At 33.8% G+C, this 72089-nt stretch overlaps 4 protein-coding genes across 4 annotated transcripts in view; 3 read left to right on the forward strand and 1 right to left on the reverse strand.

Moving 5' to 3' along the window:
* The window catches only part of LOC126891534 (uncharacterized), a 3831-nt gene extending 2013 nt beyond the window's left edge, over positions 1–1818 (forward strand). The window contains exon 1 of the mRNA XM_050660711.1: positions 1–1818. This exon is cut by the window's left edge and continues 2013 nt beyond it. Within this exon, the coding sequence (XP_050516668.1) occupies positions 1–1818 (1818 nt within the window).
* Positions 1819–4109: 2291 nt separating this feature from the next.
* Positions 4110–5354, reverse strand: LOC126891535 (uncharacterized). The gene has a single exon (XM_050660712.1). The coding sequence runs from the start codon at positions 5352–5354 to the stop codon at positions 4110–4112; it is 1245 nt and encodes a 414-aa protein (XP_050516669.1).
* Positions 5355–33938: 28584 nt separating this feature from the next.
* LOC126891536 (uncharacterized) lies at positions 33939–36081 on the forward strand. Its single transcript, XM_050660713.1, has 2 exons — positions 33939–34021; positions 35760–36081. The coding sequence occupies exons 1-2, from the start codon at positions 33939–33941 to the stop codon at positions 36079–36081; spliced, it is 405 nt and encodes a 134-aa protein (XP_050516670.1).
* A 2862-nt stretch (positions 36082–38943) lies between these two features.
* LOC126891537 (piggyBac transposable element-derived protein 3-like) lies at positions 38944–40393 on the forward strand. The gene is made up of 2 exons (XM_050660714.1): positions 38944–39810; positions 39905–40393. Exons 1-2 carry the CDS (start codon positions 39058–39060, stop codon positions 40391–40393), a joined length of 1242 nt encoding a protein of 413 aa, XP_050516671.1. The 5' UTR covers positions 38944–39057.
* Positions 40394–72089: the final 31696 nt, after the last annotated feature.

The following is a 72089-nucleotide window of genomic DNA, read 5'->3' on the forward strand; positions in this document are numbered from 1 at the left end:
ACATTTATTGATAGTTTCATGAAATTAGATGAGAAACATTTACCATCGAAAGAAAAATTTTATGATAATTTAAGGGGGGAACATATTACTACAGAAGATTATAAGAGAGCCCAAGAGGTGTGGAAACATTTTAACTGTCAATCTATGGGAGATTACGGAATGTTATATTTAAAGTCAGATGTGCTTTTACTGGCTGATATATTTGAAAATTTTAGAAAGGTTTGCCTCAAAGAATATAAACTGGATCCTGCACACTATGTTACAGCACCATCTCTAACATGGGATGCCATGTTAAAATATACCGATATCGAGCTTCAACTTTTAACGGATGTTGACATGGTACACTTTTTTAAAAACGGTATTCGGGGAGGTGTGGCCACTTGTACGAAGCGGAAAAGTATTGCAAATAACAAATTTTTAAGTAATTTTGACCCAAAAAAACCAGAAACTTACATTATGTATTTAGATGCCACCAATCTGTACGGTGCAGCCATGAGTCAGCCTCTTCCTTGGAAAAATTTTAGATGGTTGAGTGATCAGGAAATTGAGCAATTTAATGTTTTTGATATTGATGATGATAGCGAAAAGGGCTATGTGCTGGAAGTAGATTTACATTATCCACCCAATATTCATGAACAACATAATGATCTTCCGTTTTGCCCCGAATCAATAATTCCACCCAAAGGTAAATATAAAAAACTCATTCCTAATTTATATGATAAAAAAAAATATGTCATACATTATAGAAATTTAAAACAATGTATACAATATGGATTAAGACTAGAAAAAGTGCACAGAATAATAGAGTTCTCCCAATCACTCTGGTTAAAAAAATATATTGATTTGAACACTTCTCTCAGAAACAAAGCCACAAATGAATTCGAGCGTGATCTGTTTAAGCTTCTTGTCAACGCTATATTCGGAAAGTCTCTAGAAGCGGTTGATAAACGGAAAGATATTCGCCTTTTATCTCAATGGGAAAATAGCCGTGGAAGGCTTGGTGCAAAGTCTTTGATTGCTAAACCAGAATTCAACTCATTATCAGTATTTAACGAAAATTTAGTTGCAATTCATTTAAATAAAACTAAAATTATTTACGATAAACCTTTATATATTGGTTTTTCTATTCTAGATATTTCTAAAACATTCATATATAATTTTTTCTACGGGTATATTAAAAACAAGTACCGTGATAATGCTAATCTTTTGTATACGGATACTGACTCACTTATTCTAGAAGTACAAACACCAAACTTTTATAATGATATGAATAAAAATCTGCACCACTTTGATACATCCAATTATTCGGAAAATAATCAACATGGGGTACACAAGACAAAATCTATACTTGGAAAGATGAAAAATGAATTTCCAAACACCACTATTAAAGCATTTTACGGTACCGGAGCTAAAGCTTATTGCATTGAGGCTGACACAATTTTAAAAAAAGCGAAAGGTGTTTCCACACATGTTGTTAAAAATCAGCTACATTTAAATGATTATGTGAGAGTCGTTCAGAACAACGAAACCATTTTTAGAAAAATGTATTTTTTTAGATCAGACATGCATACTGTTTATACCGAATTGAAAAATAAGGTATCACTAACATCTCGTGATGATAAAAGATATATTATACCTGGAGATGTATCTACTTTGGCATGGGGTCATCTGTTAATTAATCAGCATGATGGTAATATAGATGAGCTTTTATTTTTCGCGAATGAGTTGATAAATGCTCCTACACTAGATGATTTAGATAATATTCCCAATGAGGAATTGTTTCAAGTTGCAGCGTTTCAATACGACTCCTACTTATAAATAGTTTTTTGTTATCTGTAATTATATTTAGGAATTGTATATTGTTATGTAGTAATAAAACACTTGTATATTAACATATTTTTTTATTTAACCCTTTAAACAATTCTAATAATAGAGAAAGTATTGAGAAAGTTGAACATATAGCTATATAATAAAGTATTGGTGGTATGACTTTATCCTTATTAGGTATTTCATTGTAAAGTTCTAACCATCCGGAATCAGTGGTTTTTTCACTAACATGTCTAAAACGTAATTTATATTTAGTGCTGTGTAAGGGTATTTCAGCTTGTAAAGTTGGTAAAAAATTGTTTCCCGGATATGATTCCATTCTTATCCATTTCGACGGCCACGTATCATTTAGTGTGCCATTACTATCAAAACATATAAAAGTTTCTCTGATATGAAGTGGTTGCTGAATCAAGAGCAAATTTCCTAAAATTGCTTGTAAAACAATAAAGTTTATTGATACCATTATAATAAACTCTACCAAGATTTGGGTATCTATTTATAGTAAACCTAACTCTGGACGTGGGGAGTCCTGTGGATGTGGTGGAGATTCCAATAACCCATCATGAAAACCTACTAATCGATGAGATAATCCCATAGGTCTAGTCTCACTACAAAATACACAAAATCCAAATACTAATTTCCATCCTTTAAATATTAAGTGTCTTGGAATAAGTTTAGTTCCACACACTTTACGACAAATAAGACACAGCTTTTGTTGTACAATATACACAGGGAGTCTCGAAAATGTTTCCCACTCCTCGCCACCAATGTGAAGGAGATTATCCATATTATCCCAATATTTATATGGGGACATAAATCACAAAATCAACACAAAACTAAACTATAAGTATGTGACATTGTAATATTCAACAGGAATGAGTGCCCATGTGAACAAGTTTCAACAGGAATGAGTGCCCGGCAACTGATAAAGTCTCATATACTGCCCGGTACAATCTAGTTACATTATAAGCGGAGTGGGAGGAGGAGGGGCACCTGTATCCGGTGTCAATGGGAGTAGGAAGGATATAAAAGGATAGAACCGTCGTTAATGTAAACACTATGAGCACAAGAAAGTTTCGTGAACGGGTTGATCAGTTTAGTACAGGTATTAACAGAATAAAACGTGATATTTTAGTTTATGAAAAAACAAGAAATATTAAACAGTTAAAGAAAAGTATTAACCATTTAATACGTAAATATAAAGCTAAAGAATATATGTTTAAAAAATTTTCAAAACTGTGTTTAAGTGATGCGCTTGCGTAGTGGAAAAGTTTACACACCAAAATCAAACGAAGATAAAAGATTATTTTTTCTCTCCAGAGACGAAGAACAAAAGTGGATAGACTTAGTGTTTAAAAACATTAACCGTTTTAATAAAGATGAATTGTTGCCACCGCTCTCGCCTAATGGCACAGCATCCGAAAAAACCGTTGTACATGTTTACAACCACAGAATTGGAAAACTTTAGCATAGAATATATTAGAAAATCTGTGGATCCATATGATCTACTTCAGTCTTGGCATCTCCTACCACAGAAATTTGTCCAGGATTTTGAAATTCAAACGCGACTTCCGTGTTTTGTTCATTTCAATCGTCCTGAGTGGAGAACAGAGTTAGAAGGAATTGCTCCTGCTCAATCTAGTTGTAATTTTTGTAAACTTGCACTTCAATATGTAAGTTCTAGATATAACAATTATTGTAATAATTATTAAATAAAGTATATTATTTTTTAATAAGGTTTTTTATTAATAAGACAAAATGTAAAAAAAATCTTTATTGCATCATAAAAGTATCATACAAATAAAATACGTTAGATAAAGCACATACGCTATAACTGTTTGAATGATATGGGCATTTTGGATCCATTTTTTGCAAAGCTGGTTGTTCATCCAATTCTATAACTGGTGATAAACTATATTTTTTAATATATTGTGATTTTTCTCGCCCCTTCACATAAACAGCATCAACATTTCTAGTCAAATATTGGATGATCTGATGGAACTGGTGGACAGGGGTAAAACCATGATCCCAGTTTAAACCATGGTAATTATTCATCACCCAAACAGCTTGTCTATGAAATTCAGGACCCAATAAACGCATCGGATAAGGTGGTTTAAACAAAAAATGAGTAATTTTTTGACCATCATATGTTGCCATTTCCTTCACGATAAATGTATTTTTTTCGGTATTAAAACCTTGGACATCCAATATTAGGTACATGTTAAAGACTAATTTCATCTAGCTTGTAACGTCTATTTATAAAACAACTACAGTCATGCGCATTATAATTGTTTCACAATTTTTGTTAGTGGGTTATATGTGAATTCTTTCTCATGGAGTATTAGACAATATGCTGAGATATCAGAGGTTGTTGGTTCATCTGTTTCAAATTCTATACGTAGCACAACGGACCCAACCTGGACCACTTCTTTTTGGCGCGAACAGTCAATATGTACAAGCGGGGCAATCGTTTGAAAGTCATTAGGGTTGAATATGGGTTGGTTTAAGGTCATATGATAATAACTTTCCTGGAAATTAGCAAACATCTCATATAGTTTGGCAAACCTATTAGTTTTAAAGTCTATTTGAAGATCATTATAGGGATATCTTTCAGAATTTAAAAACACTTTGATATTTTTTAAAGTGCAATGATCAAATTTACTCATATCTTTTGTTAATTTCGATTTTCTGTTATTTTGAAAAGCTACAATTATGTGTCGTGGGGTTTCAATTTTTGTACTGGTTCGCACTGACCATGTATGTCGTGTAGAGTTATTTAGGGCTGGATATTCAATCATTTGCCAACTACGAAATTTAATAGGAAGTTCTTGATTTGAATGTGAAATCTTATTAAGTCGCAACTGTTCTCGAATACTAGGAGTAACATGTGGCACTTCCCAATTTAATTTAGTAATATCAATTTTTGGTCGTTCGCTCTCATCTTCGCTTACTACTGCGTCAATATCATCGTTTGACCGAATTAGTATTAACTCCATTTTAACGTTTAAGATGACCTTGGTAAAGTCTTCACAAAAACCTAGTAGTAATCGTAATGGAATACAGACGTTAAAGTTTCCATGTGAATCCACCAACACATTGTTTGTGGGGACTTCTTTATTAGTTTCCAGTCTACTCCTTTTTGGAAACCACCCAGCATTTTGCAATTGCAGGCTTTGGTTTTCGTTAAGACTAAGGTAGCTTTTAATACTTGATACTAATCCTACATCACGTACTGAGTCAATCACTACCCCATTTAATTCAAAACGTATTTCACGAAACAAGTAAGCTATAGCATTATTAATAAATTTTAGTTTTGTTGGCACTTTATTATCATGGGTAAGAAGTTGACCTTCGATATAGAGATAACTATTTGCTGGAACTGTTAGCGCATCCAGATCTTGAATAGGAATACGAATTTCATCATTATATCCTAACTTTCCAGGAATGTATGGTTGGTAAGTATGGAATTGATATTCCTCAATACTATAATCATTAAATGGTTGACCAGTAACGTGAAGAATTTCCATTATACCAATACTTTAAATCCCAAAGATTGTAGGAAGCGACGATTAGATGGTGTTATTATTTTAGAATGTACTCTCCTTTTACACGTTTTTGGTAGAGATGGGGATATTTTTTTAGAAGGTATTCTCTTTATATATGTTTTTGGTATGCGAGAAAAAACTAGAACCATTATATACGTTTTCTAAGATGTAAATTCACCGTTACTTCTTCTCCTCCAAAATCAACAAGTTTACCTACTTGGTTGATAATTTTTACTGTAAGGTTAGAGATTGTTTTAATGCTCACTGGAAAATACAAAATATTTTGGGGTACCTCAACTATTTTATACCCAGTTGGAATGGTTGGAAAGAACTGATGGATAATGTGAACTGGGTTTCCGTTTAAATAGGATCCTGATGCTACGTTACAATCAACACATAATGCGTTTGCACTCCAAATCTCCACTGGATTATCTGATATATGTTTTTGGTTTGCTGTTAGTATCCCTGATTTAAATCCAAATAATTTCCCAATAGAATTCGCGGGAAGAAATGAAATTTTTCGATTACTATTAATAATAACTTTGGAGGTTGGTAGCTGTGGAGTAATTTGTATAGTGGCGTCATTATCTCTCTTTTTCATGTTTTCTTTTATAAGTTTTGTAATATCATCTAATTCATAAGACCCTGTTGGTAATTTATAGGTATAAGTAGCATTTCGCATACTCCAAATGAAAAGGTTATTGGTATCATCAATATTCGGAATACTATTAAAACTATAAAAACTGCTTAACCCAATTTCGTAATCAAATTCGTCTTCAAGGTAAATCGGAGGATTAAAACTATAACTCAAATTTGAAGAGTTCCCAGTAAGCGTAAAGTTGAAAGACATTGTTTTAAAACATAAACAACTATCGTTTGCTATTTATAGTAGTTGTATAGAAAATCCAATGAGTAATGACCACATCTATATGAATCGTTTTGGATTTTATCATAATTATAATATATCTGTACATCTCCATTACTTAAAAAATATTTTATGACACTTTTTGGTGGCGGTAAGTCCCCATATGAATCAAAGTAAATTATGTTAGACTTAGTTTTTGCGTAAGCAACCCAATGGGTTCCTTCTCCTTTGTTAGAATCCAAATTTATAACACCACACTCGTTTTTATGAATTTTTTTTGGCATTTGGTCTCTCATAAATACACCTCTAAACAAAGGAAGAGCTTTACCATGCTTTATTATATCTTTATTTGTTAAAGCATGATGGGGAAGCTTTAGTTTTTTGAATAAGGTTTCAAGTATAAACCATACCCCTTGTAAGGTCTTAAATATAATCCCTTACCCTTCTGCTCCATAGCTAGATTGTGACGTTTTTGTTCTTCAAGACTATTTCGATTAGCTTTCGCATCTCCAACTGCCTTGTATATACTTGCCCCCATTCCTCCGACGGCTCCGAGTGCGCTTAATAGAGGTAAAAGGAGTGGAAGAAATCCACCTTTTTTTGGGGTTTTAATTATTCTTTTCTTTTTATTTATTCTTTTACGAAGAGAACCACCTTTTTTGCGTTTAAGACCCATTCCCAACTTACGTTTACCCTTCATCGCTGTTGTTACAAACCAAGCTGCTGCCTTCTGTCCAAACGGGGTCTCTTTAGATTTTACAATATTCCAAGCTTTGTTTTCTAAAATACTATCCGCTTTGTGTCTGGCTGGTAAATCACTACTTGTAGAGTATGCAATATCGTGTTGTTTACAAGCCTCGTCTAGTTTATTGATTCCCTTATCTCCTCGCTCTAATCTTTGTTGTAAACGTGTTCCTGGTCCGCAATATGAGTATCCTGGGAGATGAAGTTCTAATGGAAGCTTATTAATGAGTGAGTTTAATACTCCACGCCCTTTTCTTTTTATACGTCGTTGAAACTTTTTTTTCATAATTTTTCTCTTATATATAGGTGTTAGGCTATATATATACCCAAAGTTTTAAACTCATTTTCACAATGAAGATTGATAAACAAAAACCCTCTCTACCCATTTCAAACCACGATGATGTTACGAATGAACAACAGATAAAACACGGGAACCTCTTTAATGGAGTTAAAAGGGCTCTAATTGTTGGACCAAGTGGTTGTGGCAAGACTAATGTATTATTGTCTTTAATTGAACACCCAAATGGTCTTAGATTTGAGAATATATATTTATATTCAAAGTCGTTGTATCAACCAAAGTATATGTATTTGCGAAACTTGATTGAACCTATAAACGAAATTGGATATGAAGAATATAATGATTCTATGAAAGTACCACCCCCAGATGATATTAAAGAAAATTCAGTAGTTATTTTCGACGATATTCCGTCGTGTGATCAAAAAATTATACAAAATTATTATTGTTACGGAAGACATAAACACTTAGATTGTTTTTATTTGTGTCAAACTTACAGTGCAATTCCAAAACAGTTAATTAGAGATAATTCTAATTTACTTGTAGTTTTTCAACAAGACTTTACAAATTTAAAACACATCTTTGATGATCACGTTAATATAGACATGACTTTTAACCAATTTAAAGATTTGTGCTCATTCTGCTGGAAAAATAAGCATGGATTTCTTGTTATTGATAAAGACTTCCCCAAATCTAACGGACGATATCGGTGTGGGTTCGATAAGTATATAAGGCTCTAAGCTCATATTCATAGTACAATATGGATTCCAAACTTACACGGAAACTGCTTTTATCGCGACAAGCGTTAAAGAAAAAGTATCGCGGTTTAAAAAGAGATATAGCGCAATCTCAGTCTGCTTTAGAAAAAAATTATAGACCAATTACTCAACCACTTAATGAACTTTTACACAAACTCGAAACTGTTCCATCGATTAAACAAGAACCAAGTATTAAATACGAACCACAATACTCTTTTCATAAACCACTCACACCACAGGACTATAAAATACGAAAATCTAATTATCGTTTAGCATTTTCATCTCCAAATAAGAGCGTATTTTCTGAAAGTTCATCTCCAAATAAAAGTGTAATTTCTGACCAATCGAAAACACCTACTAATTTTGGAAATGAATCTATTATTCCACAGGAAGTAACAACACACCCAGAAGAAACTTTTGTGTCGGAAGGACAAGCGAATACCACGGATGAGGATATTAATCGGTATTTTGAGGATACACTTAGAGAATTTAATGCGATGATCAGTAATCCAGCTGTAATGAAAACATTTTATGAGAATTATACTTCACCCTTGCCACAGGATTATATTAAAGCCAACATAGAAGATACTAGTGGAGATTTCGACCACGATCTGGGAATTTACCACGACCTTGAAACTGAGAAATTTTCTATTGGAGATTCTCAAGTTGATTTCGAAGGAGCTGACTTAAATATCAAAGACGTTAAATATCGCGGAACACCAGGTTTATACGAGCTTTTATTTAAAACTAATCCCGTATCGTTTAAAAAAGAAGATGTTAATGAATATATTGATATATTACGTAGAACAAATGCTATATATAGAAACAATAATCCTGAATTACCTAAGAAAAGTATTCCATCAAAAATAAAGGATAAATATGATTTTATTATTAAACCAGCTTTGGAGACTAGACCCCAACCATCTAGAACTCGTTTAAATTCGCTTCCTGGAAATTTGGGAGGAATACTAACGCGAAACTTGGCTAAAGAGTTTAATAAAAAAGGCGGTGCATATTTTAGAAAATATAGTGGCAACCGAATAGAGTATAAATACTTTGATAATTTTAATGAGATTATAAAAAGACTGGGAGTGTTAATAGCATCACAGGCTGCTGGAAACGACGGACTGGTTAATGAGATTATATCCATAGTTGAAGAATTACGAGAAGGTGGTATAATACAATAATGCCTATAAATAAATTTGGAACACATTTTTTATCAGAGTCAAAAATTTGTAATGATGACCCTTCGGTACCATTATATTTTGTGTGCGATCCTTCTTCTTTCTACAGTAAATGTGTATTAACTTTCAAAGGAACGAAAAAAACAAACTTGAACAAAACATATTATATGTTGGATAGTGGTTTCTTTTCATATGAATTTTCACTAAATGGTACTGTTGATCAAGTGCAAATTAATGTTTCAAGTGGAAATGTAATGATAACCTCTAAATCAGTTAATACAGAGTATAAATATGAACAATTACCAGGAGTAAAGATTTTTAAAGGTGATACAATTTCTTTTAAACTAGATAAAGATTCTACTTTTGTAGTATATATTACCCTACGTTGTCCTTTGGAAAAAGATGTCAAACATTAAATCACAAGTCGTACACGAATTGCATAAACCAGCACGAAAAAATTATAGAAGAAGACATGTAATTGTAAAAGGATTAAACGATCTTATTCAAGCAGATTTAGCCGTAATGATTCCTTATGCCAAAGTAAATAATGGATACCAATATATTCTCATTGTTATAAATGCATTTAGCAAATTTGTGTGGGCAGAGCCGGTTAAACGAAAAACAGGAATCGAGATAACTAAAGCGATGGAAAAAATTTTAAATCAAATGAAAACATTTCCAAAAAACCTTCAAACAGATTTGGGTAAAGAGTTTTACAATTCCCACTTTCTCACGCTCATGAGGTCACGTGGTATTAATCACTACAGTACTTTCTCGAATTTAAAAGCTTCTATTGCTGAAAGAGTTATACGAACACTAAAATCAATGTTGTGGAGGCAGTTCAGCTTACAAGGTACTTACAAATGGGTGAATAATCTTCCTGATATAGTAAAAAAGTACAATAATACTAAACATTCGACTACAGATGCTATTCCTAGCAAAATTAATGAAAAGAATGCCAGGAATATAACTGCCTATAATTACCTTAAAACCATTGACCCCAGGAAACGTAAATTAAAAGTTGGTGATTACGTCCGAATTTCGAAATATAGAAATTTGTTTACTAAGGGTTATTTACCCAACTGGACCAATGAGATTTTTAGAATAAGAAAAGTCAAGCAGACAAATCCAGTTACATATTTGTTGGAAGATTCGCGCAAAGAAGAAATTCAAGGGGCGTTTTACAGCGAAGAATTACAGAAAACTCGGTACCCTGATGTTTACTTAGTTGAGAAGGTATTAAAAAGAAAAGGTAACAAGGTATTTGTGAAGTGGTTGGGAATGAATAGTTCACATAATTCATGGATTAACAAAAATAATGTAGTAAATTGAAACAATGTAATAAAATATATTTTTTACAATCGTTTTTTATTTCTGTTCTACATAGGATTAGTTATTAGTTTCCATCACATACTATTTATTTACATTCTTTTTTACTTACGTATATACTCAATAACAAAAAGATAAAGTGTAGCATACTAAAAAATAAATTTAGATATAAATTCCCATTCTGCTGATTGATCTCGCTTTTGATATCTTTATTGTATGCAGGAAATTTGGAATGACTCATGTTTTCAGTTTTCATGTCTAGTGCTGATCTGTGATTGTTTTGGTATGTAGGAAATTTGGAATGAGTTATTCGTGCAAAACTACAGTTTGGACTAAACTTAATATGTTCTTCATATACATTATCACTCGTTAACCATTTATAAATTTCGACACCACAGTGGAAACATCTTACAATATCTTCTGTTTGTAAGTAGTAAAATCCGTAGGCTGCTAAATCAGTAGCTGGCACCAATCCGGGCCAGTTTTTGAAAGTATATAATCTTTCATAAAAATTATTCAATGAGGTGTCCTCGAGACACATTGTGACTATCGATTTGGGATGGATGTGCACATATATATGAGAACTAGAAGGCGTGGTGGGGATTTTCTAGGGTTACTTATAAGTATACTTTATATAAAATTATTGTCTTCCTTTTTATTGAAATCGAGTATATGTAAAATCTGTCATAAACCTAGTAAAAAGAATATTAAAAACAAATGTTCTTATGAATGTATTTTATTTCTATGATTTATATCTAGTACAGGATTAATAATTTTTGCAATTTTTTCTATTCTACGGTGAAATCTTACTCTGTCGACAGCAACGAATTCCCAATATCTGGTTCTGCAAGGACAATTGGCTTCAATGTAGTGGATACGCACATCTTCGTTAAAGTTGACCATTAAAAAGTCCTGGATATCTGTAGAGTAACTCTAAAGCTATCCCATAAGTTGTCTTATTTATATTCTTAATGGGCTCCATAATTTTAAGCCCGGATTCAATCGGGTTTTCGGAATCTACCCCCAGCTTTAATATTTCTAGAGTGTTGGTAAATTCTTCCTTCTTTAGAGTTTCTAAATGGTAATTAAGAAGTGGAAGTATTTTCCATAATGATGCGATTGAATTTGCTCCCAAAATGATCTGTGATTCACCTGTGGTAATTTTTACAACTAACATACAAGGAAGCTGCATGAATTCTAGCAGAAAATTTTCATCTTTAATTGGTTGCTGGTGATTTCCGGCCATAAATCTGTCAATCACATCTTTATGGGATAAAAACTTACTCCAATCACTTTGAGTGAATAATACACAATCATGTTTATATCCACTGATAACTACACTTGGTTCAAAGTTAAATTCGTGTGCCAAACAAACCGATATATATTTTGTGTTTGATGGATTCAAGTAAAACCGGCGTTCACTTACAAACACGTTAGACTTCTGTATTTTACCACTCATTGTTAAATACTAAATATCACGCACATCACACCGCTTCTTATACGTTTTTTCCAGAAGGGGTGGGAGCAGATGCAAATTAGTGACAGGTGTTCCTCCACCTAGGGACAGGTGGTCAACAGCTGTAATTAGCGACAGGTGTTCCTCCTCCTATTATTAGTGACAGGTGGGCGACAGCTGTGCGGTAGTTAGTGACAGATGTTCCTCCTATTATTAGGGACAGGTGAATGTAAGTAGGAAACAGTCTGTTTCCCACCTTTCTTTATACAAATGCGACAGATGTAAAGGGTAGCGATTATGTATTATAATTTGGAGTATGTAGACTGTAAATTACAGCTGCAAATAGGGTCAGTTGAACATAAAATAGGAAGCAGGTAAACGACACTTGTATGCTTCCCTTTTTTCATATGGTTTAAACACATGTTTTTATACTTAATAGGAGGGGGTGAAGGTATTTATAAAATACTCAGATCACTCGCCTAGTTATAGTTTGACCAAAGCAGATAGTACCACAAAAGATTATGGAACAAGAAGATATACATAGTGACGCATCCACCATAGATCTTGAAGAAATAATTGATAGTGAGTTCTTAGAACTGGATAGTTCAGAAATTGATGAGAAAATCCTCAATATTAGTGATATAAATAATAGTTGGTTTTTGGTGAATCAACTTCATCATCCGATATGTGTGACTGAAAATTATTATATGCTGGACAATACTCCGTTATGTATATCATGCTTTTTCAATGTGTTGCAAGGATTACCGAGCTACGTCCATTCTGCCCATGTTAGCCGACATTTTAGTGGGAAATATGGAGAAATATCTGGACAGCATTGTGGGATTTGCGAGATGAAATTATATTCCATAGTGTTTATAAATCATTGTCTTTTGTGTAATGCATTACATTAATGTTTAAATATATTTTTTTTATTATTCTTAATAAATATATATTTAAAAAGTTTTTAACTTTGTTTTTTTCTTGTTCTGGTATATTTTTCAATAAAACTTTAACAATCACTCAATAGTATGTACCTACGAGTACTGTAAAAATTTGGGTCTTCTATTATCTACGGATCCAGAGATATTTGATATGTGCTATCTTAAAAAAATAATTTTTAGACTTTGAGCGCATTTAATAACAATTATACGGACACACAACAATATGTCTTCAATTTTCACCTTCGTAAATACTTAATTTTTATAAAAACGTTATTATTTCAAAAATATATGACACACTTAAAATTTCGGTCGCCTCCCGGACTATTAGACTTTTACTTTTAACTCTTGTGTTCCAAATAATACCCGTGACGCCATCTGGCGAAACTATCCGTTCCAGTATAAAGACTACATTCATAGTACCTTACAGGTTATGATTGTTGTGTATAGATGGCGCTTGCTGTACCATTTTCTTTAAAATTCTTAAATTACCTGTTGCTTCTTCTGATAGTTTAATGTTTGAAATTTAAAATGGCGGCCGGTTTGTTGATATTTTGATAAACATTTTTTTGTTTAATAATATGGTTTTTGTGAAAATGGCTAAAATTGTGTTGTTTTGTTTGATGCTTTGTGTGTGTATGTGTGTGTTTGTGTGTGTTATGTGGATAAATACACTTTTATTGGATTATTTAAAACAAAGGCTGAAACTAGGTAAGTTTGCAAAACCATTTGAAGGGAAAAACGATGGATGTCATTTTTTGGTTATTTTTGAACACTTTTGGCAACATGTGACCCCCTCAAGGGAATTCGTGAAGCCCTTTTAGCTTTATTAATGAATTTTAGTTGTCAAAATAACGAGGTCAACGTATTTATCTAATTTTCATTATATTTATGTCAGGCACTTTCTAACTTTGTCTTGAATAAGCTCAGAACAGACCAGAAAGTCAGAGAGTACCTAAAGACTTCTCTATTCTCAGTTAAAACAGTTCAATAAATGACAATAGATGAATATTTTCATTTTGGGATCTTTCATCTATTGTCATTTGTTTCGAACTTCTGTCATATGTGATATATTCCTTGTATATTAATATTATACACAGATTATAATAACATATGACACAAGTTCTAAACAAATGACAATAGATGAAAATCCCTATTGTTATGATATGATAGAATCTTCAAACAAATGGGAATCTTTGAAAAGATATCATGATTACAAAAATGAAATAACATCACATTTTTGTAATCATGACCTCAAGTAGTGTTTGCTGAAATAAACTATTTACAAAAAAAAGACAGAAATTGGAATATATTTTTATTTTTCAGTAAAAGACTTGACACAGTTTACTTTTAAAAATTACAAATAAAGTATACAAGTTTTGCATTTATTTTGAAAACTTCTCAAATGTATAGTGCTTTTTCATGTACACCAAAACTTCTATCAGAATAAAATATAACAGAAGTTTGATATACATGAAAAAAGCACTATTCTAAGAGTATTGAGATGTTGGTATACAAGAACCCAGTAAAAAATCTGGTTAAGTTACTTACTTGTTTTCTTGTATACCAACCAATTACTTGATGTAAGATGTTATAAAAGAGTCTTTACATATGTTTTAGTTGATTTTATAAAGAAATTATTTTTTATAAAATCAGCTAAAACATAAGCAAAGAGTCTTTTATAAAATCTTACATCAAGCAATATATGTTTTCACTGAATGAATATTGAAAATTACATTTTTTTTCCACTCACAAATTTCACTATTTGAACAAGTCTTGTACTGCACTAAGCTGCTTACTGGTTACTGAGGTGATCGGATACTGGTTAATAATTTCGTCGTTTTTGAAATGTTCTGGTTGATAACTTCTAAACTACGTTTAGCTCGCTTTTTGCGTTTTTCGTAACTAGAGATTTTATTTAGTATATCTTCTTTCTGCTTCTTATAGGTGCTTAAGAACTTTTCGTTTTTAGTCACAAATTCTGTTAGTACTTGATTAAATTCAGCATCTGAATTTATTATTTTTTGGTCAATACTATCATAATTTGTTGTAGTATTTAGATTGTCACCTTCTTCTATTGATCCTTCTAAATCTACTTCTTGAATTTCTAATATATCTTCATCAACACTGGTGTCTATATTGTTTAGTACTGGTTTAGTAGAACAGGAGGGTTTTGGCACAAACTCACTCTGTGGGGGAGAACAGGTAGGTTTTGGCACACACTGCACAAGTGGCTGATGGTCATTTATATCACCATCCACCAGTTCAATACTTGTATTAACACTATTCGGAGATTTTCGGAAGTAAGCCATTATTTTTCCAGTTTTTTTATTTGGATTCGGAACATCAAATTTTTCATTATCACTACTATCCGAATCACTACTATCCGAATCACTCTTTTCCGTTATATCCTCATATTTCGAATCCCTCAGGTGTGGGGTTGACGAACAATTTGGCACAAAGTTTTTATAACCTAGTGGACGGTGGTCTTTTATGTCGCCATCAACAAACTCAACACTTGTATTAACACTTACAAATTGATCAGAATTAGGACTTTTTCTAAAGTGAGAAATTATTTTCGCGGGTTTCTGTGCAACCGGAACAGAAAACTTGGTTTTCATTTTTAAAAGTAAACTGTGTCAAGTCTTTTACTGAAAATACTAATAATACCATTGAGCAAGAAATGGTTTTATAGAATCTTTCCTACTCCTGTATCCCTCTTAGAATTGCTTAACAACCAATGTTATACAACCAATGAAAAACAAGACTTATTTCTTGGAGCCACCCACTCCCTACTCAACTCTTCCTAAAGACCTGCAAACATATGAACTTTAATAATTATCTTTCTTCTCATCTGCCACCCATATTATTTTTGCTAACTACTTTACTTCAGGTGTAAAACCTCACCTATTTACTGATGGTATGTACATATGTACCCATATAACTTACTAATTGAATGAAAAGGTGTATTTCATTTATTGAAAAACTGCAAAGTTTATGCATTTTATACCCCTATCCATCTGCTCAATACTAATTTAAAGAAAAGGTGCCCTATAACTTTAACTATGGGCTGCTGCATACCTCTATGTTAATTTTCAGCCTCTTTCAATTATTTGCAATGTTTGTACCCATATAAAAGCACTAATTGAAAGAAAACCACTTCAATTATTGCAGGCTGCAAAGTTTATGCCACCCATCTCTACCTACATAAAACTACAAATTACTACTTAATTGAAATAAAGGTGTACTCTTAACCACTGTCTTTCAATTTATGCAAGCTATAAAGTTGTACCTGATACATCTGTACCACTATATGACTACAAATTATTAATTGGAAATACAAGGTGTATACAGATATACTGCAGATATTCATACCCATATACAAGTATAAAAAATTAACATGTTCTCTTGTCTATAGATACAGCTGTATAAAGGTTTCCTTTGTTACAATAAATTCTTTGTTACCTAAAAAATTGTTTTTTATAAATGTACTTTTTAAAATTAAATTTATTTTATATCTAGTAAAAATTAATATTTTTTGGCGGGTTTAATATTTTTGAAACCTTATATCAGAAGAGCTGATTTACATGAACAACTAATGGGCCTTTAAAATCACTTTAAAGGATATCAATAAATTAATTCCATTGGCGTACCATAACTTGCCTTATTATTTTGATACTTGTAGGGAAATAAAAAAATGTGAATCTCTGTTTTATATCCAGTAAAAATTAATAATCTTTGGGCTGGACCTCTTGAAACCTTTTGTCAGACAAGACAATTTAGAATCATTTTAAAGAGTATCTAGAAATTAATTTCATTGGCGTACCACAAGTTGGTATTATTATTTTGATGCTTGATCCAATAGGGATGGGATATTTTACTTTGAGTTGGTTTACCTTTTCCAAGTATTTAAATATTTGGGGGCTGTATGCAAATTAGGGCAGGTGGATTGACAGGTGTATGCAAATTAGGACAGGTGTTCCTCCACCTAGGGACAGGTGGTCAACAGCTGTACGCTTATTATGCGCAGGTGTTCCTCCTCCTCCACCCGATCGCAGTCATTAGGGTAAACAGCTGTATGCAAATTAGGCACAGGTGTTCCTCCTCCTCCACCCGATCGCAGTCATTAGGGTAAACAGCTGTATGCAAATTAGGCACAGGTGTTCCTCCTCCACCTAGGGACAGGTGGAATGACAGGTGGTAATTAGGGTATGCAAATTAGGACAGCTGTATGCAAATTAGGGCAGGTGTATGCAAATTAGGGCAGGTGTATGCAAATTAGGGCAGGTGTATGCAAATTAGGGCAGGTGGATTGACAGGTGTATGCAAATTAGGGCAGGTGTTCCTCCTCCTCCTCCCGATCTCCGTCATATAACCCCTACTAATGTAAATTATAAATTAGGACACAAAATGGGTAACCTTCAACCGTGTGGTCACCATTTTTGTCTTAGATGTATAAAGACAATCGAGCCGATATGTCCGTTGTGTAACCAACAATGGAATATAGCGACGACGGGGTGAAAACTTTGGTCCTGGCATTTTCATTAGAAATAGTCGCGAGCAACAATCTTGATAAAATGTTTATTGTTATCTTTTATTATACAAAGTGTCCCAAAAGTAGTGGAATGGTCGAATATTTCGCGAACTTAACATCGGATCGAAAAACTGAAAAATACGTGTTCAATCATTTTCAAAAATCTATCCAATGACACCAACCCCTCTACACCCCCCGGAGGTGGGGTGGGGGGTAACTTTAAAATCTTAAATGAAAACCCCCAGTTTTTCTTGCAGATTTTAATTCGTTACGTAAAAGTAAGCAACTTTTATTCAAGACATTTTTTCGAACTGTGGATAGATGGCGCTATAATTGGGAAAAACGATTTATCCTGATACCATAGGTAAATTATAGAAACGGTCTAATATCTCCCGAAATACACTTCCAAATGAGAAACTAAACAGACAGATTTTTAATCTTTTTCGAATAACACCAAACGTGACCCACCAACCCACCCCCTGGGGGTGGGGTGGGGGTAACTTAAAAATCTTAAATAGCAACCGCCACTTTTTATTACAGATTCGGATCCGTCACGAAAAATTATGCAACATTTAGTCGAAACATTTTTTAGAATGGTTAATAGATGGCGCTTTAATTGGAAAAATACGATTTATTAGCGCCATCTATCAGAAATTTTTAAAAATAAAAGCAACAAATTTTGACAAAAATGGTTTATACAAAATAGACTATCATGAACAAAATAGAATATCATAGAGAACCATCAATTATTACCACTATTGGAAAATGCAAAATAACCATTTATAACCAGATATATGAAAAAGAAGAAACCATACATGAAGAATATAATATATTCGACTTTCTAAAATTCGAATTTAAAGAAAATAAGACGAATTTACCCATACCAAAATTAAAAACATTAGATGGCAGCGAAATTAAACATATTCAGAAAATATCGAAATTCCCAAATTGAAAGCAGTTCCTACATATCACAATTGGACCAATTCAAGCTTAATTATTATAATTCAGGGGTACAGTATCAAAAATAGCTATGTCCACAATTTTTAGAAATTGACATTATGATGGCAACGTTTTCATTTCGAGACAGCCTATTACCTAAAGAAACAGTGTGGGATTAAATTTAGCTTAGTCCAAAGTTATTTTGATTAAAAAAATTTGTTTGGGAACAAAGTTGGTTAGGTCCACATATACTTAGTATCAAACATAGCTACACGCACGTCAGCCAATAGGAGCACTTCATTCGAACGAAAACTTTTATGGCTGCTTATATCATTTTTATGTTGTTACGTCGTCAGTTTTTCGCATTTTAAATAAGAATTCCTAGGATTTGAAGTGAAACCTATAATTTTTTTATCAAGATGGATGTTTTTCCTATACCTGTAAATAAAAACCAGACATGAAAACGGATTGCACAGCCACAGAACTGGAAGGCTAATAAGGCGAAAAAAGAGATGTAAGTTCGTTTGTTTATCAGGGCTGTAAGTTCGTTTGTTTATCAGGGCCGTACCGTAAGATGATAGGAAAAAGGATCAGTTCAGAGTAGAAAAAAAGAGTTCATAGCTTGAGGGCAAAAGCTTTCTATTCGCTGCTCAAGACAGAAGTAGAGAGTGTGAAAATAATTTCTTATGATTGCCAAAAAACATGAACCTTCCTAAAGTACCAGACCAATCATGTTATTATAGCAGGCAATTATATATTTTTAATTTTACCATTGTGGAAGGAACTTCAAAGACGACACTTAAAATAAAAACAACATTTTCTCAAAAAATTCTAATAATATAGCATCTGCAGTGTACAACCACCTAAACAAGACGAATCTCACCAATATCACTTCCATTAGACTGATCTCAGAGGGCTGCGGAGGCCAGAATAAAAATTCCACCATAATCATGATGTGTTGCAAATGGTTGTTGGAACATCCTTCTATTAAAACAGTACAACTAGTGTTTCCAGTAACTGGCCACTCCTATCTTCCAGCAGATAGTGTTCGGAAACAGCGAAAAGAATTTCGTAAAATAGACACAATACGATGTCCAAATCAGTACATCGATATTATTTCACAGCAGGCAACGGTTGTAAAAGTAGGGGAAGAATTCATCGTGTATGATTTCAAAAAGGAAGCAGAAACAATACTGAAACCGCCGGACAGTAGAAAGTACAGTTTGCACAGTATAAAAGATTCTATTTAAAACTATCTAAGAGGATCGAAAATGTTTTGGTTAAGTCGGTGAGATTTTATAAGAATCACACGGGAAAATTTGAAAATGTTTGTCGGAAATCTAAAATTATGAGTATGACCGCTGCTCAGAAAATAAGACAAAACATACCTGTAAAGGCAATAAAAGTAAGGGACGTTAAAACTCTGCTATCAAAACATTTTGGAGACGACTGGAAAGACCTGGAACAATTAATTTTCTATTCAAATGTGATAAATATTGCTGAAATTCTGCCTGAGAACGAAAATGACATTGAAGAATTGGAATGCGAATCAAGAAGAGACACCGCTTTTGTTGGTATAATAATGTAGATATAAGTATATATAATTTGTATCGAAACAAATATGTGAGAGAATATTTTTTTTAGTTTTACCTTTTACATATAGTTGTGTTCGTTTACACTGTTAGCCTGTAAGAATTAAATAAATAAAATAGCATAAACCTAAACAAAAGTAAATAAATAAATAAAACAGCAGACTTTTTGTACCGAAATAGTTGAAAAGCTGAAGAGAGACACGTGATACTAGTGATACACGATACAAGATGCAAGCAAAGCAACAATAATGTTCAAAATATGTGTTTTGACACATTGTACTGAGTCCGGCCGGTGAGACTATACCAATGAATTATATTGATAAGCTATAAATTAAAAGAAAACTGTTTTAAAAGAAAATTGAAAATGGTTCAGAAAAACGAAGTCCCTTGTTTTTCGAAAAGAAGGGAGGAATCATATAAATACAAATAAACAATTCCATAGGAAACCACCGACCACAGTCCATAAGAACAAGAGATCATAAATAAGCCTTTTTACGATCCAGCATTCATCTACAAGATGTCGATTCATTCCGTTGTATTAGTCATAATTCAAACGTTTTTATTATTGTTAAAGGAGGCTGCGCACTGAATCGGCATAGAGCGATCGGCTCGGCTAAGAGCCGATCAAACTGAGGGAACCAGAAATGCGCATAAACCACCTTACTAAGGACGAAAAAGTGCGCGCCTGGATGGGTAAACCTCTGCACAGGCGACATCCCAAGGAGGTCAGCCAAGATTATGTCGACAATATAGCGTTGACCTACCGGTTGACATCAGGAAAGATGTTCCCTGAGACGGAGGGTTCATTACTGGCCATTCAGCATCAGGTTATACCAACCAGAAATTACCTGAAATGTATCATCAAAGACCCTCAGGTTCAAAACGACAGATGCCGATATGGATGTCAAGCCCAAGAAACCATCTAACATCTTACAGGGGGCTGCCAGGCATTTGCTGCAACTGAATACAAGGAACGGCATGACGCAGTGGGAAAAATACTTCATCAAGAGATAGCTATCAAGCTGGGACCTCTCCAAACAGACCATCTCCCGCATTATCAATACGTCCCTGAGAGTATGCTTGAGGATGGCAACTTTACTGGGACCGCACTGTGCTCACAGACCAAGCAGTGGCACATAATAGACCAGATCTCGTACTAGTTAATAAATTAACAAGACAAACAACACTAATTGATGTGACAACAACAATAATCTACGTAGTAAATTTACTGAAAAGATCGCCAAGTACAGAGATCTAGAAATTCAAATACGAAGGCAATGGAGAATGCAAAGTACCCAGACGATACCGAATATTATGTCTACTACTGGAGTCATTCCGAAGACCCTCCTCGAAAGCATAAAAAAGCTGGGTCTGAATGAACATATTTATAAGACCATGCAGAAAGCTGTACTACTTGCGACGGCCAGATGCGTACGAAAATTTCTGGGAGATACACCTGCATTCAAAGTCACCTAGGGCTCGATAACACGAAAAGAGTCCCACCAGAGCTCAATCCTTTTGATACCGTAGGTATCTAGGATGAGTCAATTTTCCCCTTAGAGGGAGTGTTAGCCGTATGGCTAAATCTGGATAATAATAATACATTGGGGTACGATGCTGAACGTGACTTGTCAAATTTAAAAAAAAAATTCTTTAGTAAATACAATTTATACCGATAAATCAGGGAAAAATATTGAAATGTGTTTCAAGCAACAATATTTGGACGAAAATCCTTTGGTAAATACAAAATCAGGGAAAAATATTGAAACGTGTTTCAAACAGCAACATTTGGACGAAAATCCTTTAATAAATGCAAAATCATGGAAAAATATTGAAATATGTTTCAAACAGCAGCAACATTTGGACGAAAATTCTTTCGTAAATACAATTTCTGACGATAAATCAGAAAAGTGTTTACATCAAAATTTGGACGAAAATTTGTTAATAAATACTGATTCTTTATTAAATAATACGACTAATGACGAAAATGATACAATTTATTTTAATGAAAAATCAGACAAAGATATTACAAATGCATTAACGAATCTAAATTTTGGCAATCAAGAACACGTTAATAATATCGATAATCGAGACTCCTCTGAAGGTGCATCAATTATCGATAAAGCAGAAGAAGAAGAAATTTCCTCGATAGGCGTAGCAACAGTAGTAGTAGAAGAACAAGACAAAGAAAAAGAGAAAGCATCAAAGTGCATCGTACCTGCACATTTACGTTACGACTTTAATGATACAGACCTTGCTTCTGTTTTCAATGTAAAATCTCTGCGAAAATCTGCTAGGTTAGCCGGTGTCACGATTAACGATATGGCAACTATACAATATGACGAGTCTCATTTTAATCATTGTTCTGATAATTTCGCAGATTCGTCCATATTGTATATGGAGGCCGATAAATACCGATCGGCCGTATTATATCGGCGACCGGTAGATGGTTTCGTGACACCGGGTTACCGTTTACTTTTCCCTAAAAATTTACCCATATCTCGTGCATCACCAAAATTGACTTGGTACCTGTCGGCGCGTCTTTACACACCGCCCCTATAGTAAAGGCGTGTATTTCTTCATCTGTCAAAACTCCATCTAATAAAGAAATGATTTACGATCCAGACACCGATCTCGTCCCCATACGCACGTGTATTAAAACTATAGAAAGAAAAAATTCCATCAAATTGCATAGAGACGTACTACCCAATTCGAGTTTTTATCAGAAATTTCAAATTCTCTCCGATAACCCTTATAATTGTCTCATGACTTACCCGAAAATTAACGACGTAAATTTCTATATAGCCCAGTATTATTGTGTAGCAGGTGCGATACCTCGTGTCTGTAAACCGTACATCACCTATCTTTTAACTAAATATTACAGAAACGATGGCCAAATTACCAAAAAAACTGAATTATTTAACGCTGGCACAATAGAATTCTATGCGCGCGCGTATTATTGTTTGGACTCGACTGACTTACTAACTTGGAACGATGGCGAAAAACACGGCTACATAAAGACATTATTGCGAATAACTTGTAGTTGGCTTACAGATCGAGCCCTACAATCGGAATTGTCGCAATATATAGACTTCGCGGAACCCACATACATATCAGGATACAGTTTGTTGTACATCAAATTAAAATTCCAGGCAATTATAAATTACGTCGGTACATATAAAGGGTGAGATGCGAGTAAATATAATGCCTTGTTATCGTGATGGTTCTACATAATGATGAAATGCAACATTCATCATTATTTGTGTCCTCATACGACAAGGGCGATCGTAGAGCAGGCAAAAGAGATTCAGAAATTTATAATAAATAGATACGATAGATATATACTCGAGACCAAACCCTTTGACGCTGATATAATTAGATTTACAAAGCCTGAATTGTTGACTATTTTCAAAAACATACCTGGGTTCCAAAATTCATATAGAAAGTTATTTTCGTCACTACAAAAGTCGATCGCCGATATATTTACGACGGTCTGCAAATTATTTGCGGCTTATATCGGCGAACATCCTATATTATCGGGAGGATCGACGATAACTATAGACCATGTCCAAGCATTTATGAAAAATATAAAAATATCATTAGCTTCAATTCGTTACACTTGAAAATGCCAGCGTTAAAATCGAAATACCAACAAATGTTAAAAGTCATAAAAAATGAATACGTTAGACGCTAACACGACGCCGTTATTAAAAATCACTTTTGAAGAATCTGCACCAATAGCGTTAACCGGAGCCATATATTTGATTATTTTAAAAGGTATAGATCCAATAATTTATTCTATGGCTCAAAATCCGGTTGTACGCGACGCGTTCATGGCATCATTAATGCACGATGCACTAGTAGAATTTAAAATTTTTCCAACTTTTACAAATATTAATAACATGGACGCTTGGTGTCAGACAGATTCTGACAATTTTAATATGTATACATTTGTTGAGGCCACGTTTAAAATTGATAAATTTTTAAAGGAATCTAACGACAAAGACGATAAAAATACTAATCACGATGATGCTGATGATGATAATAATGATGATGATTATGATTACTATCGATAGAACAATAATAGTAGTAGTAGCAGCAGCAATAGTGATAATGATGATGATGATGAAAATAATGAATACGATTCTCAATCTGACAACGAATGGATGCTTGAAAAGCTGGATTTAGAAACGGAAAAATTGAAAATCGAATCATTATTTAATCAACATATCGAAACGTGTATTCAATATAAACATAATCAGCAAGAATGAGAACAATATCAAACACCGTTAACAGATTATGACACATCTAACACGATAGATAAATTAAATGTCGTCGCTACAACAGCAGTAGCATCAACATCATCAGTAACATCGAAACATAACGATAGTATAAAACAAGTAAAAAATAAAGATTTAACACTAATAAATAATACAATAGATGTACCACAACCATTAAATAATATACCATACTATAATCAACATATCGAAGATGATGAAAAAATTCATCAAACTACGCCTATGCCCTCAGATATAGACAATATTGATGAATTTGATGATTTAGGAGGGTTTAATAATAATGATAAAAATAATAATAAAAATAATAACCCAGATAATAGTACCCAGACGATACCGATTATTATGTCTACTACTGTAGTCATTCCGAAGACCCTCCTCGAAAGCATAAAAAAGCTGGGTCTTAATGAACAACTTTATAAGATCATGCAGAAAGCAGTACTACTCGCAACGGCCAGATGTGTACGAAAATTTTTGGGAGATACACCTGCATACCAAGTCACCTACGACTCGATAACACGGAAAGAGTCCCACCAGAGCTCAATCCTTTTGATACCGTAGGTATCTGGGATGAGTCAATTTTCCCCTTAGAGGGAGTGTGAGCCGTATGTCTAAATCTGGAAAATAATAATAATACTACAGCACAACAAGATACGAGCGGCAAACATAGACATGCTAAACGCAAGCACGTTGAATATTCATCATCTTCGTCAACAGATGATGATAATTTTAAAGTACCTATGATTCAAAATTATAAACATAAGAAATTGACAAAGAAAATGAAAAAATCAACTATGGAGTATCCTTCTTCTACCGACGTTTTGACAAAATCACACCATAACGATACAAAACTGATAATCTCGCAACAACAACAACACCAATCGACTACTATTGACGCATCAAATATCGATCCACCTTCAGATTCAGAAATAGAATATGACCCTAGTCAGTCAACAGAAGATCGCCCTATAGTACGAAAATTATACAAAATACCAACTAATCACGATACTCCATATCAACGTGCTATACAACACGAAGATAATCGTAGACGAGTTTGTCCGATGTGTGCAAAATGTCATACCAAAATTCAGATCGAAATAACGCCACAATTACGCATGTTGTGTTGTAAAACGTGTTTATCGACATTAATATATGATTATTTAAAAGATCCAAAAGATAGGTTGATAAATCACGAGAGTATCGCAACATATGCTCAAGCACAATTAAAATTACCCTATATTTTTAATAAAGACAATACAGTTATCACGAAAACACCTAAACCTGGAGCTACTTATAGCTCCAATTTAAAGATTTACCCCATATTTCGTGCATCACCAAAATTGACATGGTACCTGTCGGCGCGTCTTTACACACCGTCCCTATAGTAAAGGCGCGTATTTCTTCATCTGTCAAAACTCCATCTAATAAAGAAATGATTTACCATCCAGACACCGATCTCGTCCCCATACGCACGTGTATTAAAACTATTGAAAGAAAAACTTCCATCAAATTGCATAGAGACGTATTATCCAATTCGAGTTTTAATCAGAAATTTCAAATTCTCTCCGATAACCCTTATAATTGTGTCATGACTTTCCCCGAAAATTAACGACGTAAATTTCTATATAGCCCAGTACTATTGTGTAGCAGGCGCGATACCTCGTGTCTGTATACCGTACATCACCTATCAATTAACTAAATATTACAGAAACGATGGCCAAATTACCAAAAAAACTGAATTATTTAACGCTGGCACAATATAATTGTATGCGCGCGCGTATTATTGTTTGGACTCGACTTGTTATCAAACCGCGTATATTTTCGCGTTTGATTTTCCTTAGCCTCCGCCCACCAGCCAGGAACCTTCCTGATTGGTCGGTTTTGCTCTTTGAATTTTAATTACGTCTTACTTTAATTTCGCGAATCTATAAATTGAAGTAATTTCTCTGATTCTCTCTCTTACTTCGCCTAACATCACTTCGTCGTATTGAGCGCTCTACCGAGCGGGGCTCCGGCCTCAACTTCGGCCATTTGGCCGTTTCACGGGCGAAATGCCGAAATAGAAGGAGAATCTGTGCTGTACCTTATCTAAACTCGACTGTGTGCTTTATTTCGACACCTGAAGCCCTCTTAGCCTTTCAGGGTGCTAGATCAGAGGCAGAATGGACTTAAAGATACGCCTAGAAAGGCAACCTATGAGAGGAAGTTCACATATACGAACCTCTCACCTAGGACACAGCACAAACCTCCAACGACAATGGAGTATCAAGAGCATCTCGAGGAAGGGCTCCACCTACCTTATGCAGAGTCCAGCTTTCACCCTCCGAGATGACATGGCGCCCAGAACGTGGATTGGTTGAACCCACCACCTAGAGATGCCGGTTCCTGGCCTTCCAGCCTGGTGAAGATGCTGTTTCCTGTTTCCTGAAACCAGAGAGATCCTGAGACATTTCCGTGGGACGTATCCTCCACAGAGCGTAGGGACCACAGGCACAGGAAAGATAAGGGACTGTGGACGGAAAATTCCAGGGACAGCTACCGGAAGCCACATGGAACCAGTCAAGAACGCTTCTCCAACCAATATGTGAGTCTAATTCTAACTATTTTGTGTTGTGTTCCAGTAATCTAATCAATTTTGTAATTTTTCATAGTAATTTTGTGGTATTGATTAACTTTAAATGTTTGAATATTTATCACAATACCAGTATCTTTTGTTTTGCATATTTGGTCTAGCATAGGGGTTGAAATTTAAATTTAATATTTTACTGCGTATCTAATTACGCAGCATTTTGAGTACCTATCTCATGTTACAACATATTGCGCAATAATTTTTTTTAATTACTTTTATTGTTTAGCATTCACAATGATACAATGAATAATTTTCTACGTCTTTTCCACTAATTTTAATATACAATTTTAACTTGCATAGAATTTTGATCATTTTTGAGTAATTTTTTACGTTTGTATGCATTTAATTAATATTTTGCAAATTGATGACGCCGTTTTGACACTAAATCTAAACGTTTTTAATAATTTTATATTGATTTTCATGCTTTTTATAACTTCAAATTTATAAATGTACTAACTTTTGAATTTATATATATACTAACTTTTTTAATTTATATGTATACTAATTTTTTTTCTTTTTTGTTTATTTTGGTATATAGGCCGGCGTTTTAGTCATTTGTGCGCATTGCTTGTTTCTGGCTCTTGTGTGCTCCCTATCACGGTGGGCTGCGTTTGTTTCAGGTTTCTGCAGCACCTGGACAAATTTGAGTCTCCGAGGATGGGTTTGCACACATATAAGGGCGAAACATCCATCGCGTCCATTTTGTTTGTTAGTGGAAACAGCCAGTATTTTTCCAAGGTTTCTGCGTAGTTGCATCGATGTCAGATGGTGCTCGATCTACGTAGAAGTCTTTGAAGTGGTGGGGGTAATGCCGGGTGTTGATTGTGCCAATCGACACATGGCATGCCTTTTTCCCCCCTCTTCTCCTCCTTTGCCCTTCTGGCACTTAGATACTCAGAATTGTCACCTTTTCTCTTTAATATATCATACTTTACCTTTTTCTAACTTTTAGGGTCCAGCACACCCGTTTGCACAGCGAGTTTGGTGGGAATAGCACACCCACACCCAAATTTGACTTTGTTTTTTTTTCTTTTCCTGTCGTTCTACAGTGGTAGAACGAACAGACAGAACCAAGAGGCACAGGCAATATAGCCGCATGTTCTACCGTCTGTAGAGTTCGTTTTCGTCACGAACCGACATAGAACATGAGCCTCTTCCCTACTACAGTAAAGATTCTCGTAAGAATCGACGTAGGGGATTTTACCTCCGTCAGGGAGTCACCCGGGTCGAACTGACGCCGAGGAAACCTGTGTTGAATTTGGAGTACAGCCTCCTTAGGATCCAACACATTTGTCTTTTAATTGACTATTGTCTTTGCGACCAGCATAAGACGGACAGACTCCGCAGCGGCGCAAAAGAGAAAAAAAAATCGTGTCTTTGGACATAACCTTCGCCGGACGACGAAGGCTGGTGGTTTAGCAGAAGTTCTGTCTTCCAAAACCTACACCGTTTGCTCGACTATGCGGACGCATAGTCACGGTGGACGTATTTTTTTTTTATAAAGTACGTCTAACCATTGTACCTACATACGCGTTTGGATGGATTTTTGGCTCATAAAATTGCATTAAGTTTCATTGTTACTTTGCTGAGAACTTTCTAAGTCATGAAATTTAAATTTTAAAGTTTTTTTTCACTAAATTCTTCTAAGTCAATTGTTTGATATTTTGAAAAATTTTTACAAGTCCATAAGTGTACATTTTACCTTTTTTCAATTTTACTAAAATTTTTTTTTTCTAAGTCCGTAAAATGTCATTTGTTTTCACAAAAATTTTTTTTTATTAATTTTTCTAAGTCGATTGAATTTTGTCTTAATGAAAAATTTTACAAGTCGCTTGTGGCTTTCGAAAGGTTTTCTAAGTTCTAAAAGTTTTGTTAGTTTTCGCCAAAAATCTGTCTAAGTCGCTTACTTTAATTAATTTTTTTTATTTTTTTTTACTACTACAATTATTAATATTTTACCATTGTTAGTTACTATCATTCCTGTCTGCCTTTTACTACTATGAAGATTAGATTATAAGCCGAAGTTTTTTTTTGCTATTTTTTGTTTAGATTGAGATTTCTGACCTTTTTTACTATTCTTATCAAGTTAGCGCGTAGACTGCAATTATTTTTACACGTAAAATTTGAGTTTGTATCTTAAGCTTATATTTAGGGGATCACACTCTTCTGTTGTTTTCTGCGATCCACCTGGTGGATACATCTTCCCTAAAGAATACTCTAGGTCGATATCGTCTTCTCCGCGTGTATAATTATTCTAAAATTTACCCCAGTAGGGCGTGTCCACAATCGGTTTGTCGTCTAGCCGAGGACTGGACACACCCACATAATGCAGAACCTCTCTCCATGGTACTTGTAGGAGGATGATCGGGCTACCTCCACGGTACAAATTTTCGTATCGACTTAGTAATTTAGGGCGGATATAATTAATTTTTTTTTATTATTTTATTGTTAATTAACATAAGATTTATAATTAATTTTTTTTTATTATTAATTAGGATTTATGATTAATTTTTTTTTATTATTAATTAATATAAGATTTATTTTTTTGACTTCCAACCTCGGTATTCCTTATTTTAAACTAACTGCGAAAATGTTTCTTCTTGAGCTGCAATTTGAACAGGAACTAGTGTTAGAATTTTAATTTTAAGCGTAATATATAAGTGTATGGTATCAACTGTTTATGATTTTGATTTTTTTTTTATAACACATTGTAAACTTTGCTTAGTAGTAGTATACCACAGTGTAAGGTTTGGGAATATAGACTATGAACTACCTTTTTGTATTAAATGCACAACATTTCGAATCTCTGTGGACACTTTAGGGAAACCTCTAAATAAAGGTCGTACCCATTGTTCCCCTAAAGTTGTCGCACGACTTTATTTCTATTTTTCATGTATTTCGATTTGACTTTTTTACCTATTTGACTATCTTTTTTGTATGTATTTTGTTAAATAAATACACTGCAGCACAGATTCTTCACAGCAGGGGGGGTGTTATCAAACCGCGTATATTTTCGCGTTTGATTTTCCTTAGCCTCCGCCCACCAGCCAGGAACCTTCCTGATTGGTCGGTTTTGCTCTTTGAATTTTAATTACGTCTTACTTTAATTTCGCGAATCTATAAATTGAAGTAATTTCTCTGATTCTCTCTCTTACTTCGCCTAACATCACTTCGTCGTATTGAGCGCTCTACCGAGCGGGGCTCCGGCCTCAACTTCGGCCATTTGGCCGTTTCACGGGCGAAATGCCGAAATAGAAGGAGAATCTGTGCTGTACCTTATCTAAACTCGACTGTGTGCTTTATTTCGACACCTGAAGCCCTCTTAGCCTTTCAGGGTGCTAGATCAGAGGCAGAATGGACTTAAAGATACGCCTAGAAAGGCAACCTATGAGAGGAAGTTCACATATACGAACCTCTCACCTAGGACACAGCACAAACCTCCAACGACAATGGAGTATCAAGAGCATCTCGAGGAAGGGCTCCACCTACCTTACGCAGAGTCCAGCTTTCACCCTCCGAGATGACAGACTGACTTATTAACTTGAAACGATGGCGAAAAACACGGCTACATAAAGACATTATTGCGAATAACTTGTAGTTGGCTTACAGATCGAGCCCTACAATCGGAATTGTCGCAATATATAGACTTCGCGGAACCCACATACAGGATACAGTTTGTTGCACATCAAATTAAAATTCCAGGCAATTATAAATGACGTCGGTACATATAAAGAGCGAGATGCGAGTAAATATGAGGCGCTCCGAGGAAAAAGGGCGAATACGCCAGTTACAGTTTTTTTTTTATGCAATGGATAGCCTGATCATTATTCGAACAATGTACCACCATAACATGGTTTATTCGTCCTTTCTATTCAGAACTATAATAGGTTGACTTAACGGAAGCAAACTGTATGAATCTTAAAAAGTATGGTAAATGTTCCGTGGAACAACGGCGAATACGCCACCGCTACGTCGGTACACAGCTAGCCCTCCCACTTCTGTCTTGCCAAATTTCTGAATAAAATTTCCGTGATTTCCGTCTTATTTTTACCGTTTTAAGCTACAGTGTCGTTTTGCTTGTCAAAACAAGTAGTTTTTATTTTGATTAGTTTGAATAGTTTGAGTTACTTTACTAATAAAGTTAAAATTTTACTGCTACAATGTCAGAAAGCGAGTTTACAGAAGACCAAAACAAAGGCTACACTAGAAAAAGGTCGAAAACTGAAGACACGTGGCAAAAGAATGTGAATAAAGTTAAAAGAAACTCAGGTGAAGAATACAGCACCATTAAAAACAGAAAACTTGTGCCTAAGCGGACTGTGGGAAGTCCCTGTTCCTGTGGATGTTTTGAGAAAGTAGGTTTGGAGAAAATTAGTATAATTTTTAAAAACTTTTGGGAATTATCTGAGTATAACCTACAAAACGCTTACTTATCTAAAAGAGTGAAATCTGTTTCTGTCAACCGTTGTCGCATTAAAAATCGACCTAGTCGAAAGTTACGTACTATTGAGTACAGTGTACTTTTTGAAAGCAATGAATTTAAAGTCTGCAGAAAAGCATTCTATGCGATTCATGGTGTCACTGAAAAGAGGGTTCGAACTGTTTTGAATAAAGTATCCACAAGTGGCACTGTAGAATTGGACAGAAGAGGAAATAAAAATCCAGTTAACAAAGTAAGTGTAGAAATGAAAGAAACTGTAATGTTACATGTAAATAGTTTACCCAAATGTTCAAGCCATTACAGCAGAGCAAAAAGCCCTTACCGAAAGTACCTTTCCACAGACTTAAACATAAACAAGTTGTATGACCTGTACTGTGAGTGGATGACAGAAAATCACCCTTTAATTGACCCTGTCAGCTCACGGTTCTATCGTGACACATTTAATAAAAAATTCAATATTGGTTTCAACCCTCCTAAGTCGGATACTTGTAATTTTTGTGACAAAACAGATATGGAACTTTCAAATTGTGATGTTTTACAACGTAACCAATTGCAAGTTGCCAAGGAACTTCATTTAAGACGAGCCAAAGCAGTTCAAAAAATACTTAAAAGTTATAAAAGTAATAATGAAGACTCAGTTTCAGCAATTTGTATAGATCTGCAGCAAACTCTCCCTACCCCTAAACTGACGACATCTGTACAGTATTACAAAAGGAAGCTTTGGACCTACAATTTTGCAGTCCATGATGTTAAATCTGGAAAATGTGTTATGTACATGTGGAATGAAAGTACTGGAGGTCGTGGTTCATGTGAAATAGCAAGCTGCTTGTCCCATTACTTTGATTCTATGGATCATCAAGTCAAAAAAGTTGTGCTATTTAGTGACAATTGTGGGGGCCAGAACAAAAATATGAACATTGTTTTAGCTTGTTTGAAAAAAATTCATGAATTAAAATTTGATTTCATAGAACATTACTTTATGATTCCTGGACATTCATATTTACCTTGTGACAGGGATTTTGGTCACATTGAGTTAAGGCTTCGAAATATTGATGTTTATTCTGAAGACCACTATATTGACTTAATTCGTTCATCAAGGAAGGTCAGACCATTCAAAGTAGTAAAAATGGCATCATCAATGTTTTTTGATTTCACTGCTCTTCAGAAGTTAATTACAAAAAGAAAATCAACTGCTAGTTTTAAAGATGGTAAAGTATTTCTTTACTCCAAGTTGTTCAAACAAGGGTTTTCCATACAACCAACGTACCAAAATGTTTTGTCCAAACAAGTTGTTTTGCAGAAAGGAAAAGTAGGAGAATATCAACGCCATTTGTTTGATTTATCTGCCGCAGTTTTGTCTCCTAAATAACAACAGCCTATAAAACTTTCAGAGGAAAAAATAAAAGACATCAAGTCACTTCTTCCATACATACCGCTTCATCATAGGAGTTTCTTTGATGAGCTGATCTCTCTCCAAGAATCACAAACCAATTTGGAAACGCTAACTGGAGAAAGTCAGGATGATGTTATGGATTTTTGCTTGAATTAATAATTTATTGTTTGGTGTTTTTTTAGTTTTTGATTTATCTTAAACAGAACAATTTTTAATTAAAAAATGTTTTTCATATCATATCCTTTGAATAAAACTTTTCAATATCCTGAATTATAATTTTGGTTTAGATGGGGTGATCTTATTTGCTTAACAAGCAAAACTTTTTATAAAAAAAATAGTTTTTACCTAACCGCATTACAAAATTTTGATGACGTGTATATTCGCCCTTATTGAATTAAAAACACTTTTTCAACTTTAATCGCGTTTTTCTCAAAATGCCCATTTGGCGTATTCGCCGTTTGTCCACGGAGCGCCTCATATAATGCCTTGTGATCGTTATGGTTCTACATAATGATGAAATGCAACATTCATCATTATTTGTGTCCTCATACGACAAGGGCGATCGTAGAGCAGGCAAAAGAGATTCAGAAATTTATAATAAATAGATACGATAGATATATACTCGAGACCAAACCCTTTGACGCTGATATAATTAGATTTACAAAGCCTGAATTGTTGACTATTTTCAAAAACATACCTGGGTTCCAAAATTCATATAGAAAGTCATTTTCGTCACTACAAAAGTCGATCGCCGATATATTTACGAAGGTCTGCAAATTATTTGCGGCTTATATCGGCGAACATGCTACATTATCGGGAGGATCGACGATAACTATAGACCATGTCCAAGCATTTATGAAAAAATATAAAAATATCATTAGCTTCAATTCGTTACACTTGAAAATGCCAGCGTTAAAATCGAAATACCAACAAATGTTAAAAGTCATAAAAAATGAATTAAATACGTTAGACGCTAACACCATCCCTGCATCTCTATATAACGGGCTCGAATATTTGTGAATTTTATAGTTTACGAGACGATCTCGTACAAGACACTTTAAATAATACAAATAATACTTCAACTATACCAACTTTACAACACAACGACGCAATAGACAGAAAAGAGTTAGAATCCGAAGAAGAAGAAGAATAAGCAGAAGAAGAAAATCTCAGAATGTCCCAAGATAGACGCCAGCAACAACAACAACAACAAAACCAAGTCGACCCTCGATATCCGTTTCAGAATACCAAAGAAGAGTACTGTTGCCAAATAGTATTCGAAGACGTTTATGGCCCTTACAAAACGACACCATAACATCGAGACGGTTGGCACCTATCGATAAAAGAGTTGTGACATTTTTAACCGATATGCAAAATTATTCATCACAACAAAGATTGCGGTTGGGTTTTCAACATTTATATAGTTTAACGATACCATCGCTGTTCGCCACATCTCCAATTTCGACAATCGATGAATTAGAAGAGCGACAAACTACGCCAGTACTTGAAAATATCGAAAATACTCTCGCCAATATAGTAAAAGAGATGACTTATTTCAAATACGAAGGCATCAGAGATGTCACCGCCACCACCACCGCCGCTGCCGCCGCCACTACCGCCACCACCACCAGCACCGCCACTACTATCATTGACGACGACGAGGAGGAAGGCCAAGAATCATCTACACCATCAAATATTATCAAGAATCCATTTTGTACCATCGATACATGTAAGACCGATACGATTCAAAGTGCAGATAAAACATTTTTTTAAAATTCGTTGCCTTTGAGAAAAAACTGGGAAGATGTTTTTTCAACAGTATACAATTTAGATATTATAATAGATGATCCAATGTTTATGACTTGGAATACAAAATTAATGTCGCATATTCAACAACGAATCGATGAGTTTCATAGGGTGAAAAGTTGTTTTGTAAAAAATGAAATTGTATCTGCACATTTTGCTCTTGAAAGTGATCGATTACGGCAAAAATTGAAAAATATGCAATTAATTTTGTCCAAAGACTTTAAAATATTGAGATCACTATTGCGTTATAATTCTAACTTGTATAATGTCGAAACTACATCCCCAGCACAAGGCAACGAAGAATCAGACGAAGAGACCTTCAATATATTTACAAACAGCTTAAAACAAATTTCACACTTGTAAGGTTTTTCTACAATGGCACCATCAGATGCATGTTTAAGTTAATTGATTGAATAAATCACTTAAAACAAATTCCACACTTGTAAGGTTTTTCTCCAATGTGCACAGTCAGATGCATTATTAAGTAAATTGCTTGAATAAATCGCTTAAGACCAATTTCACACTTGTAACGTTTTTCTCCAATATAGAAACAGCTTAAAACAAATTTCACACTTTTTAAGTTTTTCTCCAATGGGCACCATCGGATGCATTTTTAAGTAAATTGCTTGAATAAATCGCCTAAAACAAAGTTCACACTTGTAAAGTTTTGCTCCAATGTACAAACAGCTTAAAACAAATTTCACCCTTTTAGGGTTTTTCTCCAATTGGCACTGTCCTGGAATAAGAGAGATAAAGATTTTCATAAGTATTACAAGATAAATTAATAGATGTAAACTAATATCCAATATTGAACTGGGTCAAGATTGTGTAATATCGACTAACATTTACCTTAATTGTTTATTTAAATATTAGGTGTTCTAAATATTGAGCCATGGGTGCTAAATAAGCAGCCCGTGGATGATAACAATAATAGAGTTTGATTGTTGAAAATAATATAATAAAAAGACAGAATAAACTTGGTGTTCGTCGAGTGAAGATGTTTTATTCTCCCTTAACTACTTAACATTGAAAAGAACCTGAAGACTACCACCCTTAGCTCCCAGGGTGACGTACACATACCAGTACATGTACAAATACATGCGCTTGCATCCCTATCTACTACCCGTATCGTGTCCCCACCATCCCTGCATCTCTATATAACGGGCTCGAATATTTGTAAATTTTATAGTTTACGAGACGATCTCGTACAAGACACTTTAAATAATACAAATAATACTTCAGCTATACCAACTTTACAACACAACGACGCAATAGACAAAGAAGAGTTAGAATCCGAAGAAGAAGAAGCAGAAGAAGAAAATCTCAGAATGTCACAAGATAGACGCCAGCAACAACAACAACAACAAAACCAAGTACGACCCTCGATGACCCCGTTTCAGAATACCAAAGAAGAGTACTGTTGCCAAATAGTATTCGAAGACGTTTATGGCCCGTACAAAACGACACCACAACATCGAGACGGTTGGCACCTATCGATCAAAGAGTTGTGACATTTTTAACCGATATGCAAAATTATTCATCACAACAAAGATTGCGGTTGGGTTTTCAACATTTATATCGTTTAACGATACCATCGCTGTTCGCCACATCTCCAATTTCGACAATCGATGAATTACCAGAGCGACAAACTACGCCAGTACTTGAAAATATCGAAAATACTCTCGCCAATATAGTAAAAGAGATGACTTATTTCAAATACGAAGGCATCAGAGATGTCACCGCCACCACTACCGCCACCACCACCAGCACCGCCACTATTATCATTGACGACGACGAGGAGAAAGACAAGAATCGTCTACACCATCAAATATTATCAAGAATCCATTTTGTACCATCGATACATGTAAGACCGATACGATTCAAATTGCAGATAAAACATTTTTTAAAAATTCGTTGCCTTTGAGCAAAAACTGGGAAGATGTTTTTTCAACAGTATACAATTTTGATATTATAATAGGTGATCCAATGTTCATGACTTGGAATACAAAATTAATCTCGCATATTCAACAACGAATCGATGAGTTTCATAGGGTGAAAAGTTGTTTTGTAAAAAATGAAATTGTATCTGCACATTTTGCTCTTGAAAGTGATCGATTACGGCAAAAATTGAAAAATATGCAATTAATTTTGTCCAAAGACTTTAAAATATTGAGATCACTATTGCGTTATAATTCTAACTTGTATAATGTCGAAACGACATCCCAGCACAAGGCAACGAAGAATCAGACGAAGAGACCTTCAATATATTTACGAGGTCTGATGATAATTTGGATGTTACTGAAGACGGTAACAATGCGTCTACTGATAACTTTCGGCAAATACGTCGATCAGTTATAGCACATAATAATTATGACAACGAATTTGATACGGACGACGATAATGATGAAACGGAAAATAATACTAGTAGTCATCGTCGTCGTCGTCGTACCGTCTCAAATTCTAGTAGACGCCACAACAATAGCCAGCGTAGTAATATACAATCATTGTTTGGTGCAGCATCGACGTCGGCTGAAAATGATCCGACGCAACTTAGAATACAATTAAAACGACGGATTGCACGTGTCCGTCCTAACATTTCCAGCTATAATCATTATAATAATAATGATGTGGATAGACAACAACAAAATGACGATTCGAATGATGTACCAATAACAACTACTGTAAATGGTAGTGGTGGTGGTAGTAATAACGGTGATGGTGGTAACGATAATGGACATGATAGTACAGACGTAGACACAGACATAGAAAATGGTTACAATTTTGAATCTAGTAGCGAAGACAGCAATACCGACGAACGACCGTCCCTTATTCCTGATATATTGGATACGACTACACCATTACATGCGGACCATATTATATCGGCAACAAACATTTCCTACATTTATAATAAATTATTCTTTCGGCAATGTGTGATTTGCACAGTATGTAAATTAGGACACAAAATGGGTAACCTTCAACCGTGCGGTCACCATTTTTGTCTTAAATGTATAAAGACAATCGAGCCGATATGTCCGTTGTGTAACCAACAATGGAATAAAGCGACGACGGTCGTTCGACGGGGTGAAAACTTTGGTCCTGGCATTTTCATTAGAAATAGTCGCGAGCAACAATCTTGATAAAAATTTTATTGTTATCTTTTATTATATATATATATTTTATACCTAATTTTAATAAAAATTTATATATAAATAGACTCGTTACTATTATTTTACATTTAGTTGGATATAAAATTATTATGAATGTATGCGTTTGTGAATCACATTCGGATCATGTACGTATCCGATGTTTAGTAAAAAATTTTAGCATCTTTATGAATAAACGTGGAAAACCTTTATCGACGTATAAACCAGATGTTTAAGTAAATTGATTAAATAAATCGCTTAACCCAGATATGCCCAACGTCCTACATATAGAACGCCTGAAGCAAGTCCGATCCTGTCTCATTCTTGACCAGTAACTAAATGCTGACAACAGGTAATCGATCTCTAGGAACCACCCGATGTAATAAAATATAAAACGACTATTTAGTTACACCATAATATTTGTGTAGTTAACATCAAAAATTGTGTAAATTTGAAAATGGCGGAGTATGGTGTTTCGTTCGCAAAGTAAGCAAAATTTGTATTTTTAAAACTATATAAATAATATTTTAATATGTGCATTTTAACGTAAAAAGAAGTATATTTAGCAATATAGGATCAACAGTAATGTACAAATATGTTATAATATATTTTTGAACCTCTTTTCCACAGCGTCCTACATGTAGGACGTTGGGCACATAACAGTACTACATACATAACTTTATTTTTGCGTAAATTACATGCTTTTATACAAAATATATCAATATTTTAGCATATGTCATGTATATTTACACTTTCAGGGGTTTTTCTTTAAATGATGCACTGGCTATGCTGGAGGAGGAGGAAGATATGATAGAGCACGTTGAGTCATTGACTATTTCTCCGCCCGAAAATGCCACGGATTCTCAAACTGATGAAGATTCTGGTGACGAAGACACGCTTACGATAAATAATCTACCTGCTAAGCAGCTTAGAGCGCCTGCTGAAATAAATTTTCATAAATATAATACAAGGCAAAACATTTCCTCTAATTCCTCTAATTCCTCAAATCTAAAAGATGACAAAAATGCCCCATCAGTGGAAGAATATGAAACGCCATCAAAGAGAACAAAAACAATAAAGAGAAAAAAGATTTATAAATGGGAAACCGAAGATTTGGTGTATGATGGTGAAGAATTTAGTAACGATGAAGAAGAAATGCCTCTGCAAACCCCTTTAGATATGTTTTCTTTATTTTTTGATGACAAAATATTGGAACTAGTAGTTGTCGAATCAAATCGATATGCAGGGCAACAAAATCATTGCCTGAAAATAGAAAAACATGAGATAAAAGCATTCATTGGAGTGTTATTACTCAGTGGATATGTGCCAGTTCCGAGGCGGAGAATGTTCTGGGAAAACGAAAGAGACAGTCACAATGTACTGGTTTCTGAAGCTTTGTCAAGAAATAAATTTGAATATATTTTATCTCACTTTCACCTAACTGACAACGTCACTATAAATACATCCGACAAATTTGCTAAAGTTAGGCCATTGTTCGATCACCTCAATGCTGCATTTTTGAAATTTGGTAAATGTGAGGAAATGCACTGTGTTGACGAAGCCATGGTACCATATTACGGCCGCCATGGCTGCAAACAATTTATTCACAATAAGCCAATTCGCTATGGCTACAAACTTTGGGTAGGAGCAAGTAGATTAGGCTACGTAAATTGGATGGAACCCTACCAAGGTGCTACCACAAATATTAGCGAAAAGTATATTGATTATGGAGTAGGGCCATCTGTTGTTTTGGAGTATGCTGACGTTTTAAGAACTAGGTGGCCTAATAAACGGATGCACCTATTTTTTGATAATTTCTTTTCCACGTTATCTTTGTTAGAATTGCTATCGGAGAAAAATTTTAACGCTACCGGAACAATACGTGAAAATCGCATATCTAATGGGCCACTGACAAACTCAAAAGAAATAAAAAAGGAAGCTCGAGGCGTTTTCGATTTCAAAAAAACAGAAAACCAGAACATTATTGTCGTGAAGTGGCATGACAACAGCATTGTCACCCTGTGCTCAAATGCAGTAGGCGTAAACCCCCTGCATAGGGTGAAAAGATTTTCACGAAAAGAACGGACAAATATTCAGGTAAGTTATAGTTTTTTAGATTATTATTACAAACGCATTTATTTTTTTATTTTCAACAACATGCTTAGTTTCATGACATTTTATAATATTTTAGGTGTCGCAGCCACATCTGATAAACTTGTACAATGCAAACATGGGCGGAGTAGACAGATGTGACCAAAATTTGAGCCTTTATAGAATTTCACTGAGGAGTAAGAAATGGTATTTCCCGCTAGTGGCACACTGTATTGATGTAGCTCTGCAAAATGCTTGGCAGTTGCATAGACAAAGAGGTGGGGACCTTGATCAGTTAAGGTTCCGAAGACGAGTAGCCACTACGCTATTATTACAGAATAAAAAAAAAGAAACACATTCGAAAGGTCATAAGTCATCTACCGAAGGTTTAGACATTAGGTTTGATCGTATGGATCATTTGGTAATTCCTCAAAATAAGCAAACACGCTGTGCACATTGCCATGAAAAAACAACCACCAGATGTTCAAAATGCGACAAAGGACTCCACGTCAAATGTTTTTTTGGTATACCATACAAAAAGTGTATAGTTAATGTAGGTACCCTTAAGTGCCCATCGTCCTACATATAGGACGCCCAAAATTTTGTATATTTATCAAAAAAATAAATATTATTTTCGTCTAATATATTTTAGTTTACCCTAAATTAAACAATTATAAGAAAAAAAATAATTAAAATCACAAGTAGACATAATGGGCATATCTGGGAAAACAAATTTCACACTTGTAAGGTTTTTCTCCGATGGGCACCTGTAAATGATTATCAATATCCAAAAATGAGAGCAAGACAGATACATCAGTAAATGCGTATACCTTAGCACACCAACTCGTTACTAATATATTCAGTGTTCAATAAATAAGTATGAACAAGTAGTGTTTTATCAAACCAACACTCACCTCCAGTTAATCAACAACCCGTTTTTAATGAGTTCTAGTATACACCATCAGATACATTTTCAAGTAACTTGCTTGAATAAAACGCTTAAAAAAAATTTCATACTTGTAAAGTTTTTGTCCAATGTATAAACAGCTTCAAACACATTTCACACTTGCAAGGTTTTTCTCCGATGAGCACCATCAGATGTATTTTTAAATAAATTATTTGAATAAATCGCTTAAAACAAAATTTCAAATTCGTAATGTTTTACTCAAATGTGGAAATAGCTTAAAACAAATTTCACACTTGTAAGGTTTTTCTCCAATGTGCACAGATACATTATTAAGTAAATTGATTGAATAAATCGCTTAAGACAAATTTCACACTTGTAAGGGTTTTCTCCAATGTGCACAATCTGATGCATTTTTAAGTAAATTGATTAAATAAATCGCTTAAAACAAATTTCACACTTGTAAGGCTTTTCTCCAATGTACAAAAGGTTTAAAACAAGCTTCACACTTGTAAGGTTTTTCTCCAATTAGCACCATCAGATGCATGTGTAAGTAAATTGACTGAATAAATAAATCGTTTAAAACAAATTTCACACTTGTAACGTTTTTCTCCAATGGGCACCATCAGACGTATTTTTTAATAAACTGCATGAATAAATCGTTTAAAACAAATTTCACACTTTAAGGTTTTTCTCCAATGTGCACAATCAAATGCATTTTTAAGTAAATTGCTTGAATAAATCGCTTAAAACAAATTTGACACTTGTAAAGTTTTTCTCCAATGGGCACCCTCAGACGTATTTTTAAATAAACTGCATGAATAAATCGCTTAAAACAAATTTCGCACTTGTAAGGTTTTTCTCCAATGTGCAGTCAGATGTATTATTAAGTAAATTGCTTGAATAAATCGCTTAAAACAAATTTCACACCTTTTAAGTTTTTCTCCAATGGGCACCATCGGATGCATTTTTAAGTAAATTGCTTGAATAAATCGCGTAACACAAATTTCACACTTGTAAAGTTTTGCTCCAATGTGCAAACAGCTTAAAACAAATTTCACCCTTTTAGGGTTTTTCTCCAATGGGCACTGTCCTGGAATAAGAGAGATAAAGATTTTCATAAGTATTACAAGATAAATTAATAGATGTAAACTAATATCCAATATTGAACTGGGTCAAGATTGTGTAATATCGACTAACATTTACCTTAATTGATTATTTAAATATTAGGTGTTCTAAATATTGAGGCATGGGTGCTAAATAAGCAACCCATGGATGATAACAATAACATAGTTTGATTGTTGAAAATAATATAATAAAATGACAGAATAAACTTGGTGTTCGTCGAGTGAAGATGTTTTATTCTTCCTTAACTACTTAACATTGAAAAGAACCTGAAGACTACCACCCTTAGCTCCCAGGGTGACTTACACATACAAGTTATATCACAGCACCATCAGATGTATTGTTAAATATATTGTTTGAATAAATCGCTTAAAACAAATTTAACACTTGTAATGTTTTTCTCCAAAGTGCACAGTCAGATGCATTATTAAGTAAATTGCTTGAAAAAATCGCTTAAAACCAATTTCACACTTGTAACGTTTTTGTCCAATGTAAAAACAGCTTAAAACAAATTTCACACTTTTATAAGTTTTTCTCCAATGGGCACGATCAGATACATGTTTAAGTAAATTGATTGAATAAATCGCTTAAAACAAATTTCACACTTGTAAGGTTTTTCTCCAATGTGCACAGTCAGATGCATTATTAAGTAAATTGCTTGAATAAATCGCTTAAAACCAATTTCACACTTGTAACGTTTTTCTCCAATGTAAAAACAGCTTAAAACAAATTTCACACTTTTAAAGTTTTTCTCCAATGGGCACCATCAGATGCATGTTTAAGTAAATTGATTGAAGAAATCGCTTAAAACAAATTTCACACTTGTAAGGTTTTTCTCCACTCTACACCATCAGATGCATTTGTAAGTCAGTTGCTTGAATAAATCGCTTAAAACAAACTTCACACTTGTAAGGGTTTTCTCCAATGTACAAACAGCTCAAAACAAATTACACACTTGTAAGGTTTTTCTCCAATGGGTACCATCAGATGCATGTTTAAGTAAATCGCTTGAATAAATAGTTTAGAAGAAAGGGCACCCCCTGTTAAGATAGGCAAAATGCCCTCACTCCCAGAACCTATAACAGACTTAAAACCTATAACATTTTTTTGGAGGGGGCTGCAGGTCCAATTTTGTGTATTTTATCAAAAGCTATCTGAATTTTTTCAGATTTTTCCGTCAGGTGCGCCATCTTGAAAAATCCGTAAAACTGTTTTTTAGGGGTTTTCTCCATTTTATCGACTGCAACATAGATCAACTCAAGGTTTTGTTAATAGATTATGTATAATTTGAAATAACTGAGTATTTTATACGATTCTCAAAAATTGGATTTAAACCTTTAAACCCCCAAAAACTAAGTTATGTAAGGGTTTTTGCGGGCTGAATATTTTTTGAGATCGATAGAGCCTGAATATTTTTTTTTCATTTTTTTACGTTATGTGATTAAAAAATAAGACTAATCGCATTTTTAGCCCACCACCCCCTCCCCCTGACCCACAAAAACGTCAATTTTTCAATTCTTTTTGTTTAGTTAAGTGGCAATTAATTTAAAAAATTTATTACACTTCTACAAAACATATCTATTTTATATATAATAGATATAACCTCAAAATTCCTTTTTTATTTTTTTTAAACGTATTTTTGACTTCCAATCGATATTTTTTAAAGCGTCCAATGAATTGTACATATCTCTAGCTGACGGCCTCTTCAATACGTGCTTAGCGCTTATTTTTAATTATTAAAAGTAATAGTAATAAAATAATGACAAAAATTTCTTCAGGATCTTGCAGGGGGGGCTTTAAAATTTGAGTTGGGCACTTTATGACTTTCATAGTCATAATTTTTAATCGAGTAATTTATTAAGCCTTGAAAATGGCCATTTTCGCGTTTTTCAAATTTTAAATTGCATATAACTCAATTGAATAACAGTCTAACAGTCAATTGTATAGAAAAATCACAAGAGACCTTTTTTGCTTAGGTTGATCGTAGATGGTTTGGAAATCATTAAACGATAGATACTGTTGTAGATGCGAGTTGCGCAAACTCTGTACTCTGATACTGTATGTAGCTGCCATAATATAATATTTATCGCATGGGAGATATTTTACAAAAATTATCAAGCCAGCAGAATATCTCACAAAACTCTTTGACAATACAGATGTTATACCTGTAATAGACGAAGACAGCGATGAAAACTTAAGAACTGTAAATCAAAAATCAATTTCAAAAAAGAATCAATCAAAAAAAATTAAAAAATCAATTTTTTCACTACGGACAAATTTGTTTTAGATTCTCTGGATCAACCTAAGCAAAAAAGGTCTCCTGTGATTTTTCTATAAAATTGACTTGTCGAGTTACATGCAATTTAAAATTTGAAAAACGCGAAATTGGCCATTTTCAAGGCTTAATAGCTCGATTAAAAATTATGACTATGAAAGTCATAAAGTGCCCAACTCAAATTTTAAAGCCCCCCCTGCAAGATCCTGAAGAAATTTTTGTCATTATTTTATTACTATTATTTTTAATAATTAAAAATAAGCGCTAAGCACGTATTGAAGCGGCCGCCCGCGAGAGAGATGTACAATTCATTGGAAGTTTTAATAAAATATCGATTGGAAGTCAAAAATACGTTTTAAAAAAATAAAAATTTTGAGGTTACATGTATTGTACACTCGACCTACGGGTCTATAAAAAATAGATATGTTTTGTAGAAGCCTTATAAAATTTTTAAATTAATTGCCACTCAACTAACCAAAAAAAAAATAGAAAAATTGAAGTTTTTGGGGGGGCAGAAGGAGGGGGTGGTGGGCTAAAAATGCGATTAGTCTTATTTTTAAATCACATATAACGTAGCAAAAAGAAAAAATATTCAGGCTCTATCGATCTCAAAAAATATCATTAAGCACGCAAAAATCCTTACATAACTTAAAAAACATGCTTTTCGGGGGGTTTAAAGGTGTTTTGCCCAATTTTTGATAATCCTAAAATACTCACGTTATTTCAAATTATACATAATCTATTAACAAAACCTTGAGTTGATCTATGTTGCAGTCTATAAAATGGAGAAAATCCCTAAAAGCCCCCTAAAAAAACAGTTTTACGGATTTTTCAAGATGGCGCACCTGACGGAAAAATCTGAAAAAAATCAGAGAGATAGCTTTTGATAAAATACACAAAATGCAAAAAAATTGGAACTGCAGCCCCTCCAAAAAAAAGTTATAGGTTTTAAAAAAGTTAAAAAAAATTTTGAGGTTATGTACAATCGACCTACGGGTCCATAAAAAATGGACATGTTTTGTAAAAGCATCAGCTACACGTGTGAATTTTTTGAAATTTTTAAATTAATTGCAACCCAACTAAAGAAATTAAATCTAAAAATCTACGTTTTTTGCTGTGGGGGGAGGGGTAATGGGGTGGCGAGCTAAAAATCCGCGTTATATCATTTTTTAATGGCACAGAACGTAAAAAAAATAATAAAATTGAATTCTGCGAGTGAGGACATTTTGTCTATATTAACGGGGGGTACCCTTTCACGCTTGTAAAGTTTGTCTCCAATGGGCACCATCAGACGTATTTGTAAATATACTGCATGAATAAATCGCTTAAAACAAATTTCACACTTGTAAGGTTTTTCTCCAATGTACACCACCAGATGCATTTTAAGTCAATTGCTTGAATAAATAGCTTAAAACAAATTTCACACTTATAAGGGTTTTGTCCAGTGGGCACATCAGATGCGTGTTTAAGTAAATTGATTGAATAAATCGCTTAAAACAAATTTCACACTTGTAAGGTTTTTCTCCAGTGTGCACTCTCAAATGTAATACAGAAGGTTTGTTTTAGTAAATCGCTTAAAACAAATTTCACTCTTGTAAGCTTTTTCCAATGTGCACTATCCCAATATAATATTGTAGGAGCGAAGTTCGCATACCACAATTCAACACCAAATTACAATGAATCCGACAAATGAAGCCCCCACCCCACCGTCATCATCAGTGATTTTCTATTTTTTGTAAATATTTATCCATTTTTTGTTTCTGCATTTCTACTTTTCTAAATGTTTTTTAGAAGCTATTACTTTAATATTAATTTTTTTTTACCTTTTTTCCAGCGATATTCTTTTTCTCATTTTGATTCCCAACTCCTTATTATTTATCGCCTCAATCTGCTTAACTAAGGGTTTCATCTGTAAGCTGGATTCATTAGTGTCCATATCCTCACTTATAGATGCGCCATCTACGTTATGTTCTACCCCATCGTCATAATTTTCTGATCTATATTCTGCTTCACCTCCATTACTTTCTGATAGGTATCCGTGTTCTCCCTCATCTCCATTACCACCAGACTCGAATCCATTATTTTGTGGTTCATCAATATGTTCTACTTCACCGCCTCCTTGTTTTTCCTTCTCCTCATCTTCTTGGACACGTAATATCTCATCATCATCGGCATCATTTTCCGAGATGTTTTCGTACTTAAAGTCAGTAGTGTACCCAAAAGGTTTTATACTCGAAGGGTCGTCGAGAAACACCACCGAACTAGAACTTTCACTAATTACCTCATCACTTATTCTGATATTTTTTCTGGCGATCAAAGTACTCATGACTGACGACATTATGTTCATTTGAAACTGTATAATAACTAGATATAAGGGATAGTGTTATTTACACTGTATTATATTCTTCCACCAACAAACCCCACAAATTCAAAATGTGGGAAAGTATAGACCAGCCACGACCAATCATACGCCATACATACTTTTTCTCTTCTCTTTCTCCAATAAGAAATAATTCCCACTACAAAACCTTTTTGATAACGCCTTTTTGATTTTCGTGTTCGACATGCGTTTTTTTGCTTTAATTAACATGTATATATTTTGTAGAGAAACCCACCTGCAGGATAATTAATGGGTGTTTCAAAAATAAACTGCTTATTTTACATATCGCACTTCTTAAGTCCAGTCCATAAATATACGTATCCAAATATGGAGATGATAATCTAAACTATGCTTACAACTCAGCTCATCTAAGAATGTAGGTCAATTATTATGATTTAAATACAGCACTTATTCTTAAAGTCAATTATTTTGCCCACGTCTCCGTATGTGTACTCCAAATATGGCTACACATGGTAATTTACATAATGCACAACACAGCGGGTTTTAAAGAGAACATGTAGGTCAGTGCAGTAGATGTACGCAAATTATTTTTTACGCGGAAAGCACCTTTAATTTTTAAATGCGATATAAAGTTATTTATTTCCATAACCAGCAGTTACGAAAGTAGCACAGTAATTATTTTTTACCAACATCCGTATATTTATTACAATTGGAAACATAACGGCAAATGCAAATATGTACGGCAGATGTCAATACTTTTTTTGCATGAGTGACCAATATCTCGAACGGATCTACAAAATTGTAGTGAAATAAAAAAACAAATAAACTGCAAAACTGTTTATTGATTACATAGGATTTAATAGTTAGTTAACATCCTGTCACTCTCTAAGAAAAACCATTATATTTTAAAATTATGAACAATATAATATGTTACTCTGTTTCGAGAATCGATTTTAAAGTTTAATGCTCCTAATTCTTTCTGAATTTTACGTCTGTTACAACTGTTTTGTTCTAATTGGATTTTCGCTTGTGTTTCTTGTCTAATACACACCCTTAGCTTATCCTCTAATTGTATTTTCAACTGGATTTTCTCAGATAATATCTCACTATTCACTTTCACGAGTTTTTTTTATTATAGGTTTTAGTTTTGCTCATACGTCTCATTTGTTGATTGGGGTCTATCATCCGTGGAATTATTCATATCTTCATCATTTATTAGTTCTTCATGACTCCCATAATGATTTGATGATTCGCCTATTTTCTCATTTATCTGCGATGATTTATCTTCTTCTTCAAAACTGAAGTTTTGAAGAAGAAAGTTGGAACTGAAAGTTGGAAGATAATTTATTATTAAATTACTGTAAGAATTTACAATTAAAACTCACCGACAGTAAAAACCCCACTGATGCTGATATAGATGGTATTTTACTGTTTGAGGAGTTGAAATCATTGAAAGGTCTTTTAGAAAATAAGTATATTTCACTAATAGATATACTGCAATTCATTAATACTAACGCATTGACAGATACTTTTCCAAACGTTACCATAGCAAGAGTTTTTATAACATTACCAGTATCTGTAGCTTCCGCAGAACGCAGCTTTTCAAAATTAAAATTGATAAAGAATTACTTAAGGTCTAGAATGTCTCAAGAACGATTATCGAATTTAGCAACTGTTTCTATAGAACATGATGAAAATTTCAAGCATTGAAATTAGTGACATTGTAGAAAAATTTGCAGCTCTAAAAGCTAGAAAAGCTAAAATAATGTAAGTTAAGGACCTCTTGTCATTTTATTTATTATCATATATCATATATATACTATCATAAGTAATAGATAGGCGGGGTACTGGACCACTTTGGTAACCTGTCCATCAGGGTCTCCGATGGAAACGTATCGATGGTCTCCTTTGACCTTGGGTGACCTTGGGGGGGCGTACAAGAAGTGATCAACAATGACCAGAGGGTTGTAAGAACTCATCGCTTATCTCAAGATCTCTTCTTCTTCGTTCCCGAAGAAGTGATCAATAATGACCAGAGGGTGTAAGAACGTTGTCACCTATTGTCACCTGTGTGTCACCTGTATACCTGTGTGTCACCTGTATACCTGTATGACGCAAACCTATTGCCATCTGTGTGTCACCTGGATACCTGTGTGTCACCTGTATACCTGTATGACGCAATAATTGCATGAATAAGTGATCAACAATGACCAGAGGGTTGTAAGAAGTGGTCGTTTATCTTTAGATCTCTTCTTCTTTCCCGAAAGAGGACCACCCTGTACGTTGAGTGCAAAAGTGGTCGCTTATCGCTAGATCTCTTCTTCTTTTCAGTCAAAAAGTACAGGGTGGTCTGTAGAGCCCGGCCTAGCCTAGCCTGGCCTCATCTGTATTCTTGGAATTATTCTCAATTGGTGGATAAATAAAAGGTAAAATAAAACAATATAAATAGATGAGATGACAAATTTCATCAATCAGTAATCGAGATGTGTCTTGAGGTGTACAGACTAAACCTTGACAATTTTTATGCAAGGCTCTCAAGTTTTGTCAATTGGAAAGGGGAGAAATCTGCAATAGTTAGCTGCATGTGGATTTTACTATTTTCAAGTAGAGGATACAGTTAAGTGTTTTAAGTGTGGTGTAGAGATTTACAAATGGGAATCAAATGACAATGTAATTGAAGATCACAAAAAATTTAGTCCTGATTGCGCTTTTGTAAAAAGAGCGTATCCTATTTTTGTTATAGTCAACGATAGCAAAGAAATTTTGAGTGATAAAAATAAATATCCCTGTACCTGTGAAGTATAAATGTCCAAAGTGTGGAGGAGAGACTGACATACCTAATTTAAATTGTATAAATTGTGAGTACATAAAATTTTTGAAATCTAAATCTGGTGCTAAGAATATACCAAGTAGTATGTTGGGGGAAATGTGAGGTTAATTGTTTAAAGAATAGAAAAAATATATATAAACACTTATCTTAGACTATTTAGTTACTAATTTGTAAGTCGTTGATGAAGATGTTAAACGCTGCCATTAATAAATTACCTTTTGAAATGCGCATCCCTGGTGGATACAGGTTTTGTGGACCAGGAACTAAATTGCAGAAACGACTAGCAAGAGGAGATAGGGGAATAAATGGATTAGACGAAGCGTGTCGTGAACATGATATTGCATACTCTCAAAACAAAGAGTTATCAAAACGACATGAAGCTGATAAGATTCTAGCTGAAAAAGCTCTCGAACAATTTCGATCAAAAAATACAGCATTTTCTGAAAAGTTGGCTGCACTTGGTGTAGCTGGTGCAATGAAAGCAAAAGTGAAATTAGGTATGGGTCTAAGTTCTGCTAATTATAAAGCTGTAACAAAAAGTTGTAATAAAGAATTGAACAAAGCTAAAAATATGTTAGAAAAACTAACTGAAAATATAAACCACTGTACTTTATTACTCCAAGGATTAACTATTTCCAAATCAAGAAAACGAAAACAAAATCTCCAGCAGAGGAATAAACAAAAAATACAACAAAAGCTTTTAAATCACAAAAGAGCAAAGCAAATTGAAGATGATATGAATGTAGACATTTCAAATGAGTTCGCTGCAGACTCTATAAATAGAGGAGACACAAGAAAAATAGAAAAACGAAAAATCGGTGATGAAAATATTGTTAGTGGTACTAAAAAACCAAGAACTGATGTAAACGAAATATTGAACATTACACAAAAAAGAAAACGTGACGATGACGATACTATGGATGACCAAGCAATTAAAAAATTAAGATATAATGTATGAATATTAAAAAATAATAATTTTATATATGATTTGTAATATTATAAATAAAATCTTGTACACTTGATATTAGTTTTATTTACTAAAAAACATGTAATACTGTGTTTACTTGAATATCTTGTAATATCGACGACAATGAAGATCGTATATAAAGTCTGATCAAATGCACAATACGGTTAATTCATTAGTAACTGTTAACATGACTGGTAGTAAGAAAAAAACAAGAAAGACCTCTAAAAGGAAGGTCTCTAAGAAAAAAGGTTCTAAAATTCCAAAACAAAAGTATTTCAGTTTAGTTAAAGTAATTCGAGACATTAGAAAGAAACTATTGGAAAGCAAACCAAGAACGTTAAGGGAAGCTATTCAACAAGCATTGCGAATTGTGAAATCTTACAAGAACATAAAAAAACCACGTGGTCGAGTAATTCAGGTTCCGAAAACTGGAGGTATATTACCTTTAATACCTATATTTGCAGGATTAAGCGCTTTGGGTACTATTGCCGAAGGCACCTCAGCCATCGCGAAGACGATAAACGATGCAAAAGCAGCTAAAGAAGATTTACTTGAAAAACAACGTCATAATCGTAAAATGGAAGCATTAGCAATTGGAAAAGGTTTATACTTGAAACCATATAAAAGTGGAATGGGTATTTTTTTATGAAGAAAGCGGACCAAATAAAGATTCCAAAACATGCTTTGACAAATGTAGAGTTACAAAAATACGCAAAATTAATGAAAATTCCATATTTCAGAGGTGTATTTATGAGAAACGCGTTTCCGAAAAAAATTGGCAACATGAGAGTGGAATTATTAATTTAGATAACAAAGACGGTCCTGGAACTCATTGGACAGCTTACAAGAAGAACAAATCTAAAGTTGTGTATTTTGATAGTTTTGGAAACTTGAAACCGCCTATGGAAGCTATATCATACTTTAATTCAAATGGCTAGTGTCACATTGTATATAATCATAAAATTTATCAATCTTATAACACTGTAAATTGTGGACAATTGTGTTTAGAATTTTTAAATAAATACCTGTTTTAAAAGAACAATTTTTATTTACTGTATGATCCTCGTTTGAACATGTCGTTCACTTTTGTGTTATCTGGAAGAGAATCGGTGTTATCAACAAAAATTTATCCACCAATTATTTTAAACGAAAATGAACAGTATGTACTGGGTTTAAGTCATACAATACAATTCCAAATGTAGACCACACGAACAACAACTTTTATATAAATGGTCACGATATAACGATTCCACATGGTTCTTATTAAGTTGATGATCTTTCAAAATATCTAACTGAAAAAATAACTGAATTAGAATTAAAAATAGATCAAACACCAGGTAAAGATGATACAGAAATTGATAAAAATATAATACAGAAACCAGTGCAAGGAAACGTAGTAAAAAGTGTGGCTAAAAAACATCATCATAGTGAACAACCTACAAGTCTGGAAATGAGAATTAATAACAATACACTAAAATGTGAAATAAAAAGCAACAAAGTAATTCATTTTGAAAAACCACATACAATTGCCTCATTGTTGGGATTTGCATCAAAGCGGCTTCCACCTTCAAAGACTCACGTAGCCGAGAATCCTGTGCATATCACAAAGGTTAATTATATTTGTGCGGAGTGCAATCTAATCACTAATTCATACGTCAATGAAAATCAAGGTCATATCATTCACATGTTTTATCCAAATGTCTCACCGGGATACAAAATTGTTGAAATTCCAAAAAAAGTCATTTATCTACCTGTCACAAATAGATATATTGTTGAAATTTTCATTAAAATAGTTGACCAGGATGGTAATCTTGTTAATTTCACAGGAGTAATTTACAACTCTAATCCAGGTGTGAACAGTGTATATAATACTAAAAGTTTTGACAATAATATTAGTGATAAGCAGACGCTCAAACAGTTGACAACTGAAAACAAAGTATTTTTAACCTCACTGGGATTTACAATAAAAAACAACAACGTCAGGAAAAAAGAAAAGCATAAGAAATACTTGGTGCAGAATTAGATTTTTTATTAATACTAGAATACTTAGGATTTTCTTGAGGTGTACTTGTAAAAAGAGCGAATATGAGTTTTAACATTTTGAATATTGGAGGTCATGTATTGGTTGACAACTCAGTTGTGAGTCGAGAAATGCATAGTCATTTACCCTATGCCAACGCAACGTTTAACCATTGTGATGAAATAAGGATACCTACTCAGACTCAAGATATATACACCTTACCTTCTGAGAGTTATCTGTATATTGAAGGGCGTATAACGGATGATGGGAAAGAAAGCACTACTTTGCGTTTTGTTAATAATGGCTTGATGTATTTATTTGATGAGATACGATATGAAATTGGAGTCTGTGTAATAGAGTGAGAAATTTAGGTATAACAACGACAATAAAAAAACTATGTTTCGTTTACGCAAAGTGAATTTAACCGATACAAAAGTATAGGCTGGAACTATGAAAAACCATCATCAATAACAACTGACGCAAAAGGAAATTTTAGTGTGTGTATTCCACTCAAACTGTTACTTGGTTTTCCCGAAGATTTTACTCGAATCCTGGTTAACATCCGCCAAGAACTTGTATTGATAAGAATTTCAACAGATTTAAATGCAGTGACGTCTACAATGGAAAATGCAAAACCAAAAATTGAAATATTTAAATTTATATGGAAAATGCCTCATATTCAAGTGTCAGATTCGGAAAAGTTACGTTTATACAAATTTATTTAAAATGGATCTAATTTAGAACTTGCATACAGAAGTTGGGAATATCATGAAATTCGACTACTACCACAAACAATGAAATTTAACTGGAACGTAAAAACTACTAGTCTACTAGAGAGACCACGATTTGTTTTGTTTGCTTTACATACCGCTAAAAAGAACGCCATAAAAGAAGATGCGAGCCATTTCGATCATTGTAATATTACAAACTTAAAACTATTTCTAAATTCTGAAATGTACCCGTATGACAATTTGAACTTGAACTTTGATAAGAAACAGTATGCCATTGCATATGAAATGTATGCACAATTTTAACATCGTACTATTATAAAGTTGGAGATCCATGTCTTAGTTTGGAGCAATTTGGTTCTCTTGCCCCCATATTTGTTATTGACTGCAGCAGACAAAATGAATCAGTTAAGTCGGGAATTGTTGATACGAGAATAGAAATTGAAACCAATAAGAATATACCAGTTAATACAGCAGCTTATTGTATAATTATACATGACCGTATTGTTAATTATAATCCGTTAACTAATGTAGTTCAAATGTTTTAACTGTATTTTATCTATTGTGAAATAAATATGTAGTTTTTAAATAAAAAGTTTAAAAATATTGTCTTTTTTTGCTGACACTACAATTTTATGATATAAAAGCCGGTAACAATCTCATAAAGAGTTAAATGAATAAAATCCATCAAAGATGTTACTACACAAAATATTTTGGTTCGTCACATTGCTAAATGTGTGTTTTGCGTTTAACGTTTTTAGAGAACCATTTATTATTAATAATCAACGAATAACATGGTGTACTTTAAATGCAGACTCTTCAATTACTAGAGTAGTCCATAAAGCTATCAATACATGGAGCAATGCAAGTGGAATTAAGTTTAAAGAAGTTAATTGTACAGCAGAAGAGGCACCAAAGCTATCAATTTTATTTGATACGCATACCCATAGAATAACAGGTTTATGTTTACCAGTCGAGGAATGTAAGTTATTTTTTGACATTCAAAATGTTAGAAATGAAATAGCCCATACAATAGTTCCTACGTTAAATAATCAAATTCCATGTGGGGAAATACACATATTAAAAAATGTTTTATGGAACTTAAAACTAAACGACTTTGAGACACCAGGTTTTAATTTGCAATTGGTTTTAACTCACCAAATTGGTCACTATTTCGGGCTAACCGATAACCGAAACTACAATTCGATAATGAATAAATTATATCTAGAACGCCGTCCTCAAGAACTGAGCAACGATGATATAAATGCTACAGAATATCTTTATAAAAATGGAACGGTTAAACCCCAACATAAACTAAACTTTACCTACGTTCCTAATCATCATCATCATCGTTCTTATGGAATCTCAAGGATCCGTTTAAGCGCATTAAAAATGTATTCATTTGTATAGATAATGGTTTTTCAATAAAATATTTACTTTTTCTTGTGTAATTATTATTTAACACCATGTACACAATAAATAATTTCAGAACTGTCCTGAAATCGAACAAATATACTTAGACAAGTTTGAAACCTGTTCAGACCTGTTCTAGACCTGTTCGAGACCTGATCAAAGCTGTTCTAGACCTGTTCGAGACCTGATCAAAGCTGTTCTAGACCTGTTCGAGACCTGATCAAAGCTGTTCTAGACCTGTTCGAGACCTGATCAAAGCTGTTCTAGACCTGTTCGAGACCTGATCAAAGCTGTTCTAGACCTGTTCGAGACCTGATCAAAGCTGATCAAGACCTGTTCGAGACCTGATCAAAGCTGTTCTAGACCTGTTCGAGGCCTGTTTTAGACCTGTTCGAGGCCTGATTCAAAGCTGTTCAGAGGTTGAGCCCTACAATGAATAAGGATATAAAGAGACAACTTATAACTAAACGAAAAAACATTAAAAGTAAATTGAGACAACTAAAGCAAGGACAAATAATCCAAGAATATTTATTTAATCCTTACAAAACACTTAAAAAATATTGAGACCAAGTTGAATAAGAATTCAGGTTCTGAAAATGAAACAACCAAATATGAACCTTTAAGGTACATTAAAAATGATGATGACATCAAAGAAGACAACATTGAAGTGGATGATGAAATTGATGAACTTAAAGAAGACAACATTAAAGTGGATGATGAAATTATGGAAACAGAAGACAACACTAAAGTGGATGATGAAATTGATGAAACAGAAGAAGACAACATTGACGTGGATGATGATGATGATGATGAAATTGATGAAACAAGTGATATCAAAAAATCTATATTAGAAAACATTGAAGTGGATGATATAAAAGAACAGATTAAAAATGATAAAAACTCTGAAACTCGATTTGAAGCTAACCAGGAACGTACACTTTTTTTGGATCAGTATTACCTAGGAAATATATTACAGAGATGCAGGCTGATTTTTTAAATAAAGAATTTGATCATAAATATGGTGTTAGATTTGATGAAACATCTGAAAAGCTGCTGATTGGGAATTCTGAAATCAATATAGATGGTGTTGATGTTCTTTTAAAAAACAAAAGATATAAAGGTACGTCTGGATTATATGAGCTTTTGTTTAAGAAACACCCAGCTAATTTTACAGATCAAGATGTAAATAACTATGCAAAAATAGTTGTAGCTACGAATGCTCACAGAAGACATTATTTATCAAGTAACCAGGTAGATGGTAGTAGATTAAAAAAATAATTGCACCAATAACAGAAGGTAAAGGACTGCTTATGGAAGTAAACAACAATAAAATAGATTACGTCCACTGGGATGATCCAAACGAACTCGTAGCTAGATTGAGGTTATTACTATCATCACAGTTAGCTGGGCATGCAGGACATACAAATGAAATAAATTCAATTATTGAAGAACTAAAAGAGGCAAACATTATAGAATAAATATCATGTCTGTTAAAAGAGATATTGTTAATGAGTTACACAAACCGGCAAGAATTAACTTTAAAAGACGAAGAATTATTATAAAATCTCTTAATGATTTATTCCAAGCTGACTTGATTGATATGCAAAAGTATTCAAATACAAATAGAGATTTCAAATATATCTTGGTTGTAATAAATTGTTTCTCAAAATTTTTATGGGCTTTACCACTGAAAAATAAATCAGGTGTCGAAGTAGCTAAATGTATGGAGCATGTGTTTAAACAACAAACACCAAATAATCTTCAAACAGATATGGGAACGGAATTTTTTAATCCATATATGAAAACATTGTTGAAAAAATATAACATTAATCATTACAATGTATACAGTGAGAAAAAGGCTGCGATTGCTGAGCGAGTTATTCGCACGATTAAATCAAAGATTTGGAAACAGTTTAGTTTCAATGGTAACTACAAATGGATTAATAATTTACATAAAGTTGTTAATGAATACAATAACAAAGTTCACACAACAATAGGCATGAAACCGGCTGATGTTAAAAAGAAACATGAAAAATTATTGTTAAATACTGTATAGTCACATTAAAATGGTTGATTTGGAAAGTCAAAAATTTCATATCGGTGATCATGTACGCATTTCAAAATATCGAGGAGTTTTTGACAATACAATCCAAATTGGTCTAATGAAATTTTCATTGTTTATAAAATAAAACTTGGGAACCCTATTACATACTTGTTAAAAGATTATAGAGGTGAAGAAATTCTAGGAGGATTTTATAAAGAGCAATTACAGAAAGTTAAACACAAAGATAGTTATTTAGTAGAAAAAATATTGAAGAAAAAAGGAAACAAAGTTTTTGTCAAGTGGCTAGGTTTTGACGATTCTCACAACTCTTGGATAAATAAAAAAGATGTACTGTAGGAGTGGGGAACTTACTTAAAAGAAGTAACAATGGGTGCTGGTGATTAGAAGTTAAAAAATCTCAACATGTTTATTGTAGACGTTCAAGGTTTTTCCTTTCCTACAGAAGATATTTTTCTCTGTAGGGAAATTGCCATTTTAAATACTTTTACTGAACACCATGTTCATAGAATGATCGTGCTTCCAATTAAAGAAGAAATGTTAAATAAATTATATACCAAGTATATAGAACAACAATGTGCTAAACATCATGGTCTAAGCTGGCAATCATGGTATTCTTATGATTGTCACATACAATATGAAGAAATTTCAAAATTTTTACATGATCATATATTAGATGATACAATATTAGTAAAAAATTCTGAAACCAAAAAATTTCTGGAACGATTTATGGAAAACCGAATTGATTGTATGGATGAAGAACCTGATCTACTTCCTGATGCAACGTTAAAAAATATTTTCAAATCTCATCAGTGTTTGCAACATATCAATGATAACCTAAGCTGTGCCTTGGACAATGTATATAATATTCATTACTGGTACAAGTATTGTAAAAAATGTTAGTAATAAATATTTAAAAAATTAAATGTTTTTTTATTTATTAACCTGTACATAATATATTATTGGGCAAATAAAAGGTACAATAAAACACAATTATTTATATTATTTATTGTATTCAAAAACTTGAATGTTGTACCATGTGTTGTGTTTAACTGCAGTCCAGTGTTCCTTTGTCAATGCTGTAGCAACCACAGATTGATCCCATAAATAATTATAATACCATATGTCATGCTCGTAATGAGGTGGTCGTGTAAACAACGCAAGCTCTTGAAGATATATGTGAAACAAAACGTCATCTCTAATACGTATCAACTCATCTTTGCTAGGAATATCAGTCTAAAAAGAATAATTTATTAAAACACTTGTTGTTTTTTATTAAAATATTTATTAATCGCTATGTTTTCTTTTGCGTATTTGATAATAATTGTGTATTATATGATCTTGGGTTATTGTTGTCTTCACAAATCTCCAATAGACCCTTGTTGTTCCATCTTCGAGTAAGGCCCTGTCAAAATGCTTTTCCATGTTTTCATGATCCTCAGCGGTCGGGGGTTGGCTTTGGTAGATGTTGTCACACCATGCGATTGAATTGGTAACAACATATTTTTTCATATTTTTATATGTCAATCTTTTTGGTATGTGGTACTAAAAGGAAATTTTCTTATAAAGAACTTGGCAATGATTCATAACAATACAAGTCGAGATCATGTTTTTGTAGAGAATCTCTACAAAAACAAAAAAAATTTTTACATTTCCCGCAAAACCTTGAACCGTAATATTTATCTTCATATTCTACGATGGGTAGATGAATAGGTGTTATTCGTCTGTTTGGTCTTTTTAATGTGGTAAATCTTGTTGGATCGGTAAAAACATTTTCCCAGCGTTGTTTTATCGGTAAACTCTGTAATATTGAAACTTGTTAATGATACAAAAGGTATTGTGTTTTTTAATACTACCTTTAAGTTTTTTTCTTTTTCACGGAGTAGCTTACTTATAATAAAAAGAAAAATTTAACCATGGAATCCCCACGGTAAGGTATCAGTATACACATAATTGATAATTCTTTTGTCATCGAAGGGACTGAGTGCAATTTTTGTTTGATTTAACGTAAATACTGAATGGTTTCTAGACTGAATAACATTTTGTTTGACTTTAACTATTGTTTTGTTAAATAAACAGTCATAATAGTCATCAAACCTAATATGTTTAAGTGCAGCAGATGTTATTCCTTTAGCTTTTTTTACAACTCCAATGTTATTGACAATATATTGACTAAAACTTTGATTCCTATTAGCCTCTTCAATACTTTTGACTCGTTCCTCTTCCTTATAATACAATTTAAATGAGTACATTTTTGATCTGAGACCAATAAATTCAGTCATTACCCTACCATTATTCTCATCCTTCATTATACCTAGCACTTTTTTTATTTTTTAAAGGAATATTATATTCATTATTTTCTGGATAGTCTGAGGTGTCAAACATATGAATATCTTGTTTTATGTGTTTGTAAATATCATCAACAAAAAAATGATAAATTAAACTGTCTGTATCTGTATATAATAGTTTAGCAGCATTTCCAAATTTTTTATTTATGTACTTGTAATGAAATTCATAAGATATGTTTTTGAAATGTCGAGTACTTAATTTTCATTCGATTCATTTCAATTAGAACCATGTCTTTACCAAAAAATTGTACAGCTTTAAAATTTGGTTGAGAAATATAATAATTTGCCCCATATCTTCCTGACCATCTAGTTACTAACTTAATGTCCATGTATTTCTAACATTTTCAATACATTTTCCGAAGACAGCATTTTTCCATATCTGTTTGAACACTGTGAGACACCTCCTCTAATTCCACATTCAATAAACAATATAATATAGGTAAAAAATGGGTGTTACTATACTTTCGACTACCGTGTTTCAACTACCATTCCAAGGTCACAAGCTAACGTAGGTAAGCATGTGCTAATATTTTAAATTGGTGTTCATGGTTAGGAGAGGAAAGAAAAAACAAAACTTTCTAATCTAAATAATATATTTTTAATAAAGAAATAAAGACTTGTAGTTGGATACATATAAATCACTTGAATTTTCTAACGACAAAATGTATCTTATTTTTCGAATATTCCAAAATAAATCAAATACTAGAATCCAAGTTATTGTATGCAGCCGATTACATTTACGTTCGAGTAGAACAAAAAGCAGATTTTTAAGGCTAAATGTAATATGATTGGAGTTTTTCCTGCAATTATTGATGTCTGCAAATTTGATTATACACCTTGCGTTTGTAAATTAGCTCCTGATGCAAACCCCTGTCACGCCAATGGAGTGTTTTTATGTGCCCAAAGAAACGTGGATCACCTACGGCAATGGTTTTGTAATACGATATTACCTGTATAATTATGTTTTATAATAAAAATGTATAGAAAACTATTGACTTTTAATTAAAAAATCCTTATTTACTCATCAATTTTTATATTACATGTCAAATCCTCTATTTACAATTTTTTTTTAAATAATTTTTAAAATTCAGATAAATACAGGCATTAAAATTAAACATGTCAATGCGAATATTAATTTCACTTTTCATGTTTCCGCTGGTGGTGTTGTTATCGTCCATGGTTGAATATGTCCTAGTGGATATGTTCTATCACTAATATGTAGGTTCTCTAATTGTTTAATAATTTTTCTTAAATCCTGATATACTTTAATATCTTTTTGTAACTCAATGACTTTCTCTTGAAACTGTGCAACTTTATGTCTATACGCACTCAAAGACATGACGCTACTAAAAAAATTTTCTTGCATATATTAGTAAAGATACATAAATGTCTTTATGGCATGATGTTTTTCTATATTACTCACCAGCAAAATGCTGTATTTATACATTTCAGAAAAAAAAAATAGTGACGCATTTCTACAACACGCTATTCAACTTGATGCTGACTATACATACCCCCTTAAAAATGCAGTCACGTTGAATCGCCATACTTGACCTTTTTATGACCTGTAAAAATACAATTTGCATAATAACAACTTATTTACATCAGGGTTAACCTTTTTGACCTGTAGTTTGATAACAACTTATTTACATCAGACTTGAACTTTTTGACCCGTAAAAATGCAGTTTGCATAACAACTACGTATTGACGTCATAGTCCAGTCAGGATGTACATCCGTGCTTGCAAAAGGTTAGGTCATTACGAATTTTTTATATGTTGTTCGTACCTAAGCCGACATTAAAAATCCAGATTTGCAATTTTCAAAGTGCTGTGCGAGCGGCGGTGTGGCCAAAAAACCTTGAATTTTTTTGACTATTTTCAGATTTTGCTCAATATCTCAGTGAAAGAGGGGTCTGACCGGTTTAGAAACTCTATACAACTTTAGAGAACAGTAAATTTGCTATAATTTAAGACCAAATCCAGCTCCGTACAACCAGCAGTTGTCAAGATACGGGCCTTGAAAAAAAAGCCATTTTTCCTGAAAACTGATTTTTTTCGAAATGAACCTTCATTTTATAGAATATCTTGAAAAATACTAATCCCACACACATGTTATGCAAAATGAAGTTGTAGAAAATGTTAGTAGCTTTCATTTGAGACCAAAATTGTACATATGAGCTTAGCAGTTCACTCAAAAACGGCAGATAACCAAAAACAGTCAAAAGTGGGTTTTTAGGGGAATTACATATAAACCGTTCTCACGTCTTTTTATAGTTTTATTTATCAAAAAGTGAAAATGTATTGTGAACAATTTTATTTTGAGACCTCCACAAACTATACAATTCATGTAACTAATTACTTTATAATTTCACGTTCTTTTTGTTACAGATATTATTGAGAATCTTGAAAGGAAGGACGCCAATTAGAACCAGTCCTAACCATTTGTACGGGTGATGAAAAAGACAGACAGGTGACATAGAGAGAAGATATCATCAAAGAAAATTGACCTCCCAACCCGGACCTGGACCTTCCAGGCCAACTCTCAGTGTGTTGTAAAATGTCTATCCGTCCGGGCATGTGTTTCGTGTGTCGTGAGGCTCTAGACATAGGTCCTGTTGTGACCATCAAAGAACGAGGAATTCGGACACTAATTGAAGTGAGCGAAAAACGTGGTCTCAAAGATAATAAAAAATTCCTCCAAGTTTGTAAGGAAGTCAGAGTTCATGATGCATGCAGGAAGAGATATACAGCTGTGTGTAACGTTGAAGCCTCAGTTCGTCGAGGAGGGGATTCTGCTTCCCAACCACAGGTTTCATCCACGAGATCACCAATTCGTCGAGGAGGGGATTCTGCTTCCCAACCACAGGTTTCATCCACGAGATCATCAACCGAAATAGCTCGTACCTTAAAAGGGATATGCTTTTTGTGTGGTGATGCTATCACCGAAGAATTTATCCAGCTACAAAGCAAACTACCCTTGGACAGAAGGAATATGGTCCATACAGTTGAGAAGTTGGGCATGAGGCAAACTGTTTTAGATGCAGCTAATCATCTAGATGATGATTGGGGAAGGGCCATTGTGGAACGCCTCCTCACCATTGACGACCTGGTTGCTGCAGACGGGACGTACCACAGATTGTGCTATAGGAGGCTGTTCAAATTACTTCCTACTGGGAATAAAAGAGGGTATGGTCCAGCCAATAAAACTGAACAAGCGATGGAGTGTGTGTACGAGTACCAATTTGAAAGCAGTGATGAATGCCAGTTTTCTTTGTCACACCTTCTGCAGCAAATTAAAGGTGATTATATCCCTGATGTCAGAACAGCAAAAACCCATTTTAAAAAACGTTTTGGTAATGATATTGTCATAGTGGAAATGGGCTCTAACAAAGGGTCTGTCGTGTGCTTCAAAAACACCGGCCATAGAATTTTGTATGATCATTGGTACATGGAACAAAAAGGTGATGCGCATCAAGAGCGGTTGAGAGTTGTGAAGGCAGCTGCAGAAATTATCGTGGAAGATATCCGGACACAAGTGTATGACACCAGTCAGTATCCACCCTCGGACGATTTCTTCAACAATGTTGATTCTGTCATCCCCGAGTCCGTCCAGCTGTTTGTGGCTCTATATGGGGGTGACATCACGAAAGATACTTTGGACTACTTGAGATATAAGTCATTCATAACTTCAAGGAGTATAAACCTCGCCCGTTTGCCACCAACAGAAGATGCCGCAGGCCACCATGCAGCAAGATGCTACCTTCAAGTGCAAAGTGGAGAGGCGTCAATTTAAATCCCACTGATTGGGGCTGGAAGCTATCTTCTCAGGGACTCATCCCCATCACCACTACCATGGATCCCGCACCACCTGCACTTCTTCGAAAAATTTCTTGTAATTGCAAGAAAGGGTGCTCTGGAGGCTGCTCGTGTAGGAAGGCAGGTCTGCATTGCTCGGTCCTGTGCCAATCATGCGGAGGACAAACGTGCAATAACATCCCGGATGTAGAGATAAGATGCTCAGACGACGAGGACGATCCAACAACAGACTGGGCTCCTCTGCCAGCGTCCATCGAAACACCATCTTCATGCGATCCCAAACCCGGGCCCTCTAAAATAAAGAGAAAGCCATAATTTGGCAACCAAATCTCAATTAACTACATGATTATATTGGTTTTCTTTTTTTGTGAATCTAATTTTTGTAAACTTCTTATTAATAAAACTATACAAACACGTAAGAACAGTTCATTTGCAATTCCATATAGATATAATTTGCCCATTTAAACTATAAAAAGACGTGAGAACGGTTTATATGTAATTCCCCTAAAAACCCACTTTTGACTGTTTTTGGTTATCTGCCGTTTTTGAGTGAACTGCTAAGCTCATATGTACAATGTTGGTCTCAAATGAAAGCTACTAACATTTTCTACAACTTCATTTTCCATAACATGTGTGTGGGCTTAGTATTTTTCAAGATATTCTATAAAATGAAGGTTCATTTCGAAAAAAATCAGTTTTCAGGAAAAATGGCTTTTTTTTCAAGGCCCGTATCTTGAGAACTGCTGGTTGTACGGAGCTGGATTTGGTCTTAAATTATAGCAAATTTACTGTTCTCTAAAGTTGTATAGAGTTTCTAAACCGGTCAGACCCCTCTTTCACTGAGATTTTGAGCAAAATCTGAAAATAGTCAAAAAAATTCAAGGTTTTTTGGGCACACCGCCGCTCGCACAGCCCTTTGAAAATTGCAAATCTGGATTTTTAATGTCGGCTTAGGTACAAACAACATATAAAAAATTCGTAATGACCTAACCTTTTGCAAGCACGACCCCCTTCTCATGTTTAACTTGGCTGGACTATCAATCATTCGTTAAAAAACAAGATGTTTGGATCCTAATTAATAATTTGACTTAAATTACAAATAGCTAAATTACATCAGACTTGACCTTTTTTTAATCTGCAAAATGCAGTTTGAATAGCAACTACTTATTGACGTCAATTAAACAGTAAAAAATAAGAATATCATAATCAATAATTTGACTTTGAAAATTGCAAACAGACTACTTGATTTCGCATCGTAGTGACTTTGAAATAAAATCACGTTTAATAACATTAATGCAGTCACGTTGAATCGCCATACTTGACCTTTTTTTTTGACCTGTAAAAATACAATTTGCATAATAACAACTTATTTACATCAGGGTTAACCTTTTTGACCTGTAGTTTGATAACAACTTATTTACATCAGACTTGAACTTTTTGGCCCGTAAAAATGCAGTTTGTTAAAAAACAAGATGTTTGGATCCTAATTAATAATTTGACTTTGAAAATTACAAATAGCTAAATTACATCAGACTTGACCTTTTTTTTAATCTGTAAAATGCAGTTTGAATAACAACTACTTATTGACGTCAATTAAACAGTAAAAAATAAGTATATCATAATCAATAATTTGACTTTGAAAATTGCAAACAGACTACTTGATTTTGCATCGTAGATAATAATGTGACTTTGAAATAAAATCACGTTGAATAACATTTTCGCTTACGTAAAAATCTTTCATTTAACCTTCCGTGATATCAATATTTTAGTATTTAAAGATGCGTGTATTGGTAGAAATTATCAGTTTACTTCAAGGTTTTGAAAGTTCTGTTTTGAAAATGTCAGGAGTTCCAACTACATTGGTTGTCACTACCACTGATGAAAAAAATTTACCATTAGAGGACCTAATGGTTTTTGTAAAGCATATATATTTAGGTAAGCAATTTTTTTATTCACTTTTTCTTTCTTAATCTATATTTATAATTTGATGTGTTTTTTTATGACCTGTGACAATTTTGAATAACAACCAATTTACTTAAAACTTGACCTTTTTTTGACCCGTAAAAATGCAGTTACTATATAAATCTATGCATATTCAGTCTGATATGTGTATTCCATTGCATACAGAACTATTAACACGTTGTAAAACTAGAACCTGTGAACGATGGGAGTTAAAAGTTGCGTAGTTGAGTTTACGAAGAAACAGCGTAAAAATGCAGCTGAAAGACTTCTAATCAGCGAGTATAACGTATACCATCCACGGGACGACGTTCCACAAGCCAGGATTCGAATACTTCATCTTGAACCTTGCAGAGATGCAGATTATCCAGTCGAAAGGGGGCGACAATTACCGTTTCCACTAGTTGACCACGTCAGACACCAATTATTTTAATTTTACTATATATAATAATTATTTAATATATTTTTCTATGTGATTCTTGTTTTTTTTCTTAGCATTAACTTACAATTATTTTTTTATAGCTATGGTGTCACAGACATAAGGATGTCTGAAGACAGAATCCTAATAATATTGAGCTATTCACCTAGGGCCGTGACATTAAAGAGAAAATTTAATAAGATGCCTGTCCGGTATGTCCGGACGAAGGTGGAGAACGAAAAAGAGCTGAGCGTCTTGGAAAGGTTAATGAATTCCTACAAATTCAACATCCTCGATGAAGAGGAACTAGATGCACCAAAGAAGAAATTATCTATAACAGATGTTTATAGTGATGATGATGATGAAAATAACCGTAAAAAATTTAAAAAATAGTAATGTAATATGTATATAAAATAAACAATAAACAATTAATTTTTTCTTAGTCTTATTTTATTTTTTATAAGTTTTTTATAACATAATAAATGTATCAAATTTTTTTCTGTCAATGTTGCAATCCTTAAAAATTGAGATGAATCCATAATTTGTTTTTGAAAAATTTAAATCGTCTTGCTTAAATATAATTACAACATTTGCATTGTCTCTTATAAGATGTTTTGGAATTTTTGCACAACTCTGACTAAAATAAAATGGATCCACTTGAGAATGTCTAGACATGCTGAAATATTCTCTAATCACATCTTGGTTATCACATGCCACATCATCAAAAATAAAAATTGAGTTTGACTTAGCTTCAGACGGGTGCATTATATCAGCACTTCCACTATAAGTATAGTGTCCTATTCCTTTAATGGGTTCTAACAACTTTTCTAACTACTTGTATTTAGGTTGCATTAATGATTTTGAATAAATATACACATTTTCAAATTTCAATCCATTAGGATGCAAATTTATCATCACATTCGTTTTTCCACAATTTGAAGGACCAACTATTATACATCTAACTGTGGACGGAAATAAGATGCCATGTTTATCACATGTGGTTTTAACTGGTTCTAATAAATTGTTTTCCACATCAAGCGTGGTATGTTGTTTGACTAGCTTCATGTCTGGTTCTATTTGAATAGAAGAAAATTTTTGCTTAAATCATGTATTGAGAATGAAATTTGTTCTCATCTATTTATATTGTTTTATTTTACCACCAATTGAGTTTCAAGAATACAGATGAGGCCAGGCTAGGCTAGGCCGGGCTCTACAGACCACCCTGTACTTTTTGACTGAAAAGAAGAAGAGATCTAGCGATAAGCGACCACTTTTGCACTCAACGTACAGGGTGGTCCTCTTTCGGGAAAGAAGAAGAGATCTACAGATAAACGACCACTTCTTACAACCCTCTGGTCATTGTTGATCACTTCTTCATGCAATTATTGCGTCATACAGGTATACAGGTGACACACAGGTATCCAGGTGACACACAGGTGACAATAGGTTTGCGTCATACAGGTATACAGGTGACACACAGGTATACAGGTGACACACAGGTATACAGGTGACAATGGGTTTGCGTCATACAGGTATACAGGTGACACACAGGTATACAGGTGACACACAGGTGACAATAGGTTTGCGTCATACAGGTATACAGGTGACACACAGGTATACAGGTGACACACAGGTGACAATAGGTTTGCGTCATACAGGTATACAGGTGACAACGTTCTTACACCCTCTGGTCATTGTTGATCACTTCTTCGGGAAAGAAGAAGAGATCTTGAGATAAGCGATGAGTTCTTACAACCCTCTGGTCATTGTTGATCACTTTTTGTACACCCTCAAGGTCACCCAAGGTCAAAGGAGGCCATCGATACGTTTCCATCGGAGACCCTGATGGACAGGTTACCAAAATGGTCCAGTACCCCGCCTATCTATTACTTACTATCATATACATAGTTATAGTAACAAAATATTGTAAACAGTTTAGACTAAGTATTAATTATTTATAACTAATTGCCCTTCTTTAGTTTTGTGTTAATAAAATTTTGGATAATAAAACGCATTTTTTTCTGTCCTGCTAAAGTAAAGTGTTTGTTTTTTGAGATGGTGCTTCATCAGATTTTGCACAAGGGCGCATAGCACCCTAGCAGCGTCCCTGATCAGATGAATTTTTAAATAAATTGTTTGAATAAATCGCTAGAAACAAATTCCACACTTGTAAGGTTTTTCTCCAATCTACACCATCAGATGCATTTCTAAGTCAGTTGCTTGAATAAATCGCTTAAAACAAACTTCACACTTGTAAGGTTTTTCTCCACTGTGCACAATCAGATGCATTTTTAAGAAAATGGATTGAATAAATCGCTTAAAACAAATTTCACACTTGTAAGGGTTTTCTCCAATGTACAAACAGCCCAAAACAAATTTCACACTTGTAAGGTTTTTCTCCAATGGGTACCATCAGATGCATGTTTAAGTAAATCGCTTGAATAAATAGCTTAGAACAAATTTCACGCTTGTAAGGTTTGTCTCAAGTGGGCACCATCAGACGTAGTTTTAAATATACTGCATGAATAAATCGCTTAAAACAAATTTCACACTTGTAAGGTTTTTCTCCAATATGCACCATTAAATGTATTTTTAGATAATTTGCTTGAACAAATCGCTTAAAACAAATTTCACACTTGTAAGCTTTTTCTCCAGTGTGCACTCTCAAATGTAATACAGAAGGCTTGTTTTAGTAAATCGCTGAACAAAAATTTCAAATTTATAAGTTATCTGTTCAATGTGCACCATCAAATGTATTTTTAAATTAGTTGCTTGAACAAATCGCTTAAAACAAATTTCACTCTTGTAAGCTTCTGAGCGAAGTTCGCATACCACAATTCAACACCAAATTACAATGAATCCGACAAATGAAGCCCCCACCCCACTTGCCCCACCGCCCGCTCGTGTCTACAGAGGTATACCCGAGAACCAATCACGAAGACTGGACAACATCTGTACCCAGACTTCTCCCCTTACCAACTGTACCTGTCTGATCAACCAGGTTTTTACGGTGCTCTCGAAGTACCCGGCCCAGAAGCAGATCTTCAGTTACATAACCTGTATGAAGAAATCCCCTGCTTGGGAGTTCTCGCCGCAGCCGTCCGCCACGCTATATCAGACGATCGACCCGAATGGTACGAGTCTGAACTTAATATCGACGCCAACACCGCCGTAAACCAAAATCTTCTTGGTTACCGCCCTTTGGTTGTTCGAAGACTAGAGGCTAAAAATTTGGCACTTTCTAACTCAATAACAGCGGTAAGTTTTCCCTGTTATCCTGAAGCAACAGCGTTGAATTTCGAATTTCTGAACGCAATATCCAACATCGTCAATACAACAAGACTTTCAAACTCACTGACGTAGTGTTCTGCACACTCAGCGAGACTGGAGCTCAGTCTCAAACTGTTGAGACCTATAACACAGGCTGCTCGTTTTAACATCCTCGGGGAAACCCGCACGACATCGTTGTACTCCGAGGACCCTGTACAATACGGTGCAGCAGTTTTCTTTGACGAACAGTTAATGAAAACTCCCGGCGCAGCAGACAACCACTTAACGTGGTGTTTCGTCACCGTCTCAGGCGGCTTCCCCGCCCAGTGAATCGCAAATAGAAATGACTGTAGAAATATTCCTACACAATATCTCCAGGAGGTATTCCAAGCAAAAGATGGATTAAAACATCTTCTTTTCAGCTACTTCCAAAAAATAAAATGTATTTTTAAGTAAATTGCTTGAATAAATCGCTTAAAACAAATTTCACACTTGTAAGGTTTTTCTCCAATCTACACCATCAGATGCATTTGTAAGTCAGTTGCTTGAATAAATCGCTTAAAACAAATTTCACACTTGTAAGGTTTTTCTCCAATATGCGCCAGCAAATGTATTGTTAAATAAGTCGCTTGAATATATCGCTTAAAACAAATTTCACACTCATAAGGTTTTTGAAAACATTACTTCAAAAAGTATTTGTGAGATATACTTTTCACTTTTGTTTTAGGTTCAACATTTAATGATGAATATATAGAGTCCGATGAACGTAGTTCTCCATTAGAAAACTCACAAACTCATTCCAAGTTATCTGCAAAATCTCCAAGAAAAATGAAACTGAGAGAAGTCTAGTATTTAAGAAATAAAGTTTCACATTTAGAAAATCTGTTGCAAGTTAATGAGCAAAAATTAAAAACTCAAAGACAAGAATTACTTAGTCGTGCGGCACTCGCCGAATATAAACACTTGACAAACAAATGGTGCTTTTAGAAACCTCAACCTGCTAATTTTATTAATATTCAGGTAAGTCAAAGTAAATAAAAACCTAAGGGTAGATGATTTTGTGACATTATGAAGAGAGAATGTTTGATAATGTGTTTTACCTTTCCTAAGTTATATAAAACAAAATTTATGGATTTATTTTGCTTACCGTCACCAACCATATTATTTAGGTATATAAAAATTGTTAAATTTCATGTAGGTTTGAATGCCAATGTGTTTTAATAGGATTGAACGTGTGAGTTTGTATGATATGACATCAATAATCGAAACATTGTTTTGATACCCCACATTTAATAAAGGCCACATGAAATAATTTAAAGAACCATTATTTTGTAATAGACAATAATAGTACGCATTTTGAATTTATTGTACAATATTATAATTCTGATAAGCAGTATCCACTAAAACTAACTGATTCCCAGTTACATCCAATAAATACAAGGTATCTCTCAAATGTGCACCATCAAATGTATTTAAAAAAATGCGGGAATAAATCGCTTAAAACAAATTTCACACTTGTCATGTTTTTCTCCAATGTGCACCATCAAATGTATTTTTAATTAAGTTGCTTGAATATATCACTTAAAACAAATTTCACACTTGTAACGTTTTTCTGCAATCGGCACCATCAGACGTATTTTTAAATAAACTGCATGAATAAATCGAGTGTGCACTCTCAAATGTATTACAAAAGACTTGCTCTAGTAAATCGAGTAAGACAAATTTCTCACTTATAAGGTATCTCTCAAATGTGCACCAGCAAATGTATTTTTAGATAAATTCCTTGAATAAATAGTTTAAAACAAATTTCACACTTACAAGGTTTTTCTACAATATGCACAATAAAATGAATTTTTAAATAAATTGCATATCTATACACAAGTTTCGTGCAAAACATTAGTTTTAGTTCGGTAGCAGTGTAGTACTGGAGTCTGGAGTGTACGTGTGTTAAGTTATGAGTGTTTTGTTTGCTGTAATTATTTTGAATAGGGGTTTAGTATTTCATTTGGAGAGTGTAAATAAAGTGTTGATTATTGTAATTTAATTATTGTGAATAGTGATGTGGCGCCCGTGGGATAATGTAAATATCGCGTATGATAACGCTGATATTGTAGAAATTGCCAGAGCCAGTGTGAAGGTAATTCCTAAAAAAAGTACCTGTAAAGAAGATTCGAATGCATTAAAATGCTGAAACACAGCAAGTATGTTTGAATGTATACAAAAATCTACGTACGAAATTCGGCTTCGATGAAACACTATTGGCACAAGCCACCTCTGATTGAACAGAAATTCCACTTTCTACTGTATATAAAATAGTTAAAAATGAACCCTATCGTCGCAAGAAACGATGTGACTACAAATTTTCAAGACCTTTAAAACCTTCACTTATAAAACTATTGAAAACCACAATATATAACTGCTACAAAAGCAATGAAATACCTACAATAGAAATAATAAGAAATTGGAAACTACCGGTCGAAATATGAACTGCTGTGGGAAAACTTTTCAAAATTGGATAAAAAAAATGGGCTTTAAATTCAAAACAATAAATAAATGCCAAGAAATTATGGAAAGCCAAAGAAGAGTCAACAGACGTAATATGTACCTAGAAGAAATTACTAAATATATACAAGAAAACAGAATTTATTATTTAGATGAAACTTGGTATAATACCCACGATACAGTAAAGAAAGGATGAACAGATGGTTCAAGCATGTGCATACAAAAAATGCCTGCAAATATAGAATCGCGGCTAATTATTGTACATTGCGGAGGAAGTGAGGGATGGGTTCCGAATGCTTTAAAATTATGTGGGAAAAATAGAAGATTGTAACGTTGACTACCACAAGAATATGGAAGCTGACATTTTTGAAGATTGGTTTGAAAACTCACTGATCATAAACTTGAAGAAAAACAGCGTAATAGTGCTTGACAACGCTTCCTATCACTCCTGACAGCTCACTAAAACACCAAATACATCTTCAAAGAAAGCTGACCTGCAAATTTTTTTTAATGGAAAATGATTTGTATTTCGAAGATTTTTACACAAAAAAACAACTTGTTGAAGTTCTACACACGAAGCAACTTAGAAAATTATACTCCCTAGAGAGTATTGCCGAACACACTATATTGAGACTTCCCCCCTATTTTTGTGTTTTCAATCCTATTGAGTTAATTTGGGGACAATTAAAACCAAGTATAAGGTAATTATAGAGTATAATAAAAACCAAGTATATGTATTAATAAAGGGACAAAAAGTAATTGAGATAATTAAAAAAGAGGTAGCCATTACCAAAGTAGACTGGCAGAAAATAATCGCCAAAGTGAACAAAGTGGAAGAATATTATAAGAAGATTGGGCACTTCCACATTAATGGTGGAAATAAATTCATTTATTTATTATTGAATTTATTTATTATTGAATTGGGCGATGATAGTGACGAAGAAAATACGAAAGAAGGTGAAAATGAGGTAAGTGTATCAGTATTTTAATTGTTATGTTGTGTATTTCATTTTCCAAGCATAAGTGTAGCAATGAAAAGACTCGGTTAAAAAATATTTTTAGGTTTTGTATTTTTAATAAATAAAAAAAGAGCGGTGACATGCTTGCATTTTGTGCTGAATTTTAAAAGTTTTTAACTGTACACTGTGGGCCGAAATAAAGGAGTACATTTTTTAGTTGAAAATAACTCTTTTTTTGGGCAATTTAATTTCTTTTTGTAGGGATAATAGCCTAACATCTCCTCAACATGACTACAAATTTGGAAGCAAAAATACCGTACAGGGCCGGACTTATAAAAAAATTATGTA

Source organism: Diabrotica virgifera, chromosome 9, assembly GCF_917563875.1.
Source record: "Diabrotica virgifera virgifera chromosome 9, PGI_DIABVI_V3a".
NCBI lineage: Eukaryota > Metazoa > Arthropoda > Insecta > Coleoptera > Chrysomelidae > Diabrotica > Diabrotica virgifera.

Coding starts and splice junctions, on each gene's coding strand:
- LOC126891535 (XM_050660712.1), bottom strand. CDS start 5,354: ATGGAAATTCTTCACGTTACTGGTCAACCATTTAATGATTATAGTATT.
- LOC126891536 (XM_050660713.1), top strand. CDS start 33,939: ATGTCCCAAGATAGACGCCAGCAACAACAACAACAACAAAACCAAGTC. Junction 34,022..35,759: donor TTTCAGAATACCAAAGAAGA/GTACTGTTGCCA, acceptor TAAATTTTATAG/TTTACGAGACGATCTCGTAC.
- LOC126891537 (XM_050660714.1), top strand. CDS start 39,058: ATGTTCTGGGAAAACGAAAGAGACAGTCACAATGTACTGGTTTCTGAA. Junction 39,811..39,904: donor AAGAACGGACAAATATTCAG/GTAAGTTATAGT, acceptor ATAATATTTTAG/GTGTCGCAGCCACATCTGAT.